Source organism: Chiloscyllium punctatum, chromosome 3, assembly GCF_047496795.1.
Source record: "Chiloscyllium punctatum isolate Juve2018m chromosome 3, sChiPun1.3, whole genome shotgun sequence".
NCBI lineage: Eukaryota > Metazoa > Chordata > Chondrichthyes > Orectolobiformes > Hemiscylliidae > Chiloscyllium > Chiloscyllium punctatum.
This window is the reverse complement of record NC_092741.1, coordinates 57,592,683-57,664,771: the sequence shown is the minus strand read 5'-3', so window position 1 is coordinate 57,664,771 and position 72,089 is coordinate 57,592,683. Positions and strand designations below refer to the sequence as shown.

The window sequence follows — 72,089 nt, the reverse complement described above, 5'->3', positions numbered from 1 at the left end:
CTGAATTTTACCAGAAAGTGTAGACTTTGGTGAGTTTCATAGTTTGTTTCTCTTCTTGAGCCCTAGCAACATTTCTTACAGTATTTTCTGCAAGTTATGCACCATCCCCCAATGGTGACCTGCTCACCTCATCTTACCTTTCTCCAGAAACTGAAGTGCAAGCCACTGCTGGGACTCGCTGGGATTCCCAACACCATTTTATAAAGCCCAGCATGCATTAGGTCAAGTGCTGCCATTCAAAAGTGTGGGTAATGGGAAGAGAACCAATAAGAAATGCTTCTCAGGGCACAACTGGCACTTCATTGCAAGTGCAAGTGCACGTTATTAAACAAACTGCTACTTCAGAACCAAATTACACAGATCATCCGTTCTTAGTGTCATTCCATCTCAAAATGCCTTGAGGGAGTGGTGCTGTAACCTTCATGTCCACCATAGCCTGACATCTTCTCATTGTTCAATGTGGGACTATCATATACTAGAAAGCTTCATGACAGACTGGTCAAGAAAATATGACTCCATAGAATCCATGGCAAAATGGCACATTGGATCCAGAGTTGACTGAGAAACAGGAAATAGAGAGTTTCCAGGACTCGAGTTCTGTTTCCAGTGGTCTTCCACAGGGCTTGGTGCTGGGTCCTTCTGTTTGTAATGGACATTAATGATGTGGACTTAAATGTAGTGGGTGTAGAGTCAGAGAGTTATAGAATTATACGGCACAGAAACGGAGTCTTTGGTACAACTTGTCATAGGTTCATAGTCATAGAGTCATACAACATGGAAACAGGCCTTCGGTCCAACTAATTCATGTTCCCATACTGAAATAGTCCCACCTGCCCACATTTGGCCCATATTCCTTCATGCCAACTAGATATCCTAAACAAATCTAGACCCATTTGCCCGCATTTGGCCCATATCCCTCTAAACCCTTCCTATTCATATACCCATCCAGATGCCTTTTAGATGTTGTAATTGTACCAGCCTCCACCACTTCCTCTGGCAGATTATTCCATACACACACCACCCTCTGTGTGAAAAAGTTGCCTCTTAGGTCCCTTCTAAATGTTTCCCTTCTCACCTTAAATCTATGTTCTCTAGTTCTGGACTCCACCATCCCAGGAAAAAGACCTTGGCTATTTACTCTATCCATGCCTGTCATGATTTTATAAACCTCTATAAGGTCACCCCTGATATGCCAGGGAAAATAGCCCCAGCCTATTCAGCCTCTCCCTATTAGTTCAAGCCCTCCAACCCTGGCAACACGGTCGCTCAGTGGTTAGCACTGCTGCGTCACAGAGCCAGGGACTCGGGCTCGATTGCTGCCTCAGGTGACTGTCTGTGTGGAATTTGCACATTCTCCCTGTGTCTGTGTGGGTTTCCTCTGGCTGCTCTGGTTTCCTCCCACACACCAAGGATGTGCAGGTCAAGTGAATTGGCCATGCTAAATTGCCCATTTGTTAGGTGCATTAGTCAGAGGTAAATATAGGGTACAGGCCTGGGTAAGTTACCTTCAGAGGGTCAGTGTGGACTTGTTGGGCCAATGGGACTGTTTCCATACTATGGAATCTAATCTAACATCCTTGTAAATCTTTGTTGAACGCTTCCAAGTTTCAAAATATCCTTCCGTTCGGAGGGAGACCCGATTTGATTCGAAAAGTGAAAAAGTGAAAATTGATCAGTAGTAAATAAAAAGGAAGATATCAGTATACATCAGGAGGTTATCAATGGACTGGTCAGCTGAGAAATCTAATTCATTCTCGAAACATGTGAGGTCACGCACTTGGGTTGGGCAAAAAAGGCAAGAGATTACACAATGAATGGTAGAACCCTGAAAAGTACTGAAGATCAGAGAGACATTGATCTGAATATACACAGATCCCTGAAGATGGCAGGGCAAGTAGATAAGGTGTTTAAGAAGGCATATCAGAGAGTCATAGTGTCATACAGCATGGAAACAGATGCTTCACTCCAACTCATCCATGCCAATACTTGCCCTTATTTGCCAAGACATAGAATACAAGAGCAGGGAGGTTAAGATGGAATTGTATAACATGCTGGTTAGACCACAACTGGAGTAGTACATGCAGTTCTGGTCACTGCATGATATGTTTTGATTGCGCTAGGGACAATATAAAGGAGATTTAACAGGATGCTGCCTGGGCTGGAGGATTTGAGCTCGGAGGAAAGTTTGGATAGCCTGGGATTATTTTCTTTGGAGTAATGAGGATTGAAAGGGGAACCTGATATAGGTGTACAAGATGATCAGGGGCTAATAGGGTAGATAGGAAAGCATATTTTCTATTAGTAGAATGATTAATAACCAGGGGGCAGGGATTTAAGGTAAGAGATGAAAGGCCAAGAGAAGAGTTGTACACAAAGTTTTTCACCAAAAGGATATTAAGAGTATCGAACTCCCTGCCTGAAAAAGTAGTTGAATCAGAAATTCCTATAACATCATCTTGAAACTCTCATAATGCAGTATTCAGATATTCATAGCTTGGAAAATGGTTTTAATACTGTTGGATTTTTGTTGCCAGGTGCAGATATGAATAAGCTTTCTTTGAGTTGTAAATGTCAATGATTGTACCACACTCACTCGCCACTTAAGAATGTACATTAAGTATAAAACAATACATATAAACAATTTCCTTGAAAGTAATATGACTACACCATATTAACAATACCTGAAATGTAAGAGGTGGATTTGTTTTTACTGTAATCATAACTAAAATAAATAACCAATGTTACCAGAGTAATTTACATACGAAAGTTGTTTTGCCATAACACCAGTATGTGTTTAACAAAAGTATCGTGATTTGTCAAGAAATAATGTACATATATTTTTTCTTACTTCCTTCAGAGTTTCAGAAATTCGATTTGGCTTCTTTGTCTTTTTATCTGGGTGCCTAATGTTTCATTAGCTAATGTCTGCACTCTCTCAACATCTCTCAGACCCAAACATTGACTTTAACTACCAACTCCATTTAGAACGGTGGCATTGATTCTTAAAAGCCATAATTAAAGACCTTGACTCGGTTTGTTCTGAAAACAGAAAAGTGCTGGAGAAACTCAGCAAGTCTAGCAGCGCCTGTGGAGAGAGGAACAGAGTTAATGTTTTGAATCCAAAGTCTCTTCTTTGGAACAGAAGAATTGATTGGATTATGCAGGGACATCACTGTGAGGAAGCAGTTGGCTGCTGGTCAGGGCAAACTTTGGCAAGCTACAGATGTCAGTTATCCACTCTGATTTCTTGATGAAGGACAGGAAAATTGGAGGTGGCATGCAACTGAGGTGAAATGGAGATTTAATAAGATGCAAAAAAATGGAAATAAAATAGTCACTACTCAATGATCAGATTCTGAAGTCACCATCTAAGCCTTGAGCGATAAATCAGGAAACGTTTTCTCAATCGCAAGAATCTGACCTTTTTATACTCATCACATTTTCCCACATTCTCCACTAAATAAACACCACACCAGAAAAATGGAAAAATTCTGCCCTTGAAGGTTTCATGCCTCATGTATCCTTATTCATGTTCACTTTTCTCTTGCTGTTACCACTTTGCCTTCAAGCTTAAACAAACCAAGCAGTGTCCTCAAAGCATATTTGCAAGAAATATTTTCTTGTATAGTAGGCAATGTGTTGTCAGTACTGAACTGATTCTGTAAAAGAACAGAAATGTGTTTAGTTTGTGTTGAAGAGAAACATGGGAATTACTGTCTAGCTTGTCACTGAGCACACAGTTCTGCAAAGACCTCTTCACAATTTTTAACAGAACCATTTAATGATGAATGATATAGTGGTATTAAACCATGTTTGGCTCCATTCTTATTCTTTTTTAAATTCTTCTGATGAAAATTGAGCATCTTTTTCAGATACCAATACTTCTGGCAATTGTAACTTGCAAGTCAACTCCACAAAACCTCAACAGTTTGGGAATTTTTCATGCATAGATACAACATTCACCACTTAATGTGGCTATCACCCAAAACAAGGTACTCTTTCCCTGCCAATTCAAAGAAATTGACATGTATGCATTCCTACAGTTTTCTTGTATTTGATCATTGAATGAGAAAAAGCATGGTTGGATCATTTTTTACTCTGAGGCACAATTCACATTCTCTTACCAACTCTTCAAAATCCTTTGATAGATGTCAAAAATAACGTTTTGTCACTGCTTTTAAAAGGACTATCCTGTGTGTTCCTGATGAAATTCCTCAAACAATCTCTCTCTAAACCTTGGTGAAATAAAATTCTTAAACCCCATAGGAGACGATCTTGTTTCACATTCAGTTGTTTCAACATTCCTCTTTGAGTCAGCCACTCATCCATAATTGCATACATCAATTGTCTGTATTAATTTCCTTCAGAAATATTCCATATTCCTTCGAAGATTCCACTCTTGCTCTTTCTCAATAGGTGTGGCACAATTTTAAAAAGTTAGTGGGCGGCACGGTGGCACAGTGGTTAGCACTGCTGCCTCACAGCACCGGAGACCCGGGTTCAATTCCCGCCTCAGGCGACTGACTGTGTGGAGTTTGCACGTTCTCCCCGTGTCTGCGTGGGTTTCCTCCGGGTGCTCCGGTTTCCTCCCACATTCCAAAGATGTGCAGGTCAGGTGAATTGGCCATGCTAAATTGCCCGTAGTGTTAGGTAAGGGGTAGATGTAGATGTAGGGGTATGGGTGGGTTACGCTTCGGCGGGGCGGTGTGGACTTGTTGGGCCGAAGGGCCTGTTTCCACACTGTAAGTAATCTAATCTAAACATTGTTTTAAAATGGCTGTAGAATCTACCTGACCTGCTCACTGACCACAGGGAATTACAAGGTGATGCCTGAACAACGTTGCTAAAGACCTGACTTGCAATAAAATGCTTTAAACTGACAAAAGACAACCAAAGCGAAAAGGAAATTTACTGCAACCTATTTACTGCAGTAAAGAAAAGTGTCAAGGACTGTCTTATCTGCTTCAATGACAACTTGATAGCTTTGATAATGGGTGACCAGTTTCTCCTATTGGAAGGATGGTGTGAAACTTGAAAGGGTTCAGAAAAGATTTACAAAGATTTTCCCAGGGTTGGAGGGTTTGAACTTTAGGGAGAGGCTGAATAGACTGGGACTGTTTTTCCTGGAGTGTTGGAGGCTGAGGGGTGACCTTATAGAGGTTTATGAAATCATGAGGAGCATGGATAGGATAAATAGGTTAATTCTGGTGGAGTCCAGAACCAGAGGGCATAGATTTAGGGTGAGAGGGAAAAGATTTAAAAGGGACCTAAAGGGGCACTTTTTTCACACAGAGTATGTTGCATGTATGGAATGAGCTGCCAGGGGAAGTGGTGGAGGCTGGTACAATTACAACATCTAAAAGGTATCTGGATGGGTATATGAACAGGAAGGGTTTACAGGGATATGTACCAAATGCAGACAGATGGGACTAAACTTATTTAGGATACCTGGTCAGAATGAATGAGTTAGACCGAAGGGTCTGTTTCTGTGCTGTACATCTCTATGACTCAATGATTAACACTATACACCACAGCTATCACATCATTAAAAGTCTTAATTGTAAAAAGCTATGATTATAGGCAGTGTGCATGGGCACTAACTACATCACATGGAATCTCAATATCATACACAAAGGCCACACTGCACAATCACAGAGAAGAAGCACAACATTGAAATGGGCTTCAATGGGGTGAGAGAAGACACAGGGAACTGAGGACATATTACTGGGGAGTAAAGACATGGGGGAATGAGGACATGGATGGGGGAGTGAGGATGTGGGATGGGGCAGTGATGATACAGAAAGGGAATGAGGATGTGGTGAAATGAAGACATGGAGGAGGGAGCAGTGAAATGCAGACAGGTCAGTGAGAATGAGCAACACAGAGACTGAGAACAGAAATTGGGGGAGTGAGAACTCTGAGTGAGAATGTGGGACAAAGGACAGACAATGTGGAACAGGGAAATAAAAACGTGGGATTATGGAGCGAGGACACAGGACAACGGGAGTGAGGAATCATATGAATACAGGGAGGATGTCAGTGAGTAAAGACACAGGGGATGTGAGGATGTGGGATTTGGGAAACTGGAGAGTTTGAGGACATAGGGTGAGGGGTGGGGACATGTAGTAGGTGGGGAGTGAGGAAGTGGGATGGGGGTGTGTGAGAGTGATGATATAGCAGGGGTCATGCCAGTGAGGACGCAGGCTGAGGGCTAAAGAGAGAGGGGTCACAAAGTTAAGGGCACTTGAGAATGGGGAATTGGAGATGAGGGTCAAGATTCCCCACTTCCCTCCTCTCTCTCTCACTCTCTACTTCTCCCATTCCCACCACCCCACCCCACACTCTCATTTCTCTTTCTCAATCTCTCTTTCTCTGTGGTCTCTCCCCTCACTCACGGTCTGCATCCTCCAGTCACCCCTCTTCTGGGCTACCTCAGTTATTGGGGTGTGAAGGGAACTGGGGACACGGGAAGGGATTCCTCAAACCCCCTTGTTTTCATAGCTGCTTGTGATTGCGAGCCCACTTCAACGTATGCACATGAATTTAAACAGCAGCAGTGAGCTCGGTTCAGCAAACACAGCCTTGACTATAAGCTTGTCTGCTCATTACAGAATGGAATATGGCTATGAGGGTCTGCAGGATGGAGTAACAGAATATCCTTCTCCAATGTAGTCTTCAATACTTCATTGAGATAAAGAATCTGAAAATAAATAGAACTCCAAATGTTGTAGCACCTGCACATTTAGCACAAAAAGCTCCTGCCTGTGTCAACTGTAAAAAAAAACAACCCATTCTACTAAACTCTGCTAGTACTGGGTCTGTAGGTTTGCAGGTTTCAGCACTTCAGCTACAGATCCAGGTGAGGGAGATCTGCTTTTAACATGTTGAGGATTTCTGGCTGCACCACCAAATCAGGCAATACATACACACCCATTGTCCCTTTTGAGTCTTCTAACATTCAGCTTGAATCTGTGTCTCTAGTAACTGACCGAGGGGAACATGGCTTTCTTGTCTCATCTATCTCAGCCCCTCACAATTTTGTGAGCTTCAACTAAGCCACCCCTCAGCCTCCTCTGGTCTCAGGAAAACAATAGAGGGCAGCAGAATGAGCTGTATAACAAATAGGCACGGTAGCTCAGTGGTTAGCACTGCTGCCTCACAGCGCCAGAGACCTGGGTTCAATTCCTCCCTTGGGGGCAACTTTCTGTGTGGAGTTTGCACATTCTCCCCATGTCTGTGTGAGTTTCCTCCCACAATCCAAAGCTGTGCAAGTCAGGTGAATCCGCCTCGCTAAATTGCCCGTGGTGTTAGGTGCATGAGTCAGGGGTGAATGGGTCTGGGTGGGTTGCTCTTTGGAGGGTCGGTGTGGACTTGTTGGGCTAAAGGGCCTGTTTCCACACTGTAGGGAATCCAATCTAACATACTGCAATTCTGACAACTTCATTTCCCACCAGGATGGTTTGAGGGTCCTCGGGCCCCTTGAATAGAACCCAATTCCATACCATCCTGTTTCACCCAGCCAAATCTGTTCACACATTTCAATCCAAAATAAAAGTGTTGGAATGTATACCCACATGGGTTCAGGGAGCATGTCAAACATTCCTTGTTACAGTCCTTCTCATTACCTCTCTTGATCTATTTTTCTGATACATTGACGACTGTATCTGTGCTGCTTTCTGTGTTCACTGTCAACTGGAAAATTTAATAGACGTTGCTTCCAATTTCCACTGTTGTCTCACCAGCACTTGGTCCATCCTTCCCTCTTTAACTTCTTAGTTTCCATTTCTGCGAATGGGCTATCAATCATGATTTGCTGTAAGCCCACTGACTCCCACAGTTACTTTGACAACATAGGTTCATATTCCATTAATCTATATTCCCAGTTTCGTCATCAGCTCTTGGATGTCAGTGAATCCAATATTTTTTCCTTTTTCCACAACCAAAGGTACCTCCATAATGATGACATGACCCTCACTGTTATCCAGAAATGGACGCAATAGTCCAGTTGAGACCACAACAGTGTTTTATAAAAAAATCACCATCACACCTTGCTTTTACACTGATTGCTTCTATTTATAAAGCCTAGGATCCCATATACCTTGTTAACCAGTTTATCAACTTGTCATGTCACCAAAAATGAATTAATGCCTGTCTGCCCCTGTAATCCCATTAAAATTGTACCATTTATTTATATCTCATTTCTTTCTTTGTACAAAAATGTATCACTTCATATTTTTCTGCATTAAATTTTATGCCACATGGCACCCATTCCACCACCCTATCTATGTCTCTTAACGCCTATCCCTATTATCCTCATAGTTCACAATGCTCCCATATGTTCTGTCATCATTAAATTTTGAAATTACGTCATGCACATCTAAGTCTAGGCATTAACGGAGATCTAACAAATCCGTGGTTCTGACCTACATAGAACATAAAATGTTACTGTGCTGTACAGGCCCTTCCACCCTCGATGTTGTGCCAACCTGTGAAAATAATCTGATGCCCATCTAACCTACACCATTCCATTATTATCCAAATGTATGTCCCATTCCCATTTAAATGTCAGCGAGTCTACTATAGTTGCAGCCAGGCCGTTCCACTTTCCTACTACTCTCTGAGTGAAGAAACTACCCCTAATATCTGTCCTAAATCTATCATCCCTCAATTTAAAGTTATGTCCCCTTATGATTTGGAGATGCTGGTGTTAGACTGGGGTGTACAAAGTTACAAATCACACAACACCAGGTTATAGTCCAACAGGTTTAATTGGAAACCCTAGCTTTCAGAGTGCCACTCCTTCATCAGGTGTTTCATCACAACCACCTGATGAAGGAGCGGTGCTCCGAAAGCTAGTGCTTCCAATTAAACCTGTTGGACTATAATCTGGTGTTTATGTGATTTTTAACTTTGTATGTCCCCTCATGTTAGCCTTCACCATCCAAGGAAAAAGGCTCTCACTGTCCACCCTATCTAATCCTTTGATTATCTTATACATCTCAATTAAGTCACATCTCAACCTTCTTTCCAACAAAAACAGCCTCAGTTCCCTCAGCCTTTCCTCGTAATACTTTCCTTCCATACCAGGCAACATCTTAGTAAATCTCCCCTGAACCCTTTCCAAAGCTTCCACTTCCTTCCTATAATGCGGTAACCAGAACTGCATGGAATACTCCAGGTGCAGCCTTACCAGTGTTTTGTAGAGCTGAAGCATGACCTCGTGGCTCTGAAACTCAATCCCCATATCAATAAACGCCAACACACCATATGACTTCTTAACAACCCTATCAACCTGGGTGGCAACTTTCAGAGATTTATGCACCTTGACACCGAGCTCTCTCTGTTCATCTACACTGCCAAGAATTTTACCATTAACCCAGTACTCTGCATTCTTGTTATTTCTTCCGAAGTGAACTACCTCACACTTTCCTGCATTAAACTCCATTTGTCACTTTTTAGCCCAGCTCTGCATCTTATATCTGTCCCGCTGTAACCCACAATATCCTTTGGCACTATCCACAACTCTGCCTTCCTTAGTGTCATTCCCAAATTTACTAACCCATCTTTCTACACCCACATCCAGATCATTTATAAAAATGACAAACAGCAGTGGCCCAAAACAGATCCTTGCGGCACACCACTGGTAACTGAGCTCCAGGATGAATATTTCTTATCAACCACCACCCTCTAACTTTTTTGAATTTCTGATCCAAACCACTAAGTTAGCTTCAATCCCGAAACTTCATATTTTGTGTAATAGCCTACTGTGTGGAACCTTATCAAATGCATTACTGAAGTCCATATACACCACATCAACTGCTTTACCTTCATCCATTTGGTTTGTCACCTTCTCGAAGAACTCAAAAAGGTTAGTGGGGCACGTCCTACGCTTCACAAAATCATGTTGACTATCCCTAATCAAATTATTCCTTTCCAGGTGATTATAAATCCTAACTCTCATAATCTTTTCCAACACTTAACTCACAACCGACGTCAGGCTCACTGGCCTATAACTGCTAGGGCTGTTCCCCTTCTTAAACAAGGGAACAACATTTGCTATCCACCGGTCTTCTGGCACTACCCCTGTCGACAATGATGACATAAAGATCAAAGCCAAAGGCTCTGCAATCTCCTCCCTGGCTTCCCAGAGAATCCGAGGATAAATCCCATCCGGCCCAGGGTCTGATCTATTTTCACATCTTCCAAAATTGCTAAAACCTCCTCTTTGTCAACCTCAATCCCATATAATCTTGTAGTCTGGATCACCGTATTCTCACTAGCATTGCCCTTTTCCAATGTAATACTGATGAAAAGTATTCATTAAGCGCTCCCTCATGTCCTCAGATTCCGCACACAACTTTCCACTACTATCTTTGATTGGCTCTAATCTTACTCTAGTCATTCTTTTATTCCTTTGGGCTTTCTTTGATCCTATCAGCCAACAACTTCTCATGGCCCCTCTTGGTTCTTCTTACCCCTCTCTTTAGATCTTTTCTGGCTAATTTATAACTCTCCAGTCCCCTATCTGAGCCTTCACCCCTCATCCTCACAATAAGCCTTCTTCTTCCTCTTTGCAGGAGCTTCAACTTCTTTAGTAAATCATGGCTCCCTCCCTTGATAACTACCTCCCTGCCTGATAGGTATATACGTATCAGACCAGCCATAACTGTTCCTTGAATGAGCTCTACATTTCAAGTGTGTCCATCCCCTGCAGTTTTCTTCCCCATCCTATGCATCCTAAATCTTGCCTAATCGCATCATAATTGCCTTTTCCCTCGGTTATACCTCTTTCCCTGCAGTGTATACCTATCCCTGTGCATTGCTATTGTAAACATAACCGAATTATGGTCACTATTGCCAAAGTGCTCACCTACCTCCAAATCTAATACTTGGCTAGGTTCATTACCCAGTACCAAATCCAATATGGCATCACCCCTTTTTGGCCTGTCTACATACTGAGTCAGAAAACCGCCCTGCACACATTGAAAAAAAACTGACCCAACCAAAATACTTGAACTATAGCATTCCAGACAATATTGGGGAAGTTAAATCATCTTTGCTATCCTTTGATCTAAATCCCTGGAACAGTTCAAAGGCCTATAGAAAACTCCCAATAGGGTGACCTCTTCTTTCCTGCTTCTAACCTTAGCCCAAACTACCTCAGTGGATGAGTCCTCAAATGTTATCTCGGCTGCTGTAATACTACCCTTGATTAACAATGCCACACTACACCATCTTTTACCATCATTTCCGTTCTTGCTGAAACATCTAAATCCTGGAATCTGCAACAACCATTCCTATCCCTCCTCTAGCCATGTCTCTGAAATGACAACATCGAAATCCCAGGTATCAACCCATGCTGCAAGTTCACCCACTTTATTCCGGATGCTCCTGGCATTGAAGTACACTCATTTTGGATTTGGTACTGGTTGCCGATGCCCTCTTGTTACCTTGTAAACCTATCCCTGACCTCACTACCCTCAACCTCCTGTACACTGGAACTACAAATCAGGTTCCCATCCCCTGCTGCATTAGTTTAAACTCCACCCCCAAAAGAGCATTAGCAAATTCCACCGCCGCCCCTCCGCCCCCCCCCCAAAAAGGTATTGGTTCAGATCAAGACAATCCTCTTTGTAGAGGTCCCACCTTTCCCAGAAAGAACTCTAATTATCCAAGAATCCAAAGCCCTCCCTCCTGCACCATCGCTGCAGCCATGTGTTCAGCTCGGTACTTTCCTTGTTCCTTGCTTCACTCACACGTGGCAGGGGCAACAAACCAGAGATAACAACTCTGTTTGTTCTAGCTCTAAACTTCTATCCTAGCGCCCTGAATTTCTGCCTTAGATCCCCACCTTTCTTCCTACTTATGTCATTGGTGCCTATGTGGTCCACGACTTGGGGCTACTCCCCCTCCCCCCAAGGATCCTGAAAACACGATCAGAGACATCACAACCCCTGGCACCTGGGAGGCAACAAATTGTAAGTCGCTGTCATTCCTACAAAACCTTCTGTCTATCCCCCTGACTATGGAGTCCCCAATGACTAAAGCTCTGCTCCTCTTCCCCCTTCCCCTCTGAGTGACAGGGGCAGATTCTGTGCCAGAGACCTGTACCCCATCGCTTACCCCTGGTAAGTTCCCCAGCCTCCAACAGTATCCAAAATGGTATAGTTGTTGTTGAGGAGAACCACCACGTGGGATCCCTGCACTGTTTGCGGTTCCCTTTCCTGCCCCTGACAGTAACCCATCTCCCTTCTTCACATGGCTGTGGAGTAACTACCTCTCTGTACCCCCTCTCAATAACCTCCTCCACCTCCTGAACGATCCAAAGTTCATCCAGTTCCAGCTTTATATCCCTACACATGGATTTCAAGGAGCTGGGATTGAGTGCATTTCCCACAAATGATGCCAGCAGGGACACCAGAGGTGACCCTTACCTCTGCAATCACCGCCCGTTTAAATCTATGTGCTTTAATTATGCTGACAAGCTTGTTTATTGCTATTATATTTCACACACCTTTTGGAAATCCACACACACTACTTCAACTCCCTTAGCCTCTTGGGCTTTTTGGTCACATCATCAAAAACTCAGTCAAGCTGGTTAAACATAATTTGCCTTTAACAAATCCATACTGACTTTCATTAATTAGTTCATATTTGTCCATGTGACTGTTAACTTTGATCCAAATTATATCTCCACAAGCTTTCCCAGCATGGAGTTAAACAGACTGACCTGTAGTTGCTGGGTTTGTCCTTGCACCCTTTCTTTGATCAAGTATATTGAACTTTTGCAAGTGTCCAGCCCTCTAGTACCACCCTGTAGCTAAGGAATATTGGAAGCTAATAACTAATGCCACAGCAATTACCCTTCTTCAGCCAGTATCCTAAGAACCATATACAGCTTGATCCTGATGACTTACCAACTTTGAGCTTGGCTGACATTTGCAATATCTCCTCCCTATCAATTTTAGCCCATCCAGTACATCAACGACCTCTTCCTTCACTCTACTATTGATAGATGGAGGACAGGAAACATTTCGGGCTGTAACAGCTGCTCCTTTTTTGAGGTATTTTAGGTGCTGGAGGTGATTTCCTTGAATTCCACGACCAGCAATTACTGTTTTATATGCTGTTGCATTGTTTTGGAACTTTGGAAAAAAAAAGTCAAAACAACAGCAGTTTTAAAAAGGGAGAGGTACAGACAAAGGAAGCACATGGTGAGGTCAATGCAGGAGAGAGAGTGAAGTTGCACAGTTACTGTCTTTGCTGTTTGAATTCATATATCGCTGGACATCGGAGTGCATCTGGGAAAATTAACAAATAGTGAAATTCACAACTGATCATGGAGGAACCGTTTGGGCGAAGTCACAATACAGAAGCACATAAGTGAATAGTTTTAAGTGTGGCCTACAGAAAGTCTACAGTAGTAAGTAAAGTGGGTTCTTTCTTGATTATATGTTTTTTTGAGATATGTCTCTTGATTAAACTTAAAATATAAGCCATAACTATTAATTTAACCTGGAGCTTTGTAGAGGAATAAGACGGTGTTATTTTCTGGGTCTGTAGACTGTGAAGGAGTAAAAATGGTCTTTAATAGAGTGATATGCATTTCTTGTCAGATGTGGGAGTTTAAGGAGAGCTTACGGGTTACTGTGGATTATATCTGTAAAAGATGCTATTGGTTGCGAATTCTATCAGTTCAAATGGATTGATTGGAGAGACAGTTAGAGGCAATGAGGAATTTACAACAGCAACGGTATGTGATGGATGGCAGTTATAGCAAAGGGGAAAAGTTGCAGATACAGTCACACAGATGGGTTAAAAAGGAGATTCTCAAGAGTAGTAATATCTGGATTACTCCCAGTACTATGAGCTAGTGAGGGCAGGAATAGGAGGATAGAGCAGATGAATGCATGGCTGCGGAGCTGGTGTATGGGAGAAGGATTCACATTTTTGGATCATTGGGGTAAAGGTGACCTGTACAAAAAGGACAGGTTGCACCTAGATTGAAAGGGGACTAATATACTGGCAGGGAGATTTGCTAGAGCTGTTCAGGGGGATTGAAACTAGTAAGGTGGTCATGTGGGGGTGGTGGTGGGACCCAGGGAGATAGTGAGGAAAGAGATCAGGAAAGAGACTGGTACAGTTGAGAATAAAGGCAAGTCAAACAGTCAGGGCAGGCAGGGACAAGGTAGGACTAATACATTAAACTGCATTTATTTCAATGAAAGGGGCCTAACAGGGAAGGCAGATGAACTCAGGTCATGGTTAGCAACATGGGACTGAGATAGCATAGCAATTACAGAAACATGACTCAGGGATGGACAGGACTGGCAGCTTCATGTCCCAGGTTACAAATGCTACTGGAAGGATAGAAAGGGAGGCAAGAGAGGAGGGGGAGTGGCATTTTTGATAAGGAATAGCATTACAGCTGTACTGAGGGAGGATATTCCTGGAAATGCATCCAGGAAAGTTATTTGGGTGGAACTGAGAAATAAGAAAGGGATGATCACTTTATTGGGATTGTATTATAGCCCCCCCCCCAGAGGGAAATTGAGAAACAAACTTTAAGGAGATCTCAGCTATCTGTAAGAATAATAGGGTAGTTATGGTAGGGGATTTTAACTTCCCAAACATTGACTGGGACTGCCATAGTGTTAAGGGTTTAGATGGAGAGGAATTTGTTAAGTGTGTACAAGAAAAAATTCTGATTCAGTCTGTGGATGTACCTACTAGAGAAGGTGCAAAACTTGACCTACTCTTGGGAAATAAGGCAGGGCAGGTGACTGAGGTGTCAGTGGGGGAGCACTTTGGGGTCAGTGACCATAATTCTATTAGATTTAAAATAGTGATGGAAAAGGATAGACCAGATCTAAAGGTTGAAGTTCTAAATTGGAGAAAGGCCAATTTTGACTGTTTTAGGCAAGAACATTCAAAAGTTGATTGGGGGCAGATGTTCGCAGATAAAGGGATGGCTGGAAAGTTGAAAACCTTCAGAAATGAGATAACAAGAATCCAGAGAAAGTATATTTCTGTCAGAGTAAAAGGAAAGGGTGGTAGGTATAGGGAATGCTGGATGATAAAGAAATTGAGGGTTTGGTTCAGAAAAAAAAGGAAGCATATGTCAGACACAGACAGGAGAGATCAAGTGAATCCTTTGAAGAGTATAAAGGCAGTAGGAGTATACTTAAGAGGGAAATCAGGAGGGCAAAAAGGGGACATGAGATAGCTTTGGCAAATAGAAGTAAGGAGAATCCAAAGGGTTTTTACAAATACATTAATGACAAAAGGGTAACTAAGGAGAGAATGGGGGCGCTCAGAAGGCAGCCTTTATGTTGATCTGCAGAAAATGGGAGAGATACTAAACAATAATTTTACATCAGTATTTACTGTGGAAAAGGACATGGAAGATATAGAAAGTAGAGAAATAGATGGTGATATCTTGAAAAGGACCATATTACAGAGGAAGAAGTGCTGGATGTCTTGAAACATATAAAGGTGGATAGATCCCCAGGACCTGATCAGGTGTACCCTAGAACTCTGTGGGAAGCTAGGGAAGCGATTGCTGGGCCTCTTGCTGAGATATTTGTATCATTGATAGTCACAGGTGAGGTGCCGGAAGACTGGAGGTTGGCAAACATAGTGCCACTGTTTAAGAAGGGTGATAAGGACAAGCCAGGGAACTATAGACCAGTGAGCCTGACGTCGGTGGTGGTCAAGTTGTTGGGAGGAGGCCTGAGGGACAGGGTATACCTGTAATTGGAAAGGCAAAGACTGATTAGGGACAGTCAACATGGCTTTGTGCGTGGGAAATTTTGTCTCACAAACTTGATTGAGTTTTTTGAAGAAGTAACAAAGAAGATTGATGAGGGCAGAGTGGTAGATGTGATCTATATGGACTTCAGTAAGGTATTCGACAAGATTCCCCCTGGGAGACTGGTTGGCAAAGTTAGATCTCATGGAATACAGGGAGAACAGGGAGAACTAGCCATTCAGGTACAGAACTGGCTCAAAGGTAGAAGACAGAGAGTGGTGGTGGAGAGTTATTTTTCAGACTGGAGGCCAGTGGCCAGTGGAGTGCCACAAGAATTGGTGATTTGGATGTGAGCAGAAGAGATATAGTTAGTAAGTTGGCAGATGACACCAAAATTGGAGGTGTAGTGGACAGTGAAGAAGGTTACCTCAGATTACAATAGGATCATGACCAGATGGGCCAATGGGCTGAGAAGTGGCAGATGGAGTTTAATTCAGATAAATGTGAGGTGCTGCATTTTGGGAAAGCAAATCTTTGCAGGACTTATACACTTAATGGTAAGGTCCTACGGAGTGTTGCTGAACAAAGAGACCTTGGAGTACAGGTTCATAGCTCCATGAAAGTAGAGTCACAGGTAGATAGGACAGTGAAGAAGGAGTTTGGTATGCTTTCCTTTATCGGTCAGAGTATTGAGTACAGGAGTTGAGAGGTCATGTTGCGGCTGTACAGGACATTGGTTAGGAATATTGTGTGCAATTCTGGTCTCCTTCTTATCGGAAAGATGTTGTGAAACTTGAAAGGGTTCATAAAAGATTTTCAAAGATGTTGCCAGGGTTGGAGGATTTGAGCTACAGGGAGAGGCTGAACAGGCTGGGGCTGTTTTCCCTGGAGTGTCGGAGGCTGAGGGATGACCTCACAGAAGTTTACAAAATTATGAGGGGCATGGATAGGATAAATAGACAAAGTCTTTTCCCTGGAGTGGGGGAGTCCAGAACTAGAGGGCATAGGTTTAGGGTGAGAGGGAAAAGATATAAAAGGGACCTACGGGGCAACTTTTTCACACAGATGGTGGTATGTGTATGGAATGAACTGCCAGAGGAAGTGGTGGAGTCTGGTACAATTGCAATATTTAAAAGGCATTTGGATGGGTATACAAATAGGAAGAGTTTGCAGGGATATGGGCCGGGTGCTGGCAGGTGGGACTAGATTGGGTTGGGATATCTGGTCGGCGTGGACAGGTTGGACCGAAGGGTATGTTTCCATGCTGTACATCTCTATGACTCTATGATAGCTTTGGCCAGCAAAGAATGTATTTATTCAACATAAAAAATAAAAGTTGAGAAAATATTTAATTTTTTTTGTGGGAAATTTCCACATTTCGTGAATGATGAAATGTTTCATAATGTGTCTCTTCAAGATGACAGCATTTAAATATGTTATGTGACTGTTTTAGAGATTAATGATAAATAATGTCGAAAGGAATATCAATTTATTTTCTATTTCTTGTATATGTCATATAGATTTATGCAAACTGGAAACAAATTCACAGACTCTATGGTGGCATCCTTCCATCTTGAAAAATGATGGTTTGTATTGTGGCTATCAATTCTGAGTTAAGTGTCATCGACGTGAGCTCAGGAGCCACACTCTGTGTGGTAGTCTCAATTGAAATTCCTACAGAAGATGTCAGTGGGCTCGAACAATGTATGATTTACTGGCATTTGTTTTCCTTGAGTCTTTTCCATGACTAGTGGAGTTTTTTTTTCTCTGCTTGCCTCTTTCACCACTCTTTCAAATGTCAAGCTTCAGTGGCCATGGCCATCGCTAGCCATCCCCCAGTTGTATCCAAACTGATTCTTAGCATCTCTTAGTAGGACAAGGTCACCGAGTCAGAATTCACAGAGTGTACTGTTTCTATCAGCATACATTCACTGCTTAGCCAATAATGCCTGTACTGCTTCAGCCATTTTCATTGCTAGAAAGACAGCTGTATACCCAAAGGCCTTGTGTGTGTAAATTAGCCACTAGGTTACAACCTCCTGAGTATTCATACCTCCAGTTCAAAAACAGCTACAAGTGAGATATGAAGACAGTACATATTGACATAGACAACTAGGAGACAGTCTCACTTTGTGACCTATACTTTATCATGATAAGAAGTCAGTTTTTATTCTCTCTCACATGGATTCACATACATGGTTGTGGATGCTGGATCGAGGGATAAAGATGGTAATTTGTCACATTACTAGTATACATAGTTCAATGCCAACTTGACATTTTCAACTGTAAAAAAAGAAGTTTCCAAATCTATTAAATTGTATATTGAACATTATTGACAACTACATATAAACAGTTGAAAAACAAAAAGTGAACGATGTCTATTTGGCTCATTCCAATAATTTTAATCTTACTAGCTAATATAAAGGATTGACACTGTACTTACACCTGGGCAAGCACCCTGAACTTATATCATATGCCAGGGTTTGTTGGCTCTGGAAGGTGCATTTGTGATGTGTCTAAGATAGGTTGTTAGCCTGTAAATCACACTAAAACACACAATGGTAAGTGTCCTAGTTAACCACCCTACAGAAGCAATGGCAAACGATTGCAGGACTTTGCCTGCATGTGTAGACCATAGTCCAACTCCCGGTAGTTATCGTGGTTAAAGAAGACAGACCTAGTATGTTGGAATATTCCAAATATTATTAACCTCTGATTTAAGATGTATTTCCTATATCTATACATTTTCCACTTTACCTTTCACCATTTTAAATTTATGCTTTCTGTTCTTAATGGCCTGTCTTACTTTTAAGAATTTATCTGATCTATAGCATTCATTTAAATATTGCCCTCTTGCTGAGTTTCCCTCTCCTTCTCCAAGTTGGCTTTATGATTAATTTTCCTTCCATCTGGAATAATCCTAGTTGCTCTTCTACATATTCTGTCCAATGAAGCATGTCTAGCTTGGAGTTTATTAACTTAAAACATATTCAGCACACCAGTGTAATCTAATTATGCAGTACAAGTTAACATAACCTCTGTGGACTTGTATGATATTGGCAATTCATGTCTCTACAAATTGTGAGAGATACTGAGAATACTTGCTGCATGGACCCACACAACAACAGGTGTTGTAAAAATATTTCACCCTGTGAACCGTTGTGGGATGTTCTAGCTTTAGATGGTGTTTGAAAAATGCAAATATTATTAATTAGATTTATTAGCATTTTCACTGATTTTACACACATTCTTGACACTGAAAGTATTAAGGGGGGGATCCAAGATGGCGGCGACCCAGCAAGTCTGAGTCTACAGTGCTCCTCCCAAGACTTGAGCAAAGTGGGTCACCCACCCCCACCACACTCACCAAATCATTTAAAATAGCTGTTTAATCTAATTAGTTGTTTAGTATTGAATTTAAACAATTTAATCTTCAGTAAAAATGACTAAAGGGAAGGGAGCCCATAGCTCTCAGCAAGTAGGAACCCCTCCCCCACCCTCTCCAGCTGCAGCAGAGGCGTCCACAGCCGCCCCGGGGGACTTACCTACAGTGGCAAGCCTCGTGGAAATGATCTCTAAACTGGATGCGAAGATCAACGCTTTTATTAAAGAATCCCAAAGCCGTTGGGACTCACTCTCGGCCGTGCTGCAAAAGTACGACCGAGACATTAAAGAAATCAAGCGTCGAGTCGGAGGGGTGGAGCTAAAGGCCACGACCTCTGAAACTACAGCGCAATCGGCCGTGGATCAGGTCCAGACTCTCGAACAGCCCAGTTTGCTGGGCCTTCCCAACTGGGAAGAGGAAGGCCAGCTTACAGCGTTTCTCGAACAGTGGCTGCCACAGCTTTTAAATCTGGAGGCTGGATCAGGCCAGGTAAGGGTGGAATAGGCCTACTGGGTTGCAATACGCGGGCCCGGCTCAAACCAGCACCCCCACCCAGTCCTGTTCCGGCTGCAGAGCTATAGGGAGAGGCAGATACTCCTAGAAGCCTCTAGAAATCTTGGAAAAGATCCCCAAGCCATCATCTATAAAGGATCCAAGATCATGTTATTCCAGGACTTTTCCCCAGTTCTGGTCCAAAAGAGGAAGGCATTCGATGAGGCGAAGAAGTGTTTGAGGGACTTAAATATTCAGTACTCCTTACGCTACCCAGTGACGTATGCTTTAACCATGAAGGATCCATATATAACTTTGGATCGCCGGAAAAGGCTAAGGAATTTTTGGACTCTCTTAGATAAATTGTAAGAGACAATGGATGTTGGTTTGCCTTCCCCCCACTCCAGTTTATATCCCCCCCCTTTTCTTTTTTTACCTTACTGTTTAATATTATCTTGGGGGGTGGGGAGAGGGATTTATTTATTTGTTCTCTATTTAATGATTTTCTCCCCCTCCTTGGGTTTTTTCTTATTATTCTATATATATAGGCCAGAGGGTCTAGTTAATGTTGGTGGGGGCAGGTGGTTACCTTATTCTATTTTACCTCTGTCTCTAGGAGTGGGGTTGTTTTCCCTTGTTATTTTGTATTATTATATTTAATTATTACTTGTTGAGGTTGTAATTTTATAGTTACATATGTTTATACATGGTATTAACATTACCAAATATATCCAGGTGTTGGTGTGGGTGGGGGGGTGGGGGTAGGGTGCTCACTGTAAACTCGAACTCTGTAGTATATTTGAATTTTCCTCATCCTATTGAGGAGCGCCTGGATCAAGGGTGGGGCACTTGGACCTTTGGAAAGGACCTTTGGGAACAAGGGGGAAAATCTCCATTTAAATACGTTTTATATTTTTTTAATTTAGAAATAGTTTTTTATTATACTGTTGTGAATGTATTAGAGAGCCTTTATTTTTGTGAATTTTATATGCTCTATGCTCGGGATGTTTTGGATAGGGTTTCCCCTCTCGAGGGGTCTCGGATTTGCCCGGACGATTATGGTTGATCAGACAGTTAAATGGTGCACCTGGAATGTCAAGGGGTGTAATTCGCCAGTCAAAAGGAAGAAAATATTATCAAATCTCGAGAAAGAAAGGGTTGATATCGTTCTTTTACAGGAGACACACTTGTTGGATAAAGAACACTTGAAATTGTGACAGGGTGGATTTGATCAGGCCTTTTTTTCTTTTTTTAGCTCAAAAAGCAGGAGAGTTGTTATTCTTATTCGGAAGAATTTCCCTCTCAAAATCCTAAGACAGATAAAAGACGAATCTGGACGATATATTCTGATTAAAGCCCTTATAAATGGAGAGGAATATGGGATTTAAAATTTGTATTGCCCCCCCCAGCACATTCTTTTAAATTTATAATGGAAGCCTTTTCAAAATTGATGGCTCTCTGTGCCCATCATACAATTATAGGGGGATACTTTAATTGTATTATGGATCCGGAAATAGATAGGATTCCCATGAGTACTGCAGGAGTATCTCCCAGATCTAGACAATTGGTGGATTTCAACAAAGAATTAGGATTAGTAGATGTATGGAGACGTCTTCATCCACAGGGCAGAGATTTTTCTTTTTACTCCAATGCACATAAATGTCATTCCAGAATTGATATGTTTTTTGCCCCCTTGATTTTTTTAAATTCCATATCATCCTGTAAAATAGGTAGTATAGCAATTTCCGATCACGCTGCTGTATATATGGAAACCTAGGCGAGGAACAATGGCCTTGGCGTATGGGCCCCTTCCTGATGAAAGATAGTAAATTTGTAAAGTACTTCTCTCAAGAATTTAAAACTTTTTTAGAAATTAATTTAGATACGGCTAGCAACCCATCAATGATGTGGGAGACTATCAAAGCTTACGCGCGAGGTTTGATCATCTCATACTCAGCGACCCAGAAAATATTGAAGGGAGAACAACAGCGTCTGCTCGAAGCTCGCTTAAAAGCAACTGAAACAGCATACGCTGATAGACCTTCCATTATCAAATTGCAAAGGATCCCTTAGGACAGCTCTAAATACCACTCTTACCCAAATGGCTAAGAGGGAAATATTATTTGCAAAACAAAGATTATATGAATTTGCCGACAAACCGGGTAGATACTTAGCATTTCTTGCAAAGAAAGAAGAGGCCCCTCAAGCTATCACGTCTATCAAGGAAAGTACGGGTATTTTGACTCATGATCATAAAAGGATTAGCGCAATCTTTAGAAAATTTATATAAATCGCAAGATTGTGAAGACAGGACTAGGAGGATGCAATCATTTTTTAACAATTTGACCTTTCCGGACCTAACTCCAGAACAGGTATCAGTCTTAAATGCTCCCCTAACAGTCCAAGAAATACTTGGCGCAATCAGGCAACTTCAGAGCAGTAAGGCACCTGGCCCAGATGGTTTTCAAGCTGAATTCTATAAAGAATTTACAGGAAAATTGGCTGGTCCACTTATGGAGATGTATAACTACACATACAGTCAGGGCTGTCTCCCGCCTTCGCTGAAAGAGGCAAATATCTCTCTTATCCTTAAAAAAGGAAAGGATCCAGAAGATTGTACGTCATACAGACCAATATCCTTGCTAAATGTAGATTTTAAAATCCTTTCTAAAACGTTAGCATTGAGACTAGAAAGGGTACTGTCACATATCATAAAGGAGGATCAGATGGGGTTTATTAAGGGCCATAGATCATCCAATAATGTTAGAAGGGTTTTGAATATGATTCAAGCCTGCCATCAGGAAAAGATACCAGGAGTAGTAGTCTCATTAGATGCAGAAAAGGCATTCGATAGGGTTGAATGGTCATATTTGTTTTACACATTGGAAAGGTTTGGCGTTGGAAAGGTGTTTACCAAATGGGTCTCAACATTGTATACTGATCCCAAAGCAGTTGTGGTTACCAATGGATTAGGCTCGGATAGCTTCAGTGTGGGTAGGGGCTGCCGTCAGGGATGTCCTCTCTCGCCATTGTTATTTACGCTAATAATTGAACCACTAGCAGAAGCTATATGGGCTGATCCTAATATAATGGCCCCGAGGATTGGTACAGGTAAACATAAAATTACCCTTTATGCAGATGATGTTCTTCTATTCCTCAGTAATCCTCTGATGTCCGTGCCTCACTTAATCCAAGTTATTAAAACATTTAGCGCATTCTCAGGCTATAAAATTAATTTCTCAAAATCGGAGGCAATGCCAATGGTTGGCCTTGTTATGATACCCCACTTAGTGGACAGATCCCATTTTCCCTTTCGTTGGTCCCTAGAGGGTTTCTTATATTTAGGCATTTTTATTACCCCAGTATTCGGTCAGTTATACAAGGCTAACTTTGTGCATTTACTGGAAAGGATAAGGCAGGACCTCCAGCGATGGGGAGACCTTCCAATTTCCTGGCTGGGTAGAATAGCACTAATTACAATGAATGTCCTGCCCCGTCTCCTATACCCAATGAGAATGCTTCTGGTGATGCTGCCGAGGCTGGCACTATGTAAATTATATGGCTGGTTGGGTTCCTTTATTTGGAATCATAGACGGCCCCTCATTAAGCTGAAGAAGCTACAGCTTCCACAGGCAAGGGGAGGATTGGACTTCCCAGATTTTAGGAAATATCAGTTAAGTTCCTTATTAAGTTACATAGCTGATTGGGTCTTGTTTGATCCACAATCAATCTGGCTGGACATCGAGGCTTCTCAAGTAAAGTGCCCACTTATTAACCTTTTGTTTTCAGACAAGAGGAAAATCATTACAGAGCACTGTAAAACCCCTATAATACTAAACACAATTAAAGCTTTGAATATAATGCGGCAAAATGAGGGCAACTCACATAAAACAACCCTCTATGCTCCGATAGTGGGAGCATGGGGATTTCAACCGGGATTTACAGATGCCACTTTTAAACTCTGGAGATCCAGGGGTATCTCATGTCTAGGGGACCTATTTAAAGAAGGGGTCCTGATGTCTTTTGAACAGTTGCGTCAGAAATTCGGATTACCTAATGGAGACCTCTTTCGATACTTCCAAATTCGAGATTATATACAGAAGAAGACTACGTTATTAGATAGTCTTTATAAATCAGATAGAGAATGTAGAGTGCTACGACAAATGGGGGTATCTTCCGTCAGTACTATTTATCATTTACTACATGATGAAGTATCGGGAGATATGGACAATCTGCTTAAAACATGGGATCAGGATTTGGGACTAGAAATCTCTATAGAAACGTGGAATGATATTTGGGAAAATGCTAGAAGAATTACTATCTGTAACAGAACCTAGGCTATCCAGCTGAAGATACTTCCTAGGGCCCATTAGCACCGGATCGATTGGCAAACTTTAAGGCAAACTTTAATCCAATGTGTCCCAAATGTAAAATAGAGGTGGGCACTCTTGTACATTGCCTATGGACCTGTCATAAGATCCAGAGATACTGGACTAAAGTAGCAGGTACCCTGACAGAAATTTTAGGAACAGAAATTAAAGTGGACCCTGTATCTCTCCTTTTGGGCTTTTCGAACTTATCTTCCCTGGACATGCATGGGAAGAGACTATTTTCTATTCTCTCTTTCTGTGCAAGGAAAAATATTTTGGTAAACTATTTAGGTGGCTGAGGGCCCCTCTCGACTTTCAAATTGGCACAGATTAATTATGGAACGTATTCCCCTTGACTTCCTTACAAATATGGTGCACAGAAAGACCGAATTATTTTATAAAATATGGCAGCCCTTCTTGAATTATATAAATACAGATATTTCGGCTATCTTAACAAGGGCTTTTATTTAATTGAGATTGCGAACCTGGCTGGTCTGGGGCCCCTTGGGAGAGGAATCCCGCACGAATATGGGTTTTGTTACATTTGATGTTAACACATTCCGAGCATGTATCTCACTATCCAATTTCTGTGTTATCCGTTGGTTTTTTTTCTCTTTCTCTTAGTTGAATAATGTAAGGGACTTAATTATACACTCTGGTTAGTTGTAGATTAGATTAGTAGTTAGTTGAGTTTTGCTTTTTTTTCTTTCGGTATTTTTCTTTTGTTAAATTTGGGTTATTATTTATTTAGGATTTAATTGTATATCAATTTTTGTACTTGATATTTTTGTTTATTTTTGTAAACTTGTAAAAATGCTAAATTTCCAATAAAAATATCTATTTAAAAAAAGAAAGTATTAAGGTATTACACCTAGTTTCACTTCTATGTCACCATATGTACATTCTTACTATTATTTTTAGGATGTCATGTTCTTTGCGATAAGGTCATTTTCGTAAGCAAACCATGTCCCTATGAAACCTGCTTCTTAAAAATATATATTATGTCTGAAATGGTAAGAACCCTTTGACCGCAATGGTATATGGCTGATCAGGTAGGTTTGCCATCAAGTATCTTTGGTCATCTTAATTTTGAAAATGCCCACACCATTTGACCAAAATGCATATCCTAAAACTAACAGTCAGATTTATTTACAAATACAGTTGATGCAGATAGTAATTCACAGCAAGTTCTGTAAAGTATACTATTTAAAATAATATAAAAAGAATCACATGACACAAGGGCTCAAAACACTGCTGTTTTCGGACGAATTACAAGGCTCTTGGATGGAATAGTCTCTCACGGACCATCATAAAGCAAATTAACTATTCGACAACGCAAGTAACCCAGTCAAAGAGGTCAGGGCCATGAAATTCAATACGACCAGAAAAAAGGCACAAAGGCCATCACTGGTGTTTAACACAGACCTGTTGAATATAGGAACAGGAGCAAGCCATTCAGCCCATCGAGCCTGCTATGTCACTTAAAATGATTAAGACTGAGTAAGCACATCAATTCCTCTGACCTGCACTCTCCCCATAACCTTTTATGCCATTAATAATCAAAAACGTATCAACCTCTAGTTTAAATATACTCAAACACTGAGCTTTCACAGATCTGTGGTCTATAGAATTCCAAAGGTTTACAACCTTCAGAGTAAAAAAAACTGCTCTCCTCATCCTAAACATCATCCCCTTTATTTTTAGATTGTGATCCTCAAACATAGACAACTTGGTTAATCTCTTAATCAATAGAAAGAGTGTAGGGGTATTCTTAAGAAGGAATCAGGAAGGCAAAAAGGAGATATGAAATAGCATTGGCAGATAAGATTAAGGATAATCCAAAGAGATTCTACAAATAAATTAATAAGAGGGTAATAGTGAGAGGGTAAGACCCTTAAAAATCAAGGAGGTCACTTTGTGTTGAACCCCAGGTGATGGGAGAGATATTAAATGAATGTGTTGTGCTAGTTTTTACTGTGGAGAAAGAAATGGAGGCTAGAGAATGCAGAGAAATAAATTTTGATGATTTAAAAACAGTTCACAATTCAGAAGAGTAGGTTTGGGAGGTCTTAGAGAATATAAAGGTCGATAAATCTCCAGGATATGATCTAATGTATCCCTGAACACTGTGGGAAGTAAGGGAGGAAATTGTGAGTCCCCTTGCAGAAATATTTGCATTACTTATAATTATGCACAAGGTGCATGATGATTGGAGGATGGCTAATGTACCTTTATGTAAGAAAGGTTGTAAGGAGAAATCAGAGAATTTAGACCTGTGAGTCTGACTTTGGCTATGGGTAAATTGTTGGAACTGACTTTAAAAAATAGAATTTATGGCATTTAGGAAGGCAAAAATTGATTCGAGAGAGTCAGCATGGTTTTGTATGAGGAAAATCATGTCTCACAAACTTGGTTGAGTTTTTTTGACAAAGTTACCAAAAGATTGATGAGGGCAGAGCAGTAGACATTGTTCACTTGGACTTTTGTAAAGCTTTTGACAAGTTTCTGCACATTAGATTAACTAGTAAAGCTAGGTCATATGAAATTCAGGGTGAGCTTGCAAATTGGTTGCAAAATTGTCTTAATGGCAGGAGACAGAGATTGGTGGTGGTGGGGTGATGTTTGGACTGGAGGCCTTTAACCAGTGGTGTTCCTCAGGAACAGTTCTAGGTCTTCGTTTGTTTGTCATTTATATAAATGATTTGGATGAGAATATAGAAAGAATGGTTGATAACACCAAATTTGGTGGCATAGTAAACAGAGAAGAAGGTTTTGAAGTTTGTGTCACATCTAGAGTGAATGGTTAAAAAGGCATTTAGCATGCTTGCCTTCATTGCTCAGTCCTTTGAGTATAGGAGTTGAGAAGTCATGTTGAGGTTGTACAGAACATTGGTGAGGCCACTTTTGAAATATTGTGTCCAGTTCTGGTCGCCTAGTTACAAGAAGGATATTATTAAGCTGGAGAGAGTTCAGAAGAGATTTACCAGGATATTGTCAGTAATGGGTGATTTGAGTTATAAAGAAAGGCTGGATAGGCTGGGAATTTTTCACTGGAGCATAGGGGATTGAGAGTTGACCTTATAGAAGTTTATAAAATAATTAGGGGTGTAGGTAGAGTTAATGGAGGTTGTATTTTCCCTAGGGGAGGGGATTTCAGGACTAGGGGCACATTTTTAAGGTGAGAGGAGTGGAATTTAAAAAAGACATGTTAGACAAATTTTTTACACAGAGGATGGTTCTCATGTGGAATGAACTTCCTAAGGAAGTGGTGAATGTGGGTACAATTACAATATTAAAAGACATTTTGATAAGTACATGAATAGGAAAGGTTTGGAGGAAGATGAGCCAGGGGCAGGCATGCAGGGCTAGTTTAGTTTGGGATTATGGTTGGCATGGACTGGTCGGACCAAAGGGTCAGTTTCCACATTGTATGATTCTATGACTCTGGGGTTTTAGACGCCCCAGTTAGGTGTAACATCTTAACTGCATCTATCCTGACTGTCCCTTTAAATATTTTGTAGGTTTCAATGAGATTACCTCTCATTCTTTGTAGCCCTGGAGAATATAGACTCAATCTTTCTTCATAGTTCAGTCCCCAAATTTAATCTTGTGTACCATGACAGCAAATTTAACAAAGGAGTTGTCACAAGTCATTCACCAAAAGGCAAGAAAATGTCACAAGATTGAATTAGAAGCAGGAATGGAATGTTATGGAAAACAGACAATGCTGGAGAAATTCAGGTGGTCTGGTAGCATCTTCAGAGAGTAGAAATAGAATTAATGTTATGAGTCCAATGTGACTTTCATCAGAACAAGCTCAAAGAAGAGTCATGTTGGACTTTATGTTTATCTCCACAAATGCTGCCAGACCTGTTGAGTTTCTCCAGCATGTACTTTTTTAATTTCAAATTTTCAGCATCCACAGTACTCTGCTGCAATTAATGTGGGAAATGTAGTCTCTTGTGGTGAGCTAGTTGACATCAGTCATCCCAGATACCACCAAACTTGAGTGTTGTCTCCAGCATTAAACGCAAGAGACAGGTTTTCCTGTGCATCCCAAATGCCTCCTGCCTTCAGGGTGAAGTCCGTCAGTGTCTGACCAAGGGATCCAGGGTTAGAAGTCAGGGTGGCTATTGAAAGGCATACCCTCTGCCCTTCTCTCTCACTCACTTTGCCAATCCCTCTGCAACCCTCATCCAGCCCTCACTCAGCTAAGTGCAGGATCCAGATCTGGCTTAAAGCCCAGGAACAACTGTCAGCCACAGCCACTGATCCTGAGGTAACCTTCTGCGTTGTCCATTACACTTCCAATTTTGGTGTCATAGAGTCATAGAGTCATAGAGATGTACAGCACAGAAACAGACCCTTTGGTCCAACCCATCAATGCCGACCAGTTATCCCACCCAATCTAGACCTACCTGCCAGCACCCAGCCTATATCCCACTAAACCCTTCCTATTCATATACCCATCCAGATGCTTCTTAAATTTTGCAATTGTACCAGACTCCACCACTTCCTTTGGTAGCTCATTCCATACACGTAACACCCTCTGCATGAAAAAGTTGCCCCTTAGGTCCCTTTTATATCTTTCCCCTCTCACCTTAAACCTATGCCCTCTAGTTCTGGACTCCCCCATCCCAGGGAAAAGACTTTGTCTATTTATCCTATCCATGCCCCTCATAATTTTGCAAATCAGCCCTCAGCCTCCAACGCTCCAGGGAAAACAGCCCCAGCCTGTTCAGCCTCTCCCGATAGCTCAAATCCTCCAACCCTGGCAACATTCTTGTAAATCTTTTCTGAACCCTTTCAAGTTTCACAACTTCCTTCCGATAGAATTGTTCACATCCAACCCATTTATAAAGTTGATGAAAAGCAGTGGATCCAGCACCGATCCTTGTGGCACAGCATGGCCACAGGCTTCCAGTTTGTAAAGCAACCTTTACCACTACTCTCTGTCTTCTACCTTCAGGTCAATTCTGTATCCAAATGGCTAGTTGTCCCTGTATGCCATCTGATCTAACCTTGCAAGCCAGTCTACAATGAGGAACCTTGTTGTATGCTGAAAAAGTGTTGCTGGAAAAGCGCAGCAGGTCAGGCAGCATCCAAGGAGCAGGAGAATCGCGTTTTGGGCATAAGCCCTTCTTCAGGAATGACCTTGTTGCATGCCTTACTGAAGTTCATATAGATCATGTCCACCACTCTGCCCTCATCAATCTGCTTTGTTACTTCTTCAAAAAACTCAATCAAGTTTGTGAGACATGATTTCCCATGCACTGATAATTCCTAATCAGTCCCTGCCTTTCCAAATACATGTAAATCCCATCCCTCAGGATTCCCTCCAACAACTTGCCCACCACTGATACCAGGCTCACCGCTCTATAGTCTTCAGTGTATGTTCCCTGTAACTGCCCTTACCGAAATGGCAGGTGTGTGGCCAGATCTTGGATGCCAGTTTGCATCTGAAACAGTGCTCCTTGGCATTGAAAGTACAGAAGTCTCGCAACCAAACTTTGCAACCTAGATGTCCTCTTGAGGAGAAGATACTAATATCAGAATGTTGCTGCTATCCTCAAAACTCTCTTATTAACATTTCAAATATCAACATAATTGAGATCAGCTATCCTCAGTCTGTTGATTTTCATACTTTCCACAACAGTTAGTGCCAGTTGTTGAGCATGACTTAATTAATTTCTGGGCACAGATACTGACACTGTTAGAGAAACCATCCAAAACAGATACCTTCTTTGCCATGTATAATTACATAGCCAGTTGTAAGTATCGACCTCCTTCTTTTGCAATTGGCTGAATGTTGAATTCATATCTCCCCTATCTAGCTGAGCTGTTTGAAATTATAATAAACACATCTTCTATTTTATATTGTTTATCTTGCTTGTTTCTCATCAAGTAAAGAGTGCTTTAGTACAAATTTTATCTGTTTCTATCTATTCAATTACAATCTAAATTCCTCTGTAAATTGATTTTAAAAAGTCTATTTATCTCCACTGCCTTCTCTGTTTTAGTTTAGTCTATAAATTCAACAAAATTACAAATAGTTTGGTGACCAGGTTATCTGTGTCAAGAAGTATTTTGTATTCCAGCACCATCAATGAAGAGCTCCCAGCTCCCAACTCAAAATTACATCTCACAATGCCCTTCATATCATTACCCCTTATCCACTTCCCTCAACTGTACACTTAATCTCCCATTTAATGTTGGTTTGTTATAGTTTTTAGTTTAACTAGAAGTCTTCAAGGTGGATTACGTTTTTGCTCTTTTTTTCAAAATTGCTCACATGTTTGTTACAAATACAATGGAAATCTATCAGAACCCTTTGATTCTGTCATGGTTCTTGTCAGTACCCCAAAATCTCTGCCTTTCCACATCTTCCAACCTATTCATGCACAACAGTGTATCAACACTTTGATCTTTGGTGAAAAACTTGAAGAGTAATTCATGATTTGGAGGTGCCGGTGTTGGACTGGGATGTACAAAGTTAAAAATCACACAATACCAGCTTATAGTCTAACAGGTTTATGTGGAAGCACTAGCTTTTGGAGTGCTGCTCCTTAATCAACCACCTGATGAAGGAACAGTGCTCCAACAGCTAGTGCTGCCAAATAAACCTGTTGGACTATAACCTGGTGTTGTGTGATTTTTAATTATGTTAATTCAGCATTTTTCCTTTATTTCAAGTTGCTTGTTACTTCTACTTTAAGATTTTTAACCTCTATTCAGTTTTGCACCAAGGTAACAAAGAAAAACAGTTTTCATGAGTTTTGCTACATTCTGCTCTCATTGTCCTGGATTGTGCTATCTGTGTTAATTTCCTTCAGAAATATTCCATATTCCTTCGAAGATTCCACTCTTGCTCTTTCTCAATAGGTGTGGCACAATTTTAAAAAGTTAGTGGGTGGCACGGTGGCACAGTGGTTAGCACTGCTGCCTCACAGCCCTAGAGATCTGGGTTCAATTCCTGCCTCAGGTTACTATCTGTGTGGAGTTTGCACATTCTCCCTGTGTCTGTGTGGGTTTCCTTCAGGTGCTCTGGTTTCCTCCCACAGTCCAAAAATGTGCAGGTTAAGTGAATTGGCCATGCTAGATTGCCTGTAGTGTTAGGTGTAGGGGTCTGGGTGAGTTGCACTTCGGCAGGTTGGTTTGGGCTGAAGGGCCTGTTTCCATACTGTAAGCAATCTAAAATATGCAAATTTTCAATTTAATTTGAGCATTGCTGAAAAAGGTGCATTTCATTGAAGCTTTCATCTTGACCCTCATCAGAACATTTCACAAGAAATATCAAAGAGAAAACAACATTTATAATGTTGCTTTCCTTCACTTTGGCATTTTTTTGTCAATCTAATAAAAGCAGGATGTACAACTTCAACAAAATGTGTCTTTTTTTTCAACAATACTGAAGTTCTGTCCTTCCAAGCAATTTAATTTCTTGATCCATCTACTTTGAGGGTTCTATCTTGGGGTTACAGCTATTCCTTTGTATGATGCATTTGTTTTGTGCATTTTACTTGGAAATTTGGGAAGACAGCTATGGTACCTTGGAAAGTGTGTTCTTCCTCCATTCTAGGGACATGGTAAGGGTTTCAGGACCACCTTGTTGTAAACTTCAGCTTGTTGGCAAAGGACAAATTGGTCAGTTACCAAAAGTACAAAGCTACATTACCCACATCACTGTTACTACAAATAAATTATGATTCTGGAGAGAAGTCTAAAACTTCTAAGAAAAATATCAATATAATCATAGTTTAAACTTTCCAAAAGCTTTTGATAAAAAATAAATTGTACTTTTTTCTCATTATACCATCAAGTAATATGAACACTAATCTCCTCGCGGGTAACCCAGTGAGATATTTTTCGGTCAATCCATGTCGGCTCATTCTGATGTTTTGAGTTGTCCTTTTAGATGTGTTTTCAGGTTTAGTGTTTTAATTGGGATAAGAATTTCAATTCCATGTTCCTTTTGCAAACACGTTTGAGTTCGTGTGCTTTCTTTGTGACTGCTCCCTGTCCTAAAATATCAATCAGCCAGCGGTTTGCCCGGGTTTATCGCATATTGCAACACAATAAGAGCAGTACTCTGAAATCTTGACGTTTGTCTGGGATCCGTTTGAATGACCATAATGTCCTACTCAGTGACAGTAATGCGACATGAATACCCGGCTTTAGTCAGACAATGTTTGACAGCAGGCAATGAAAGGGCTCGGAGGCTGCAGTGACAAGCGGCTCTACACTCGGGCAGAGATGCTGCCAACATATTAACTTCCAGGCGAGCTGTTGGTAAATTTGCCGTCCGCTGCATTTAGCATGTCCACTCCGGAGGTCTGATGGGACATTACAGGGAGTCAGGGAGGATGGGGGGTGGGGGGAGAGCTTGTGAAGACTTGGTGTGCGGAGGGTGTCATTCACTCCAACATGCACTGGAAATGTTATCAATTGATTCACTTTCACAAAATGCAATGGAGACAGTGAGAGACTTCACGCAGAACTGTAACAATTAGCAGTTACATATGGACAGGTTAAAAACAAAGGCCGTGCTGTTAGGTCAAACAAGTCACGCCGTAATAACGATTGAGTTCCTCTTTGAACGCCCCCCCCTCCCCCACATCCCCGACCACCCTCACCATTCCAGATTCCGGGAGGTAAATTAACCAGCTTGTGCTAAATGGGATTGGGAGACTCTGCCCCAAATTCTCAGCAGGTCAGGCAGCATCTGTGAAGAGAAACAGAGTTAGCAATTCAGGTCGACAGCTTTTCAAATGCAACTCGGGAGTTCCCTAAAGTTCACAGGAGATTGAGTGTGGTCCAAGGTCGAGGGGGTGAGGGGGACCTGGGTTTTTTTTGTAAAGGCAGGGAGCTTGTTTCAGGACATTGGACAGCAGCCTGAAGGTGTGGGTGGGATTGTGCTTGCTGATGGTCGATGTGTTATTGACAACCCCCCCCCGCCCCCGCTGAGGTTGTGCTGGGGGCTTAGCGCGGTGGATTGTTGGTCTCGATTCAGGCAACAATTAAATCACTGGCCGGAGATCAAATGCCAACCGGCCGCCCCTGTCAGTCCTGTTCATTCTCAGTCAGGTCTTCAGGAAGACCGCGGTTTGCCGGACTCCTCAGCGCCCTGTGGCTTTTGGCAAGCGTTTCCCCCTCTCGAGCAAACTTGGAGCCGGGGCATTTACGGGATCCCACTCTGTCACCTTAAAATGACAATGGAGATTTGTTGGTGATAGGATGCAGGAGACGAAGAGCGAAGTCGGTCTGGATATCCTCCCGAACGCCTCAATATTCATTCCCCCACCCACCGCCCTGTCCCAAGCCTCACTCTCCTGCGGTTTTGTTGCTCGCCTTCCCTCAGAAAGTCTTCCGTTAAAGAGCACTCGCCGGTGACTGAGCACTAAAACCAACAGCAGATGAACAGCAACACGTTAGAACCGTTGTGCACAAATTATTTGTTACAGATCTAGGAGGTGGGCTGTTTTAAGGATGTCGGGGGGAGAAAAACTAGGGAATTGCATTTGTTCTAGGAGCTGTAAACCGGCTGTTGGATTTATTCTTTGGCCAAGGTGACAGGATGGATTCCAGATCTTTTTTGTGTATTTCATCCTCTCACAGCATCCCCCCCCCCCCCCCCCCCCGCCCCTCCTATGATTTACATGCGAGGTCCACAGTCCTGCAGAGAGCTCCCGGCGCGGATCGAGCATGTAAGAGTCTCCTTGACAGGGTGTCAACACGTGATAAGGTGACAAGGGCTTCATAAATGTGCCGGAGAGAGAGAGAGAGATAGAGGCGGAAAGCGAGGGAGGGAGGGAGAGAGAATCCCAAAAGCTAGCCCAGGTCGGGAGGGGGCAGCGGCGTGAGGTTCCCGGGAGAGACAGAAAATAGAGAGTGAGTATTTGGGGGGGGAGGGGGGGGGGGGGTGTTGGGGGTGGTGAGAGAGATCAGTCAGCACTGGTACAAGCTCCCAGCAAATCAACTCTGGAAATCTAATCGACCGAGCGCAGTATGGGAGGGAGCAGCGTTTTAATCCAGTCTCCAATTCCTTTCACTAGAGAAATCTCTTAGAAGAGGAGGGGGTAAAGAACACCACACAAAGTGCTTGAGAGCCAGATCAATCCAAGCTGACAAAAGAGATCCCGAAGCTGTAAATGCAATTCGTCAATTAACGGTAAGTTCATTTTTGAGGGAACGCTTATGTACATCTCATATGTTTTATTTTTTTATATAAAAGCTGTTAACTTTCGAATGCAACGAGGCTGTGAATTGCATTTTCCAGGGAAGAGAGGTATTTCAGCATATTTTCCCTCGTGATCCAGTTGAATGCATTGTAGTTTAATGATGTTTGCTAATGATTGCTATCAAAACGACATTGATGACGAACATGGTTAGATTGGAACTACAGCACAGAGTTTGAAACACAAAACAAAGGGAAATTTTTGATGCAATGTTTCCATTCAACTTCTGGCACCTTGCAAAATGTGAGAAGGAGTCAGAAATGGAGACAGCTCCATCATTTCCAAGGTGATTATCTTCGGCACTGGTCCTTGGGCATTCTTGCACCCTTTGTGTGTGAGTGAATGCTTCTCAGCTTGAAGCCTTCCCTTGGAGAGGCAGGTGCGAAAAATCTATCCACCTCTTTCATGTCTCCAATGTTAAACTGTTGTGATTTTGCACAGAAATACCATCGGCCGAGTCCAATTACTGTGTAGTATAGAACTATATAAATAAATCCTAGTGGTTAAAATTATGAAAAAAAAAGACCTTTGTCAAAAGAACCTTTTAATTTGTAATCATATCATAAATCTACAAAATGCAGCAGTTATTTATGAATAATCTAAATATATTTGAAACAACTTTAGATACAAAGGGGAAAAAATAGTATTCTATTAGACCTGATGATGTTATTAACTTTTTATAAAATGTACTTTTGAGACCTGGGATTCTGTTTTAAAAACTAACAAACAAAAAGATAGAATTTCGAAATAAGAAGCTGGAGAATTCTCTCCCTGTAAAGAAAGAATGAGTTGTGTAGCATTCAAAGTACAATCTTTTTTTTTAAATACATCATATACAAAAATCAAACTTTGAAAATGTGAGACGTTATAACGACGATTATACCGTGCGCGTATGTAACTCTCATTCACTTAATGCACTCGACAATACTAGTCATCCAGTACCTTGAACCTAAATGTTTCATGTCGCCAAAACAATCAATCATCACATGATCCTATCTTGGCAATGATCAGTCAGCCATTGAATGAGTGGGCGAGTCGCCCATCAACCTGAAAACCCAAGAGATTGATTGACATTTCAGCAAAACATAACTACATCAGTCAAACAACCCAGCAATTAAACGGAATTAAATTGTTTGATATATGTGTAGCAAATTCTCTTTAAGAAAAAATTGCTCTTGCTTCTCTTAAATCTACGGACGGCTTGTCGCCCCATTAGACGTCTGACTGAACGGCCGTGGACTGGCCCGAGGTGATCACTGATTCGTGTTAAACAGTAACGACTCTGTCCTGGCACCGCGTGCCAGTTTGTGAGTTGCCACAGACACTCCTGAGTCTATCAGTCATTAGTGTGAATCATGATTCAGAAGAATGACTTCTTCCATCACTGATAATGTAAAACAGCTCACATACCACCAGATCTGGTTATGAGCTTGTACACACGCATATTCTTGAAAAGTCTTTACAGTTAGTTTGTTCAGAACGGACGCATAGTGGGAAGTTCTTTGACCCAATACCGAAAGAGCGCTGAATTTAGTACAAAATATCAATCAATGTCCCTGAGAACTCTGGAGGAGAGGAGTCCATTTAAATCTAGAGCTAACTGTACAACTTATTATTCACAATTAATACCCGCAGATTCTTCAAGGCAACCTAAGTTGTCAGATCAAGATGAGAGTACAGACGAAAAAAAAAGCATTGGCTTCAGATATTGTACTTGGCGTCAGTTGAGTGGCTGACGATCATCGATGCCATGGTAAAGACTGAATTAAGATAGAACAATAGGATTTACAGAGGGATAATCTATTATTTCATGAAATCTCGCCAGAAGAACAAAGTTTCGTTTGTCTTTTGCAATATCGACCTCAAATCTACTTGTGTAGAATGATTACCCTAATTTCCATACATCGTTGTAACCAGTTGTAAAAAAGACATTGCAGTGCTTCTTTTTAATATTTTCCAGCAGACTACAATCCTTCACATCCTTTCATTTAAAGTACCTTTTTTCTTAAATCAGTTGACATAAGAGACAGCACACAAAAGAAATCTCAAACCATAGACATCTACAGCAACTCATATTATTCATGTCAATCAATTTTTTTTTACCCACTAAGGGTTTCTGGCAGATTAGATGCATCATCTGGTGCTTGGAGGCACAGGCAATAATTGAAAGGAAACATAGATACACTTTGTATGCAGTATACCAAGAGGAAAGCTCATAATTCCTTGTAGTGTAAAGGGAAAGCATCTATATGCTCCATGTCTTTTGGGGGATGAGTTTTGGTTCTCCATTGGGGTTTGTTCCTGTGGATTTCAGTTGACTATTCTATGCGTATAATTCCTGGGTATCACTTGTGAGTAGTCATATGATTCCTGACGTAGATGCTTACCTTGATTCATTGGCAGTATTCTTGTCTTTGGTTTAGTAAGTTGTGGGTGGCACGGTGGCACAGTGGTTAGCACTGCTGCCTCACAGCGCCAGAGACCTGGGTTCAATTCCTGCCTCAGGCAACTGTCTGTGTGGAGTTTGCACGTTCTCCCCGTGTCTGCGTGGTGCGTGGGTTTCCTCCGGGTGCTCCGGTTTCCTCCCACAGTCCAAAAATGTGCAGGTCAGGTGAATTGGCCATGCTAAATTGCCCGTAGTGTTAGGTAAGGGGTAAATGTAGGGGTATGGGTGGGTTGCGCTTCGGCGGGGCGGTGTGGACTTGTTGGGCTGAAGGGCCTGTTTCCACACTGTAAGTAATCTAATCTAATCTAAATTGTGGTGTCAAAGTCCCTCTGCAGAGTCTATAACCTAGGCTGACAGTTCAATGCAGTACTGAGGCAGGGCTGCGCTATTGCAGGTGCTGATGGTTTGGTTGCGACTTTAAATTGAAGTCCCATATTCTCTTGTAGATGGAACTAAAAGATCTCAAGGTATTCTGAAGAAAATTATAGGATTCCCCTAGGTCCTGCCCAATATTTATCCCTCCGCTAACACCATAAATATGGATTGCTGGGTTATTTATCTCAGTTGTTCTTCTGAGATCTTGCTGTGCACATGTCGACTGCTGCATTTTCATGCATTACAAAACTGATGATAATGCAGAAGTATGCAATTGTTTGCGAGGCACTATGGGAAATCCTGAAATTATGAATGTCCCTGTATAAATGCAAGCTCTTTAATTCTTTGTTTCTTAATTGGCAAATGTTGTGAAGTGTAATATTCTAGCAGAATACATGCATTTTGAAAGTTTTTATGTTGGATGAGCACTTGCTTCTTGCTTTAACATTGCAGGAGGTGCATAAATTTTCAATAATCCAAATAGTGTGCATATTTTTAGTGAAGAGTAGAACAAGTGACCACTACAAATCTAATGTTGGGAGTGAGATCTTGATGATACAGTGAGAGTGCATTTCTAACACTCATGATTGTACATTATACCCATATTACCTTATAGTATGCTATCATGATGGCTAATTCTAGACTGTGCTGCGTTGAGGCACACAATGGCTACTACTAGAGCACTCTTAATCCTGTATGCACTTGCCTTCAGTACCACCCTCTTTGGTCTCTTCAGCTTTGCACACTTCTTCCTTTTATGCATATTCCCAACTCTTCTAAACAAACTACCCACAACTCTCTTTAACTCATTGGCCTACCCTCACCCTTTCTGTTAGCTTCCACTTGGTTTTCTGTGAAATTTCTGTCTCATTACCATGCCTGAAACGTTTCTAGACATTCATAACCTCTTTCTGATTCAAGGTTGGCTTCCACCATGACTAGATATGACATAAAAGACTACTGCACAAAGTGAAGAACTCATGATGTTGAGATAAATTTATTAACATGGATAAAGGATTGACTAACTGAACGAAAGCAGTGAGTTGTGAGGAATGAATAATTTTCAGATTCGCAAACCCGTAACTTGTCAGTTGCCACAGGGATCAGTGCTGAAGCCTTAGCATTTACAATTTACACTACTCAACTTGGATAAAGGGATTGATTAGACTGGTGCTGGAAAAGCACAGCAGGTCAGGCAGCATCCAAGGAGTATGAAAATTGATGTTGCGGGCAAAAGCCCTTCATCAGGAATAGAGGCAGGGTGCCTGCAGGGTGGAGAGATAAATGAGAGGGGAGTGGGGGTGGGGAGAAAGTAGCATAGAGTACAATAGGTGAATGGGGGTGGGGATGAAGGTGATAGGTCAGAGAGGAGGGTGAAGTGGATAGGTGGAAAGGAAGATAGGTTGGTGGGACAAGTCATGGGGATGGTGCAGAGCTGGAAGGTTGGAACTGGGGTGAGGTGGGGGAAGGGGAAATGAGGAAACTGTTGAAGTCTACATTGATGCCCTGGGGTTGAAGTGTTCTGAGGCGGAAGATGAGGCGTTCTTCCTCCAGGCGTTGGGTGGTGAGGGAGCAGCGGTGGAGCAGGCCCAGGACCTCCATGTCCTCGGCAGAGTGGGAGGGGGAGATGAAATGTTGGGCCACAGGGCGGTGTGGTTGTTTGGTGCGGGTGTCCCACAGATGTTCCCTAAAGCGCTCTGCGAGGAGGCATCCAGTCTTCCCAATGTAGAGGACACCGCATCGGGAGCAATGGATGCAGTAAATGACATTGGTGGATGTGCAGGTTAAACTTTGATGGATATGGAAGGCTCCATTGGGGCCTTGGATGGAGGTGAGGGAGGAGGTGTGGTCGCATGTTTTGCAATTCCTGCGGTGGCAGGGGAAGGTGCCAGGTAGGGAGGGTAGGTTGTTCGGGGGCGTGGACCTGACCAGGTGGTCATGGAGGGAACGGTCTTTGGGGAAAGCGGGAAGAGTGGGACAAGAAATGTATCTCTGGTGGTGGGGTCCGTTTGGAGCTATCGGAAATGTCGGCAGAGTCTATTCTAACCAAACCTGCTGATGATGCAAGTTCTGAGAAGGACACAGACTGGATAAATGGATAAGGATATGTTAAGTGCATAGACAAAAGTTTGGAAGATGCAGCATAAAAATGTGTGAATGTTGATTTTAATAACAATATACAATTAAAATGGAGGGAGATTCCAGAATTCTGTGAGACACAGGAATCTAGCTGCCTTCATGCATCAAACACAAAAGCTAACATGTAGGTACAGCAAATATATCGAAGGGCAAGGGAAATGTTATTCCCTACTCCATGAAGGATGAAATGTAAAAGTCGGAAAATCTTGCTATGACTGTATGAGTGTTGGTGAGACCACACCTGGAGTACTGCTTCTGGTTTTGCTCTCTTTAATAAAGGAAAAACTATACGAGTGGGATGAATATACCATCAGTGAGGAGGATCCATACCTCGAGAGCAAGATTAACATGGAGGTCTCTGGTAGCCAATGTCCTTTTAGGGCATGGAACCTGAAGCGATAAGACACTTGTAGTTGAGGTAGCACAGTGAAGCTTCATTAGGTTGATTCCTGAATTGTTTTATGAGAAAAGGTTGATCAGACTGGGCCTATACTCATCAGAGTTCAGAAGAATGAAAGGGACCTTATTTAAAGATAAAACATTTCGAGGGGACTTGACAGACAAACTGCTGAGTGGATGTGCAGTGATCTAGAACCGGGGGCTAGAATATATTGCCCCGCACCAATCAACCACACCGCCCTCTGGCCCAACATTTCAACCCCCCCTCCCACTCTGCCGAGGACATGGAGATCCTGGGCCTCCATCACCGCCGTTCGCTCACCACCTGATGCCTGGAGGAAGAACGCCTCATCTTCCGCCTCAGAACACTTCAACCCCAGGGCATCAATGTGGACTTCAACAGTTTCCTCATTTCCCCTTCCCCCACCTCACCCCAGTTCCAAACTTCCAGTTCAGCACTGTCCCCATGACTTGTCCTACCTGCCTATCTTCTTTTCCACCTATCCACTCCACCCTCCCCCCTAGCCTATCACCTTCATCCTCTCCCCCACTCACCTATTGTACTTTAGTGGGTGGCATGGTGGCACAGTGGTTAGCACTGCTGCCTCACAGCGCTAGAGACCCGGGTTCAATTCCCACCTCAGGCGACTCTCTGTGTGGAGTTTGCATATTCTCCCCATATCTGTGTGGGTTTCCTCTGGATGCTCCGGTTTCTTCCCACAGTCCAAAAATGTGCAGGTTAGGTGAATTGGCCACGCTAAATTGCCATAGTGTTAGATGAAGGGGTAAATGTAGGAGAATGGGTCTGGGTGGGTTACGCTTCGGCAGGTCGGTGTCGACTTGTTGGGCCGAAGGGCCTGTTTCCACACTTTAAGTAATCTAATCTATGCTACTTTCTCTCCACCCCCACCCTCCTCTCATTTATCTCTCCACCCTTCAGGCACTCTGCCTGTATTCCTGATGAAGGGCTTTTGCCCGAAACGTCGATTTTACTGCTCCTTGGATGCTGCCTGAACTGCTGTACTTTTCCAGCCCCACTAATCCAGAATCTGATTTCCGGCATCTGCAGTCAATGTTTTTACCCACACAATCAGATCACCCAGATCTTATTAAGTGGTGTAGCAAGTCTGACGGATTATGTGCTCTTATTTCTTATATTCATATACAATGGTAGTGCCAAGTCCATTAATCAAGAAGGAGACTTGGTAAGATAAATGTGGAGAGTTTATTTCTCCTTGTGGGAGAGTCTTGGTCCAGAGAGCATAATTTCAGAATAAGGGCTTGCACGGTTAAGATAGAGATGAGGAGGTATTTCTTGTCTCAGAAGTTTGTGAATCTGTGGAATATTTTACTGCAGATGGCTATTGAGAGTGGGTTGTTACGTATATTCAAGACAGAGATGGTCAGATTTTTAATCTGTAAGGGATTCAAAGTTTATAGAAAAAATGAGTTGAGGATTATCAGATAAGACATGATTTCATTGAATGCTGGAAGAGACTCGATGGGCTGAATGGTCTAATTCTGCTCTTATATCTTGTGGTCTTTATTAAATGTTTCATATAAGTTGCAAGTTGTTGCTTTTGAAACTACCATGAGGACAACAAAATTGGAATAGTTGATCAATGGTTGTCTATCAAAGAGAAATTTTAGGTGCAGGATGAAGCTAAAGAAGTCAAACATGGATTGGTGGATGAAGAGATAGATGGTAACTTTTTCCAAAGATAGATCGGAGAAGAAATAAAACAATTGAATACAAAAAGTGAATGAAGATTGGGATGAAGGTTCTAGTAAAATGCAGGATCTTAAAGGAAATATGTAAGTGGTGGAAGTGTGGAAGCCAAATTAAGACAACTGGGAAACAAACATGAATTCAGCTCTTCCAATGTGCATCATGACACCACTACAGCAGTTAGAATGAAGTACGTATTAAACCAGATGTGTGGCCTGTAAGGAAAAAGGAGTGAATCATGTGCGTTGACTTCCCCATTAAAATTGCTTCACTCCGATGTCCTAGTACCTCTAATATTAATGTTGCTACTTCAAGATTGACCTTCTAAACCCATTCCCATTTCCTTGTTCATTGCTGTCATCCCTGCTTAGCACACCCCAACAAGATTTATGTCATCTCTCCCTCATCCTTCCAATAATCCGTCTAATGAACATCTAATATAACCCTTACACATAGCCCTGCAAAACGTTTCCTTAATGAGAAACATCTCAACTTACAGAAGTTTGACTCATTCCTTCCTTAAATTATGAAACTACGCTCTCTGGTCCTAGACTCTCCCACAGGAGAAATAAACTCTCCACATTTACCGTGTCGAATCCTCTAAGAATCTTGTATGTTTCAATAAAGTCACCTGTCATTCTTCTAAACTCCAATGAGTACAGGCCAAACCTACTCAACCTCTCCACATAAATCTGGGTATCAGTATTCTGGACTGCTTCCTCTGCTAGTATATCCTAGATAAGGAATTCCAAGTTCACTAAATTTCCCCATCTATGTCATTAATATTTACTGTGAATAATTGTGGGCCCCAGGACTGATACCCATGGCACTCCAGTAGTTACAGATTTGCATTCTGATAATACCTCCCTTTATTCCTGCTCTTTGTTTTCTATTAGTTAGACAATTCTCTCCCCATGATAATATGCTACCTCCAACAGCATCATGTTATTAAGTAGTGTTATGTATGGTACCTTATCAAATCCGAATATATATATCATTGTCTACTGCTCCTTTATTGATCCTGCTTGTTAGTGCCTCAAAGAATTCTAGCACATTTGTCAGGTCTGATTTCCCCTTCATGCCGACTCTGCTTGATCATATTATATATTGCTAAATATTCTATTATATTCTTAATAATAGACTCTAACAGTTTCCCAATAACAGACGTTAAGTTAACTGACAATTGTTCCTTGCTTTTTGTCTTTCTTCACTTTTTAAATAAAGGTGTTTCACTGGCAGCTTTCCAATCCTATGGGACTTTTCCAAAATCTAAGGTTTTTGGAAGCTTAGTACCAGTATATCCACTATCTCTGTTATTATTTCTTTTAATATCCCATCAGGTCCAGGGGGACATACATTAAGCATGGTAAATAAGCATATAGTAAATCATGTAGCAATGCTTCAGAGGAATATTATCATCAGAATTTGACATCGAACCACATGAGGAGATATGAGGAGACAGATGGCCAAAAGCTTGGTAAAATTATATTCTTGATATCAATCTCCAAAATACATTCAAATCTGTCCCTATCATTTCTTAAGGTGAAGTCATAATTCAGGTCTTCAACACCTCAAAGGTTTGATGTTTCCCATTTCACAAGCTTCACTTCTTCCAAAATATACAGACTCTGTCCAAATTAAATGCTGTACTCTTATTACCCTCGACTCCAATATATGCCTTTGGAGCAGCCTGTCAGATCCAAAATTCTTCATAGTCTTGCTCCATCTGTACTTTGTAATCCACTCCTGATCTACTTTCTAGTGTGTAAACTCTGCTCTGCTACTCTGGACCTCCCTGCGATTCAGAATTACTGAATGGTGTAGAAGGAAACCATTTGATTTGACCATCATGTCAGCACCTGTTCTTCAAATGAGCAATTTATCTTGTGTCATTCCTCCCCCTTCTTCTCTCAATTCTGCACATTCTTTCTTTGTTCACTCTGTTCTGCTATTGCAAAATGCTTCCTCAGATACGATGCTCCTCCCCACCTGAGTTCAGATTTATCAACCTTTACTGCATCCATTCTGTTTCGAAAGACTCGACTTTGCCTTTCTGATTCTGATCTCACCAATAATCTTTTCACTTTCCAATACTCCCTTTCCTATTTCTTGGGATGTATTTTAGGATATTGTCTCCATGCAAAAAGCCTACAAAAAGAATCATGCAACACAGAAGGAAGCCACTTAGCCAAACGACCACTTTAAAAGAGCCATTTAATTAGTTCCACTCTCCTCCTCTTTTTTCAAACCCCTGACATTTCCTTTATCACATATATACCAACTTCCCTTTGAAGGTTCCTATTGCGTAAACTTCAACAGATATTGTGTTCCTACTCACAGCAATTTAATGAATTAAAACACTTTACGTCTCAATTCTGGTTCATTTGTCAATCATCTTAAAATCTATATTCATTGATTAGCAAACACACTTGCCCTTGGAAACAATTCCTCCTATTTATCACATCAAATCTGTTAAACCCTTCTGCTTCTCTCCTATAAGAACAACTTTAGCTACTCTAATTTCACCACATAACTGGAGTCTCTTGTACTTATGTACCACTCAATAGCCTCTGCATGCTCTCTCCAAGTTATTGACATAATGATTGTGTGGTGCACAGAATTGGAGCACCACAGAATTCTGAGAGTATTATGATGAATCCTATAAGTCTTATTAAAGGTTAGAACGATCCAATTGTTAGTTTTTATCTTAGTGCTAGCATGATTTCAGTTTCAGATTTCATAAATACCTCAAATGTGGACATAGCATAAATGAAATAGTCAATAATTTCAAATAAGAAAGGAATAGAAGGTTAACTGATATAGTTTGATGAAGCAGGATGGGAGGAGGTGAATTTAAATTGCAGAGATTAACATAGGCCAGTTAAGTCAAATAATGTTCTGTTTTCTACATATATAATATAAATGTAGAGATACTCTATATGTAAATGTCTATTCCCAGTTTGATATTATTCTTATTTTTGGCAGAGTAATTAGGTTCACACTTGAGATTAGATTAGATTCCCTACAGAATGGAAACAGGCCCTTCAGGCAAACAAGTCCACACCGACCCTCTGAAGAGTAACCCACCCAGACTCATTCCCCTACCCTATGTTTATCCTGGACTAATGCACCTAACACTACTGGCAATTTAGCATGGCCTGTTCACCTGACCTGCATAGCTTCAGATTGTGGGAGGAAACTGGAGCAAACCCATGCAGACACAGGGGGAATGTGCAACCTCCACACAGACAGTCGCCTGACACAGCAGGAATAGAACCCAGGTCTCTGGTGCTGTGAGACCACAGTTCTAACCACTGAGCCCGTGAGCATAATTTTGATGATTAGATTAGATTAGATTACTTACAGTGTGGAAACAGGCCCTTCGGCCCAACAAGTCCACACCGCCCCGCCGAAGCGTAACCCACCCATACCCCTACATCTACATCTACCCCTTACCTAACACTACGGGCAATTTAGCATAGCCAATTCACCTGACCTGCACATCTTTGGACTGTGGGAGGAAACCGGAGCACCCGGAGGAAACCCACGCAGACACGGGGAGAACGTGCAAACTCCACACAGTCAGTCGCCTGAGGCGGGAATTGAACCCAGGTCTCAGGCGCTGTGAGGCAGCAGTGCTAACCACTGTGCCACCGTGCCGCCCATGGTATCATATGGTATCATATTTTTTATAGAATGAGCACATATGTGACAAAGCTAGAATTTGTTTCCCTTTCCTAATTGTCCTTGAACTGAACAGTTTGCTAGGCCATTTCAAAGATGGATCGGAATCAACCACATTATTGTGGATTTGGAGTCACATGTGAGCCACATTGGGTACGGATTGCAGATTCACTTCCCTAAAATATATTAGTGAACCAGATGGATTTTTTTGACAAATGGCAATCGTTTAATGGTACCTAACAATCTTGTAATTGCAGGTTTTTGTTTAATTCCACCAGCTTCCATGGTGGGCTATTTCCCAGAGCATTATCCAAAACTCTGGATTACAATATCTAGTGACATTACCACTACACCACTATATGGTCCCAAACTGTGAGCTGTTATGTCTAGCAGTAAACATAAACACTAGTGGGGACTCACCAAATATTTCAGTACATTTGCACTACTGAGCTTACATAAGAAATATGTTGCACTTTCGCTCAAGTCTGAAGGAAATTGGAAAATAGTTTAAAAAGTAGCATTTCTTTATACTGCCTTCAATCTGCCATTAATGTCAAGAGGAGACAAAGGCCAAGTGCACACTGAGGGTTTCCTATTTGTCATTTAGTTACACTTTTACCATTTCACAGACTTATCCTTTTTTGTGTTTTCCTATTTCTTTTCCTACCTCTGTACTTCCTGTTACATCTCTAATTCTAATGAAATATCGTCAATTTGAAATATTAACTGTTACTAGCTACACAGATGCAGAAAAGCCACTAAATATTTTAGCCTTTTTCCAGTTTTATTTTCAGTTTTCCAGCAACAGCAGTTTTTGTTAAGTAAGTACATGTTATTTTGGCATTGATGGGGATTAAGAGACACAATTCTGTCTGAGTTTACTAATAATCTTTATATGCAGGTTTCTAAGTTTACTGTTGTGATTTTATTTCTAGGTCTAAATTCCCAAGACAAACACAGGGCTTAACTACATTCTGGAGACATATCATTGAACACAGGAGGAAATTATAGCTAAGTATCTGTAACTCCCTCTGTGGGTGTCATTTAGTAAGCGCAGAATAGTACAAAACTCCAATTCTATGCTCAATGAAACTGAACATTATGTGGAACGACCTCCAGATAATCACTCAGTAATATCGGGCAACAAAACGAGTATAGTTACAACAAGTATATATCCATATGATGAAAGCCTTTTCTCAGCAATTTCTGGAAACACCAAACTGCGCAGCCAGCATTCTTTATCCCTCAGAAGAGCGGGCCATTATATTTCTAAGTGTCTGCAGCTCTCCGGATATGGGAGTGAGTGTACTTTGATAATTACATCCTAGTCACTGTCAATTGCATACCATGAGACATGTGAGGAAGCTTGGATAGCACTCTGAGAGACAATTAAACACAGAGAAGGCAAACAATGCATGCCCTTGCTTTCTGTTATGCAGCATGTATACCGTGTTTGTTGTGCAGTCAAATCAGTAATTCCCACCCCCTCGCTGCATGAAGGGCGACCTCTAGTGACTGCGACACAAACAATATTCCAAAACCCCCAACTCCGTATTTTCAGTTTCTGAAGGACCAGCTGTTATTGTTTCTTAATGATCCTGCGGATTGCACACTTAAAGCAGCCAGTTTGCAAAAGGTACATAAGTAATATTGCATTGGATTTTACATTATTGATGACTTCACAGCAAAGCAGCTCAACACTTAAACAACAGTGAGAAGATGTTTATGACCGTTTACATTTCTATTGCTTTCCAAGATGCCACATTAATCTTTTGAGGTTAATATTGGAAATTTCCTTTTCTTGCATATTTAGAGATGATTAGAGGAATGTATTAGTATGTTGAGTTTGTCTATGTTGCTACAATACCATAGCGAATGGACACCCACACACTATTACACTGTTGAACTAACTTTACACCCTTTGTGAAGGCTTCTGCACTTCAAAGGCATGCAATGTCCTTAATATACATGACACATTTTTAAAGGATATTTTAGCAAAGAAGTAGCATGGGACAGCTAAAGAATGCCAATGTGGTCAGAAATTAACTAAATAATTTTCCCTCTGTTGGCTCCAAATTACCATCATCTTGTCATTGATTGACTGAATCCTAAAGGAAATAACCGCTAGACTGGATCTATGGCAGATAGTGAGGAAAACAACAAGAAAGAAAAATCTGTTTGATTGCATCCTCACCTATCCACCTGTAGCAGATGCACCTGTGCAATACAGTATTGGAAGGAGAGACCACCTCGCAATCTTTGTGGTGATGATGTCCTGCCTTCACATAAGGATACCCTTCATCATGCTGTATGGCGATATAACAACTCAAGACTAGGTATCCACGAGTTGCTGTATTCAACCACAACCTCATAGCCCAGCATATTCTGCATTTTACCATTACAAAACAGGCAACAATTCCCCATATTCTATGAATAAATAATAAAGGAAAATCCCATTTTTCTTTCAGTTCAGAAATATATAAGAATATATATATATAATATATATCTGGCTTGAGCACCTAAATAATGAAGCATTCCCAGCCCCCTAGAATGCAGAAGTACATAGATTTGCAACCCTTTGAATAAAAACATTTCTCGTTATCATTAATGGTTGACCCCTCATCCTGAAATTATTACCTGTCACCCTTACACCATTTTAACAGTTACATTATATGCAATTTCCTTTCTTTAAATTTGTCCAATGTATATGATCATTTGCAATGCAACACTTCTCCAATATTGTCCTGCAATATCAGGTATGATTATTGATTAACCACAATATGGGATTTTAATCCATAACAAGCCATCCAGTTGAGCCAAGCCGATGTACACTAAATGGCTATTATCAACTACTTCCTGAGTCTTCTGAATGTAACTGCATTTCTACCTTCAATTTATTGAAAGAGAACTGCCCCCTGGGTCCTGAAGTATCTCACTTGTCATCCCTTGCCAGCTCACAATTTTCTATTTATGGCATTTTTTTACTGCTTACGTTTGAACTATTCCCTGCCAATTACTTTTCTATAGCCATTTATCTTAGCTGCTGATTCCTGATAGGGAACCACATAGAGTCATAGAGATGTACAGCATGGAAACAGACCCTTCGGTCCAACCTGTCCATGCTGACCAGATCGCCCAATCCAATCTATTCCCACCTGCCAGCACCCAGCCCATGTCCCTCCAAACCCTTCCTATTCATATACCCATCCAAATGCCTCTTATATGTTGCAATTGTACCAGCTTCCACCAGGTCCTCTGGCAGCTCATTCCATACATGTACCACCCTCTGTGTGAAAAGGTTGCCCCTTAGGTCTCTTTTATATCTTTCCCCTCTCACCCTAAACCTATGCCCTCTAGTTCTGGACTCCCCGACCCTAGGGAATAGACTTTGTCTATTTATTCTATCCATGACCCTCATAATTTTGTAAACCTCTATAAGGTCACCCCTCAGTCTCCGACGCTTCAGGGAAAACAGCCCCAGCCTGTTCAGCCTCTCCCTGTAGCTCAGATCCTCCAACCCTGGCAACATCCTTGTAAATCTTTTCTGAACCTTTTCAAGTTTCACAATATCTTTCCGATAGGAAGGAGACCAGAATTGCACGTAATGTTCCAAAATGGCCTAACCAATGTCCTGTACAGCCGCAACATGACCTCCTAACTCTTGTACTCAATACTCTGACCAATAAAGGATAGCATACCAAACACCTCCTTCACTATCCTATCTACCTGCGACTCCACTTTCAAGGAGCTATGAACCTGCACTCCAAGGTCTCTTTGATCAGCAACACTCCCTAAGACCTTACCATTACATCAAATACGTTTGAAAATCCAAACAAATAGCATCAAGTACAGGACCCCCAATACTGGGGTTGCAATATCTTCTTCATCAAAACATCAACATTTAAGTTTAAAGGGGTAATGTTCCTTCCCAAAGATGTGTCATTTATCATTGCTGTCATATCTGTTTTTGTTCCATTTCTGTTGTTGGGGTGCTGTGGATGTCTGGGACTGATGGTAAATCTGTTATTGTGCAGATGGTGAGTTCACATCTTCTTGATCAGATGGCTGCAGTAGAAGAACACCTCCTTAAGTTGGTCATACATGCATACAGTTACGAGAGTATATCTGGTCATTTACTTCCAGTACATACCTTCGAACTGACAATTGAATTTTCCTTTCTCAAATTGTCACGTAGTTTGGCTCTTGTTGAGAGCATTGAAGGTTTTACTCTGATTGTCCCTCCAATTCTCAACCCCAGCAAAGATTTAACTGTCTTCTCAAAATTAAATCTGTCTTACTGCCAATTCATCTTGATTTTATCATTCACTACTTTTAACTTCAGTGGATGTTTTGCTATTGGAAGAACAGTTTGGATTTGGTGTGGCATTAGTCTTAGTATGACTACTTTTCATGCCTTCAGTAGATGTATATCTCCTCTTGAGGATTACGTTGAACTCACATATGCAGAATTTGATTGATCACTTTCTGATACCTTTGAAGATTCTCAGCCTTTCTATTTGACTGGGAATAGAGTGGAGGTAATACATTGTGTTGAATTTCCCAAACATTTATGAAGTGGCTGAATTCTTCACTCTTGAATTGAAAGTCTTTGTCACTCCACAATGTCAAGAGTGCTGTAACAGCTGAAATTTGTTCTCAAGGTGTTCAACAATCCCACTAGTAGCTGTTGAAATCAGCTGGTCTACTTCCAGTCAGAATAGTAGTCTGGTGACAAGATAATCATTTCCTGTGAGGGTGAAAAGGTCTTCTCCTAGCTTCATCCATAGTCTATCTGGAATTTTATGTGTCATCAATGGTTCCCTAGCTTGATTAGCTTGGTCATTATTAGAAGCACTGGACTGACTGATATGGTCTTTGATTTTGTTGCCATGTTTAGCCAGTAGAGTACATCACTTGCCTTCCTCATTCTTGATTTGACTCCTTGATAGATTGTATGGGTGCACTCTGGCATCTCTCCTCTCAACTCTTTCGATATCATGACTCCATTTCTTTTGTACAATACGGCATCTCAGACTGTCAATTGCAGCACTGGTGTTGTCACCCCGAGTGGCTTGATTTTAGTGAATACTGCTTCTTGTTTAGTGCCTCAATACCACTAGACTTCCTTGGCCATGAGTTGGTATAACATTCTGGTGACAAATTGTCAAGAACTAATTAGAAATCCAGAAAATCATTGTGCTGCTCTATCACTGTTATAGCTTTTATCTTTTCATGATAAAGATGAAAACCTTTTGCTGTCAGTAAATGACCTGTGTACTTGATTTTGGGCATCTTTTATTGCAATCTTTCTTGTTTGTTTGAGGTTAATCTGGGAGCCATCTCTAGCAGTCACACTAGCTTTTGACTATGGTTTAGGGGCAGCACAGTGGCTCAGTGGTTAGCACTGCTGCCTCACAGTGCCAGAGACCCAGATTCGATTCCTGCCTTGGGCAACTGTCTGTGTGGAGTTTGCACGTTCTCCCCATGTCTGCGTGGGTTTCCTCTGGGTGGTCCAGTTTCTTCCCACAATCCAAAAGATGTGCAGGTTGGGTGAATGGACCATGCTAAATTGCCAAATCACGGGTAAGTATATGGTAGGGAAATGGGTCTGGGTGGGTTACTCTTCGGAGTGTTGGTGTGGACTTGTTGGGCCGAAGGGCCTGTTTCCATACTGTAGGTAATCTAATTTAATCTTTTCAATGTGATTCTACAACAATAAATTAGCAGATCATTCACAATGTAGCTCCAATTCCAGCAAGATCACTAATTATCTTGTGTCTTTTGCATTAATATTCCACTAGAGCTATGGAAATGCAAATGGCATGTGAAATCATGTATATCTCAGGAACAGAATCCAATAACTATCCATCACATCCAGGGTAGTGAAGACTTTTGTCTTTGCAAGTTATGGCAACATCCCTTCAATGTGGCTTTGGCCACTGAGATCTCTTCAGAATGATATTTAAATCCTTTGGGATGATGCACACCCTCTGCTTTCCTGGTTGTTTCGCTGCTAAACCATTCTGTCACAGGATCTGTCACTTTCTTAGTTACTCCCATCTTTTCCAGCTCTTCTATGTTTTCTTTCAGACTGGTCTTTATGGAAGCTGGAACATTCCGTAGCAGGTGCTGAATTATACTTTCATCTGCTTTGAAATGATTTTATCTAGGAAAACATCTTAAACCGAACATATACTATTGTATATCTTTCGGATCTGGTCTATGGTCAACGTTGTGGCACATTACAAAACTGTTGAGGCATGTTTAGGGTTACCAGCCAAGCTTTTGACTTGCTGCGGCTGAACGTAACCACATTTGCTTGCCATCTATGATCTCGGAATCCAAATCTTGGTTCCACACATTGCATTAGACTTTCAGAGTTTCCTGTCATCTGGTTTCAAGTGTTGCTTCGTCATACAGCCTTCCCCTTATTTTTGAAAGCTTAAACTTTCGATTTTTATGTTGAGTAACTTTACTCATTCCTGTGAAGCTTGTGATGTTGCAGGATTCATTTGTTTCTGGCACATTAGGTTGACCCGGTGTTCTCCTTCTGGTGTTATCACTCCTATAGTCTCAAACTATTTGTTACCTATCAACCGAACCAATCTATTGCTTGGTGTAGATTTGTCAGAATCTTCAGCTAATATGTCTCTAGTATTCATCTGTCTCTATTTGTTGCACTTCCTTCCAGCCCAGCACCTGTATGCAAAATAACCTCTAGCTGTGAGAAAACTGCTTCCCTGGCACTGACCAAACCTTCTTTTCTTTTGTGTCTATACTATTTGCATTCTTCCCTTTATCCATGATCTCTTGGCTGTTACAGCCCAGAATGTCTATCGGCATGGTGGCTAGCCCAGCTGCCTCACAATCCCCCCCAGTGACCTGGGGCCTATCCAACCTTGGGTGACTGTGTGGAGTTTACATGTTCTCCCCATGTCTGTTTGGGTTTCCTCCAGGTGCTCCAATTTGAACCCACAGTCTAAAGATGTACAGGTTAGGTGGATTGACCACACTAAATTGTCCTTGTAATGTCCAGGGATGTGCCAGCTAGGTGAATTAGCCAAGCACGGTTTTATGGTGGGAGGCGTGGGTCTAGGTGGGATGCTCTTCAGAATATAGGTGTAGACTCATTGGCCTCTGCCTGCACTACAGGGATTCTGTGATTCGATGAATGTAATGTAAGGTCTAGTCTGTCTTGCCATGAATCTGCTCAATTCCTATTTTACAACATCGACATCTCTGCACATGTCATTTTTTTTGAGAATACATTTCTCCTCTCTCAGTAGACCTGCTGTCATTGTAGGGTCCCTTAAATCTGTTGCAATCTATCAATAATTAGATCATCTTTTAGTTGCCTATGCCACAGGAGTCTGTGAGATGTTTTAATGCATTTACACATTGATCAATGGATTATTCTTCATCCTGATCCTAAAATTGAACTCATACCATTTATAAGTTATTTCTTTTGAGGTTCAAAGCATGCCTTCAAGCCTGTCAAAATTTATGCAACTCTTTTTCTGTTTTCTGAGAGATTTGAGGTGGTATACACTTTGAAACAGGCTCTCATCAAGATAAATGTACAGTTACTCAAAGCTGCTCTGGCTGGTGAACTAGATCTTCACCATTTTTAACTGAGCTTTGGTGTGGAAAAACTGTCAGTTCTGTTTCACCTTATATTTCATTTCAACTGGTCTGGAAGATGAAAAGTTGCAGTCATAATTGTATCTTACTCAATGTTTTAGTGACTTTTAGTAGCTTTCATGGCCCTGAACATTCCTATCTCCAACTCTTTGGTTCTATGCAGTTTTCCAACACTCCATCCCACCTTCAGCCCTGACAACATGTTATATGTTCAATCTGATACTATGCTGCCAGTATTATCTCCTTATTGAACTTGGCTGCAAGATGTATATGCCCTCTGAGTGCCTCATGCTAGAGGTTACATGAGTACAGCAGGCCAGGTGGCATATAGGTTGCAGTGATGCATTTCTAACCCAAACACCCTATGCCTTTGCTCTGATATCTTTGTCACAATCAACTTGAGATAATTTTGTTTCTGTCTCCACAGATGCCACCAGACCTGCTAAGTGCCTGCAGAACATTCTGTTTTTATTTCAAATTTCCAGTATTTGTAGTATCTTGGCTTTGTATTGCAATACAAAAGCCCTGTCTTTGATGAGAATTTGGTAAAACAGGTCTCTTTGCCTTGGTAGACATTTGCTAGTTCCTCCTAATTCCACACATAGTGCTTTAATATATTCTTCTTGTATTCCAATGAACTCTGTGACTACTTTGACATCTTTATCATGCATAAACATATACTGCATATGGCATATTCTCCAGTGTATGCTGTGAGTATATTGCTGCAGTCTATGTTTTGTACTTGTAGTTTCAATATTCCGCTAAAATATTCATATCTGTCAATATTCCTAAGGCAACATTAATATTTCATTTTGCTGACAGTTGTGCACATATTGTGAAATAAATTTTGTTTGCTCTCTGTTGTCTTCCTGATTGCCAGTGTTGGATATATTTCTATGCACTCTAATGTTACAATAAACCAATCTTTCAGTTATCTTTACCATGAGCTAACTATGATTATTTACAAGGTGTCCACAGTCTTCTGGCTTGATGAAAATGAAGCATGTTGCTCAGTATCATGTGTGTCTCCGGCCTGCCCATGCAGATGCAGGGATTGTTCACTTCACTCCAGTTGTGGCCATGCTCAACATTCCCAACCACTACATCCAAATGTAGTCAACGCTAAACTCTTATCTGTTGGCTGTAAAAATTCTCCATCAGGTAGATCAACCATTTCCTAGTGTGCAGTATTACATACTATGAAATTCTGTATGCAGAGTACAGAATTTCATAGTATCTAGAACTTGGCACTACACTGATAATTAGTCACTTTGCATTATGCTTGAACTTCTAAGTCACATTCAAATAATCAATTATCAATAGTCATAGAGATGTACAGCACCGAAACATACTCTTTGGTCCAACCCATCCATGCCGACCAGATATCCTAAATTAATCTAGTCCCATTGCCAGCACTGGGCACATCCCTCTAAACCTTTCCTATTCATACACCCGTCCAGATAGCTCTGCAATGTTGTAATTGTACCAATCTCCACCAATTCCTCTGGCAGCTCATTCCAGACATGCACCACCCTCTGTGTGAAAAAGTTGTCCTTTAAATCTCTTTTAAGTCTTTCCCCTCTCACCCTAAACCTATGCCCTCTAGTTCTGGACTTCTCCACCCAGGGAAAAGACCTTGTCTATTTACCATATCATTGCCCCTCATGATTTTATAAACCTCTATTAGGTCACCGTCAGTCTCCAATGCTCCAGAGAAAACAACCCCAGCCTATTCAGCCTCACCCTGTAGCTCAAATCCTCCAAACCTGGAAACATCCTTGTAAATCTTTTCTGAACCCTTTCAAGTTTCACAACATCCTTCCTATAACAGGGAGGTCAGAATTGGACGTAGTATTCCAAAAGTGGCCTAATCAGTGTCCTGTACAGTTGCAACGTGATGTCTCAACTCCTGTACTCAATACCCTGACAAATAAAGGAAAGCATAACAAACACCTTCTTCACTATTCTATCTACCTGCGACTCCACTTTCAAGGAACTATGAAACTGCACTCCAAGGTCTCTTTTTTCAGCAACATTCTCCAGGACACTGCCAATAAGTGTATAAGTCCGGCCCTGATATGCCTTTCCAAAATGCAGCAATTCACATCTATCTAATTTAAACTCCATTTGCCACTCCTTAGTGCATTGGCCCAGTTGATCAAGGTCCCGTTGTACTCTGAAGTAACCTTCTTCACTGTCCACTACACCATCTATTTTGGTATCATCTGCAAACTCAGTAAGTATATTTCCCATGTTCACATCCAAATCATTTATATAAATGATTTAAAATAGTGGACCCAGCACCGATTCTTATGGCACACCGTTGGTCACAGGCCTCCACTCTGAAAAGCAACCGTCCACCACTCTGCCTCTTTAACTTGGAGGCTTGGCTAACTTGGCTAAATCCCCCTGTATTCCATGTGATCTAATGTTACTAAGCAGTCTCCCATGTGGAAGTTTTTTGATGCCTGACTGAAGTCCACATAGATCATGTCCAACGCTCTACCTTCATCAATCCTCTTCATTACTTCTTTAAAAACCTTAGTCAAGTTAGCGAGCCACGATTTCCCACAGACAAAACCAATTGAATGACATTCTACTGCTCTCCTCTGTGTGAGTATTTGTGAAATGTCCATTAGTGACATCACAGTGAAATAAGCAGTTCCAGTATAAATATGTAGAAGTGTCTTGCTCTAGCAGTACAGGATCATCACATGCCTCAAAACTGCCTTTATACTTACCATGAATCCCACTCCTTCGATTATGAACATTACCGATGTTTGGTTAATGATGGAGCTTTGCATTCTTTTGACCTTCAGAGCTTGTGTCTGTGCGTATGTTGTGATAAGATTAACTGACTGATACAAGTGAAGCACACTAAGCAGATGCTGAAGCTCATCATGTGAAAAACTATAACAGTAGAAAAAGGGAAGGGGTGTGCTTTTTTGATACAGTGGTACTGTCCCTACATCTGAGACAGGAGACTTTGGTTCAAGTTTCACCTGCTCCAGAGTGGTGTAATAACATCTCTAGGCAGGTTGCTTAGAAAACATCTTGCACTCGAGGGGCCGCAAGAATTGCTGGAGTGAAATTCTGTAGTCGCTTATTGAGCTTTGAGGTCCAGCCATGAATCATCCTTCTGGTACAAGAATGGATATGTGTCGCATTCCCCAGCAGTAACACCCTTCACTTTGATGAGCAATAAAAAAATTAACAAAGAGCTATCTTTCCTGGAAAGTAAATTGGGAAAACAAAGCATATCATATCTTGTTCCAGAGCTTGCAAATCCTATCTTTACACATCGCATAAAATATATTAAAATAAGATTTAATTGAATACTCTCATGTCTCAGTTTTTGTTACATTGCTGGTACAATGTGCGGAATAACTTGTTTTTACTTATTCAAGGGTGTAGGTGTCTCTGGCTAGACAAGCAATTATTGCCCATCCCCTGTCCCCTCTTTGAAATAGTAATTCAAAATGAGAAAAAATTTCAACGTTGGTTTAAGGCTTAGTTCAATAATTAATCTTGAACTAACCTTTGAAGAATCAGTAATTTTAAAATGTGAGCTTTTTTACCATTAATGTAACTATGGTTTTTGGAGACCTCTGACGTTCCTGACTGTAGAGTAAGGATATATATGGAGTCTTAAAACTTCCATATCATTTATTTGCTTCAATCTTATTTAAGGGTGTCCAGTGGTAAAATTAATAGTGTCCTTGCTTCTGACCTGGAAACTGTACATTCAAATTTCACACCAGGACTTGTTGTCTAAGGAAGGACTATCAAGAATGTGTCAGACAAGCTGAGAATCATCTTGTAAATCTTCCCAGCACATGCCTGTGGCCAGTGTTAAGAAAGAGTGAGATTCCTGGTCAGTCCATGTGATGGAAAGAAATTGGAGCCTCTACCATCACTATCCATAGATCCTTCCAAACTTATGACCTCCTACCAAATGGAAGGATAAGGGCAGCAGGAGCCTGGGAGCACCACCAGCTGCATGTTCCCTCCAAGACACAAACCACCTTGATTGGAAACTATGTCATTATTGTTGGGTCCCAATCCTGGAATTCCCATTCCCATTTCGTTATGGATGTACCTATAGCACAAGGACTGCAGTAGTTCAAGAATGCAACTCGCCAGCACCTTCTCACAGGCAATTACAAATAGGCACTAAATGCTGGCCCCGCCAGCAATACTCACATCCTGTGAATGAATTCTTAATAAAGCTGAAATGCTAACCTGCTTTTTCCTCCATTGTAATGCCAATAGATCTGTTGTATACTTTGGAACTTTTTGCTATTATTTTGATTATTAAGGATTAGTAATTGGAAATTGTGACAGCTTCCATAAAGGGGCAAGTGATCCATTCCACCAGATTAGCATCCAGGAAATCTATGCTGAGTTGCAGAGATGGTATACACCGTTGCCATTGATGGTGAAGAGAGTCAATATTGATGCTGGCGCATGTGGTGCCAGTTAAGTAGCTGCTTTGACCTGAATGATGTCAAGCTTCTTGTTTGCTGCTGGAGTTCCTCTCCTCCAGGCAAATGAGAATTCCATCGAACTCCTGAACTGTGCTTTGTAGATGGTGAACGGCTCTGGGGAGTCAGGAGGTGAGTTACTTGCTACAACATTCCTAGTCTTGACCTGTTCTTGTAGCTACGTATTTATATGGCTGGTCCAGATCAGCCAGATTGTGGTCAGTGACAGAATATTGTCAGCAGGGCAATTTAGTGATAGTAATGCCACTGAATATCAAGAGGCAATGGTTAAATCTTTGTTTGGCAATGGTCATTGTGTGGTTGTACTCTGATTGCCAGATTCTCTTCAGACATGTTTAATGAAATGAAAGACGCTGTGATCTGCTCAATGATGTTCTCAAATTCCAATCATCTCCCAAACATCAATGCAGTGATTATGTTTTTCAGCCTTCTTCAATCCTTTCTGAAAAATGTTAATAATTAATGGAGACCAGTGCCAAATTAGAGGTAGTTAGCTCTATGCAAACATATCCACTCAAAACTAATACGTCTCTGTCCCTTTTTTAGGTGTCCCCAACAGGATTTCTCACTTCCAACTAAGGAAAGGGAAATGGATTTTTCTTCCGTGCTACATCCAACTCTGCAAAACATAGGAACAGGAGAGGGCCAGATAGCTCCCACAACTGGTTCCATCCATTCAAGAGATCATCTCTGATCTACAACTGAACTCTCTGTATCTTTGTCCCATATCCCTTGCTATCTTCGGTTAGCTAAAGACTGTCAAACTCAGATTTAAAATCATCAAACATCAGTTAATGTTCGTGGGACAGAGTTCCAAGCTTTTGCCACACTTTGTGTGTAAAAGTGTTGCCTAATTTCATATCTGACACTGATTTTCAGGTAATATCTTCTATTTCTATACTTACCAATCAGTGGAAATACTTTCTCTCTATCCACTCTATGTTTTCCCCTTAATATCTTGATAACTTCTGCCATCCCACCCATAAACCTCTAAATACAGCCCACATTTGTATGATCGCTCCTTGTGATCTAATACTTGAATCCAAGCATCACTCTAATAAACCTATGCTGCACTCCTTTCTAAAGTGCACAGCCCAGGAATGCTGACAGTATTCCAGATGTGGTTTAACAGCTACAACGTGACATCTATTCCTTACATGTATATGCACTAATTCCATTAGTCTTTAATCTGTTTTGATTATTTTCTATTTCTGCTCATGACGATTGAATGATCTACATGGAGAAAGTGAGGATTACAGATGCTGGAGATCAGAGTCAAAGAGTGTGGTGCTGGAAAAGCACAGCCGGTCAGGCAGCATCCGAGGAGCAGGAGAATTGACATCTCAGACATAAGCCCTTCATCAGGAAGGGCCTGATGAAGGGCTTATGCCTGAGATGTCGATTCTCCTGCTCCTCGGATGCTGCCTGACCGGCTGTGCTTTTCCAGCATCACGCTCGTGAATGATCTACATGTCTGGATTATTGAGTTTGTTAGTATTTCTCTGCTTCTAGCTTTTCACCTTTCAGAAAGTACCCTATTCTATTCTCTTAAAATCCAAAAGAAATGACTTCACACTTCCTGACCTCAAAATTCATTTGCCACAATTTTAACCCATTCACTTAATCTCACAGTCACAATTTAATGTTGTGTTTCCACATTTTAATGTTGTGCTTACCTTTATGCTATCATCACATTTGGATATGTGGCTTTCCATTCCCATATCTAAATTGGGAATAAATCAAGTGAATAAATGAAGATCCAGAACAGGTCCATGAGTATCTGCTCTCATCATAGAATCATACAGAATGGAAGAGGCTGTTCAGCCCATTGAGCCTATAGCGTCAAAAATACAATACCTACACTACTCCTATTTTCCTGCACTAGACCTGTAAATGAATCAATCAATTGTTTTCTTATTCTTTTAAGATATTTCTTGAGAGCTCAGCTAAAAACATGTGGAGAATCATGAGCGAGATTTGCATCCTATGCTAACATAATGCAAAAACAGCAATCATCCTGTTAGACATCTTTGATTAGATTTCAAGCCTCTGAGAGTATATTGTAAATACAAAAATCAATATCATAAATATCAAGTATTTATCTTATTGCTGATGTGGCTGTGTCCCAGCAGTGTAATGTTATGCATCTAATGTGTGGGTGAAGAGTGTTAACAGGCTTTCTGCTTTTCTGCACTGGTTGCTGTTATTTTTAACCCATATCATGTCTAGCAGCAATGTGAGAGGAAATGGGAACCCAATGTGTAAGTCTCCCCATGTCAGTATAAAGCCTCTCCATTGGCAGTGCCTCCTCATAGCTACCCACAAAAATTGGGCTCCTCATGGCCCCAGGCTAAAACTTCAGAAAAACCAGGAGGAGGAGGCTTTACCTCCAGACGTGCAGTGAGCAGCCCCACGAGTACACTGACACACCCAGACACTCATCGACCAAATTCCCAGCTATCGGCAAATGGCTCCTCTGTCCTTGTGGATACCTCAGAAGTTGCATGCCTGACAAATAAACTGGAGTTCAGCCTAAAGCCAGGCTGATGGTTAGGTTTGCCATCTTTCCAGCAACTCTGACGACAAGCATTGAGGTTTGAATTTTTTTCTAACTCAGCTGGGGAGGTCATGCAGAGGAACCTATTTCTTGGGCGGTCCATGGTCTTCAATAATTTTCCCAAGGCCTGAGCTTTGCAGAGAACACTCCAGCTCGGCTGAAGAGCACTAACAGGAGACAGCTGTTACAAGTGATAAGGCCAACTCGATTGGTGGAGAAACATTTGCTCCAAACTGTCTCCAATGGTTGGAGGAACCATTGTGTCCCACTGGCCAACAAGCTAGGGCCTCAAGTCGCATAGTGCCACCCAGTGAGGTGCTACTCCACCATGGTTCCATCTGCTTCAAACGGGTGCTTGGAGCTTAGAGTGTCTGCTGAGCAAATGGAAAGGATCCATCACATCAGGCAAACAACAAACAACAAGGAGGATTCCAACTCTTCAGTTGGCAAGCTGGAACATTGGGCATGGGATGAGCATAAGATTGACAGACAACTTACAGCTTATCAATAACAGCAGCTGTGATCAACATGGAACTGGATAGAATTATCATGGACACAGCTTCATTCCCAGGCTCACTGAGACCAGATCACCGAAACATAAACATTACATGTTAATCTGGCAGGGAAGACTTCATAGGAAATGGAACACACTTCTTTTGATGATAGAGGCCTCACAACTGTTCAGAATATGACCCCTACAACTGCCTCTCAACTCAAACATGATCAGTTAACATCACAAATGTCCATGCTCCACTACAGAACCGGAAGACCAATTTTAATAGAAGCTTGACACTGTTATTATTCATGATATTGAGTCATTCAGTCAGACAGCAGGGAGACAGACCCTTCAGTCCAACTCATCTGCACTGAGAGGACATCCAAATCTGACCTACTCCCATTTGCCGACATTTGGCCCACATCCCTCTAAACTCTTTCTATTCATATACCTATCCACATGTTTAAATGTTGTAATTGTACCCACCTCCACCACTTCCTCTGGCAGCTCGTTCTGTGCATGCACCACCCTCTGTGTGAAAATGTTGCTCCTTAGTACCTTTTTAAATCTTTCCCCTCTCACCTTAAACCTATGCCCTCTAATTTTGGACTCCCCTATCCTAGTCAAAAAACCATTGGCTAGTCACCCCTTGTGGTTTTATAAAAGTCAATAAGGTCACCCCTCAGCCTCGAACACTTTAGGAAATAAAGCCTCAGCTTATTCTTTACCGACTGAGGAATTTCATAGTGGGCATGGTTTGTGGGGCACAGGCCTTGGGCATTACGGTCTGACAAAAAAAAGAGGTCTATTGAACTTCAGTGTTCCCATAAGCTTTATATAACAAATACCTTCTTTCAGAACAAGTCAGGGAAACTAGGTCTTCTGGGAATATTCTCTACCAAAGCATTGGCACCTTTCTGGAGCTGATCATTACCAGCATGACTTGTCAAACAGCATTCCCACAGCTACCACAGCACTGACTGCAATCCAGATCACTCCCATTCTGCACCAGGGTTAGGATGCAACAATTTCCCAAGAAGCGTCAGATTATATGAGGGGCATAGCTACAAATTGAGGGGTGACAGATTGAAGACAGCTGTCAGAGACAGGTTCTTTACTCAGAGTGCTAAGGGCATGGAATGCCCTGCCTGTCAATGTAGTTAACTCAGCCACATTCGGGGCTAAGTGCCTAGATGATGATGGGATAGTATTGGGGGATGGGGTTAGATTAGTTCACATGTTGGTGCAACATCAAGGACGGAAGGGCCTGTTCTGTGTTGTATTGTTCTATGTTTGATACCACATCACCAGATTTTTAAAAAGTTGTTTGAGTTAATTAAACAAGTGCTCTCTGGCATTTCCATGAAATGTGCAACACTAAAATGAAAAATACTTTCAGACACTGTCTACAATACAAAACTCTCAACATATGGGAAGAAAGAACAGAAAAATGCTGATTGGTTCAAGACTAACATCACTGTGATGGAACTTGTCATTAAAGTCAAGCAGTCTGCCCTTAATAGTTGTAAGAGCTCCAATTGAAATAGGGTTAAATGAACCAAGAACTGCATAAAACAAAATCCAACAGACTGGGTGGTGACACACCAATGACTATGGGTGATGCTGGATTACTCTGCCAGGATATCCAGATGTACTTTGATACATGAACTAGCAGGGGTATTTATGAAAGGATCAAAATGACAGCAGGTCAATTAGTAAATAAAATGGCTCAATTGAAAACAGAGGGAGGAGAGATCATCACCAACCACAATAAACAGTTGGAGAATAGGTAAAGTACCTTAAATTTCATGCTGGGAAGAATACTGCCACCAAAGAGATTCTAGACATAGCAGAACTGGAAATCAAACCAACAGCAGAGGAGCTTAGCAAATCTACTCACTTGCTGTCCATGAGCAAAGCTTCCAGGTGCTGAAGCTGTATTGCCTGATAAGATGCAAGAAACCAGCACTCCTGCAGCATCAGTAGTGCCCAGGATATGTGTAATGAAAGACCGCAACATTGCACAAGAACAAGAACAAGGGTTACAGCACTAACTGAAACAGCATTGAGGTATCTCACTGGTGACCATCGTGGAAAATGTATTTGTTCCTGTTTGCTCGCCAGACTGCACATCCTGGCTGAACATATCTGCACTGGATTCCAGCATGGTTTCAGAACTGAATTATCTACAATCGATACTACTACCGGGCGGTAATGGAAATGTTGTGAACAAAGGCGACCATTATATATTGCCTTCATCAATCTCAGTGAGGTATTTAACCTCCACATCATTCAACCATGTGAGCAGATGTATTTAAGCTGCTGCAGAAAATTGGCAATATGCATCAGAAAGGCAAATATCATGGCCCAGGATGTTGCTACAGCCTTTTCCACAAATCAGCATTGACAATATGGTTCTGAGGTTGTTGATACTTCACATAGCTAAGGTCTACAATTGCCAACAATCTGTCACTTGATGCTGAAGTCAATTCAGGAACCACAAAAACTTTATCTGTTATGTCCAAGCTAAGTAAGGGAGTGTGGAGCACCAGTAACCTGGCTGAGAAGATGAAATAGTGAATGAATAACATGCAGTGTGTTCCTGCATACTGGTGAGACTAATATACTGGGCAGGAGAAAAGGCTGAAAAGCTCCACCTTCACTGTCTCAGATGTCTCCTCAGCACCTCTTGGTCAAATAAAGTTAACCAACAAGTTGAAGCATGCTAATTCCATCAACTCACACTCAATACCTATCCAACTCAATTTCCCTGTATTTCTAAATGATATGCTACAAATGCTGACTCACTTCATCTGCTCCCTCCCATCTGCATCTCTTTCCTAAATGTGGTGACCTCTTAGATATTTTCACCTCAAAGTTCAACCATATTCTCAGCTATCTATCACCTCTCAAACTTCCCATACTCTGTGATACCTACAACTGTGATATCATTAGTTATGTCCATGCCCACCATTTCCTTATGCCTCCTTTCAATTATTTTCTATTCTGTGCAAAGCATCAGGATTATTATTAACAAAACTATCAAAAAGATATGTGATTGCTTTTTCGTTGCTTCAGCTCACCTACCACACTCCAACATTGTCAACTGCTTAACTACTTTATCCACTTCTATCATCACCCCTCTATCTATTATCTGGTGATCTGTTAGAAATATCGAGTATTGTGATCAATTCAGGTCTTCATGTTATAAAAGAGAACATAGAGGCGCTGGAGGAGTTGCAATAAAAATTTAATAGAACATAATCAGAACTGAGAAGTTAAACCTATGAGGAAAGATTGAATAGGCTGAGGAGCTGTTCTATTTGTACTGAACAGATAGAGAACTTTAATGTAATATTTGATTAGAATAATTGTCAAGAAGGAATTTCCAGGTAAAGCCAAAACAAGAGACCATACATGCACAATAGTCACTATAAAAAAATGAATAGGGAGTTCTGGAGAAATTGCTTGACCCAAAAATTTATTAGAATGTATAACTTAATAACATCAGGAGTGATTAAGGCAAATATCATAGACATGTCTAAGGGGAAGCTATATATGCACATCAGCGATTAAGGAATAGAAGGCAATGTTTATGGTATTAGCTGAACATGCGGGGAGGAGGTTCATGTTAAGCAGAAAATAAATTTGTCAGGTCAAATTGTCTTGCATCTGTGCTGTTACTTCTCTCTAAGACTTTGTAACAGAAAAAAAAAGATAACATTTACATAGCAACTTTCATGACTTCAGGAACTCCCAAAGTGCTGTACAGCCAATGAAATTTATTTGTAGTATAATCACTGTTGCAATGTTGCAGCATGATACTGTTCAGATAATTTGTTTTTAAGATGGTTAGAGTCATGTCGCCAGGGGTAAACTTCTCCTGTTCTTCAAAATCATTGCATGAGTTCTTTTGGATCTATCTGAAAGTGCCTAAATGGTTAAAGTCTCATCTCACTCATTACTGCACTGGGTTGACAGCCTAAACAGTTGTGCTTAAGCTAGGAATGGAACTTAAATCTATAAGCTGCTGGTGCGGAGGCAAGAGTGCTTCTAACAAGTCATGCCTGACACAGTGAGAATACATTGTTTACCCATGTTCTTGTATTATTGGGCATTACGTCAACTTTACCATCTGGGATTAGGTATGCTTGAAGAAGTTGGACTTTAACTTATCAGATAATACCTTGGTGAAGACTATTTATTGAAATCATTGAGTCAATGAATTCATAATGTGTTGGGACTTACAAATAGAGTCATGGGAAGGAGTCTAGTCCACCGCTAAGTCTCTTCACAAATGAAATGGCTTCTATTTCGCAACATGGTAATTTCCCAGCTGATGGCAATACTGGATACATCAGATTCCAAAATGAAAAACTTGACTTGAGAAGCTGTAGGTGTTATTTGACTTCACTCTGACATCACTTTAACTTTCTGCTTTTAGACATTTCTTCTCACATTTCTAAGTTTCTCAGGACTTTTTCCCAGCCCTGACTACCTGGAGATTGCTACTAACTACATCTCTGTTGTCATGCATAAAAGCAAATTACTGCGGATGCTGGAATCTGAAACCAAAAGAGAAAATGCTGGAAAATCTCAGCAGGTCTAGCAGCATCTGTAAGGAGAGAAAAGAGCTGACATTTCGAGTCTAACTGACCCTTTGTCTAATTAGTATAAATGCCTCCCTATTTCTCCCTTTTTTAAGCTTTGACAAAGGGTCAGTTAGACTTGAAACGTCAGCTCTTTCCTCTCCTTACAGATGCTGCCAGACCTGCTGAGATTTTCCAGCGTTTTCTCTTTTGGTTTCTGCTGTCATGCACCTGTTTTCTCTACATGAACCTACTCACTTCCCTCTCAAGAGCAACCACCATAGCAATTATCTCTCCTTGTGGCCTGCAGGATATTTAAGCTCAAATCACCTGACTTCATTGAAATGTTATTGAACTCACTGTTCGAAATAACATGCTGACCTTTTGAAAAAGGTAGTTAGACCATCACAGAAGAGAAACATAAAATCCATTTCCTTTAGTTTAGAATCTAGAATCCCAAGTATTAGTAGTGTATTATAACCTTGATTATAGGATATTACAGTAAAACATTTACGGTCAATATTTAAAAAGTTTCTGTAAAATACAGAAAGAATCAGGGGTGTTATTTCTCCTGATAAAAGCTTGGTGACACCTCCAGCAAGTGAGTAGAGAATAATAGTAGAATAAAAACTGGCTATTTCTCAAGAAAAATACAGTGAGTGGAGGAAGGATGGTCTCATATGTAAATTTTGTACATGATCTTACTTCTAGTCACACACATCCTCTGGTAGTGATTGATAGGATATTGATCCAATGAGAATTATTCTGTCAGAAATACAGTAGCTGGTTTTGTCATTATATGCAGCCATTCTGATGAATAAATGTTTGACGTCTTCAGATGAAAATTCTCCCTCTATGGTTTTAACAGATGTGGAAAGTAAGAGTTTCAAAGAATAAACTTAATTTGGCAACATAAAAGGATGTATTATTTTTTAAATTTCAATGACGATTAACAGCAATCATTTAAAAGTAATGCTAATTTATTCACATATTTGTTTAATAATTTCTATTTGTCTTTGTCCTAATTCTTTCCTACTTCAATTTGTAGCATTTTGGAAAGAAACTGAAAGCTATTATGAAGTCTCTACTGGAAGCTCTTTCTGATACGACTTTCCGAACCATCACTACTGACCTCCTTTACATTGCATCCAATGAAGTACAGTATGATGACACTAAAGTAGACTTCAACATGACAAAACTTGGTTATGTCACTCAGAATCTGCATTCTTCCCTTGGAAAAGGCAATGCCTATCTCGAAAAAATGACAGCTGGAGAGGAGCTTTTATCCAATGCCAACCTCCATGATTCAATAAATGGTACTAATTACCTGTACAACCAATCAATTATGAACGATGAATCGACAATAACTTGTGGAGAAAACTTTATGGACATGGAATGCTTTATGATTCTGACCCCTAGTCAACAAATGGCTATCGCTGTATTGGCTTTAACTTTGGGAACATTTACTGTGCTAGAGAATGTACTAATTCTGTGTGTTATAATCCGATCTCGCAGTCTCAGATACAAACCATCCTACCACTTCATCGGCAGCTTGGCAGTGGCTGACCTCCTGGGCAGTGTGATCTTTGTATATAGTTTCGTCGACTTCCATGTATTCCAAAGGAAAGACAGTCCCAATGTCTTCCTGTTCAAACTTGGTGGTGTCACAGCCTCGTTCACAGCTTCAGTAGGCAGTCTCTTCCTGACAGCCATTGATCGATACATCTCCATACACAAGCCCCTTGCCTACAAGAGGATTGTCACACGGCCAAAGGCAGTCATTGCATTTACTGTCATGTGGACCATATCAATCATGATCGCTGTGCTTCCTCTATTGGGCTGGAACTGTAAAAAACTGAACTCTGTCTGCTCAGATATCTTTCCTCTCATTGATGAGACTTATCTGATGTTCTGGATCGGTGTTACAAGCATTTTGCTGCTTTTCATCATATACGCCTATGTATACATTCTGTGGAAGGCACATGTTCATGCTGTCCGTATGATCCAGCGTGGCACTCAGAAGAGTATAATTGTACAGGTGACTGAGGGTGGCAAAGTGCAAACTGTTCGTCTTGATCAAACACGTATGGACATCCGACTGGCCAAGACGCTTGTCCTTATTCTGGTCGTCCTCATCATCTGCTGGGGTCCACTCCTAGCCATCATGGTCTACGATGTCTTTGGGAAGATGAACAAGCTGGTAAAGACGATATTTGCCTTTTGCAGTATGCTGTGCTTACTTAATTCAACAGTTAATCCTATTATCTATGCTCTGCGGAGCAAGGATCTGAGGCATGCATTCCGCAGTATGCTCTGTACCTGCAAAGGGGCATCAGCTCAGCCACTAGAAAACAGCCTGGAGTCAGACTGCCAACAGAAACAGGGGAACCATCCTGGTACCATGCAAACAGCTGCCAGGACCTGCATCAAGAGCACTGTAAAAGTAGCTCAAGTGGCTATTTCAGTCTCCACAGAGACATCAGCTGAGGCCGTCTGAGTGGAGGAGTCTGACCATTCACAATGACAATAATTCTTAAAGGTTTAATTGTAATAATCGTATTGAAAAGAACTTAGGCAGCTCTTCTGCCCTGACATCATTAGCACTAGCTCTGGAAATACAGCAAAGCCAATTTAGAAACTGCATCCATCCAATTGGCTCATGCATGTCAAACTAAAACCAAGCTTTTCACTGACAACTTGGTTTGTACAGTAAGAGTAAAACAGAACTATATGTGGCAATATAGCAGGTCTCACGAAAAAGCCATTCTCAAGGACAGTCCCTGAACTATCTTGAAACAAGGATGTCCTTTTAAGAATGTCAAGGAAGTTAATATCTGTCACGCACAATATTGATGCAGGTACTTCTGGTATTGCAAGGGCACTCACTTCATGGATGATGCCATCTCCGTGTTGCTGCTTCTCTATCCTGGCCCTGGTGATTTATTTGGCTGAATTGCCCATGTCTAGTTAGGACAGAACCAAATTTGGCAAAGCCTATACCTTTCTAATTATAACTGTCAGACTAAGGCAACACCTGAGAACACATAACTGCATAATGAGCTGCCCTTACGATACATGGTGATACAAGAGACAAATGACTTATTGACTCATTATTAATGCAATCAAAGGTGCATTCCCTGTTGAATTAATATTTAAATTCACAAATTAATTATTGGCTTATAAAAATGAAATAATTTATTCTTTTTTACCAGCAGCTAAGATAATTTTAATTCTTGGTGATGTGGCAGATATTGACCCTACTGATTCCTTTGAATGTGTAACACTGCTTGTTGCACATATATACACATAAAGATACTCAAGCTTGACATATGATGTGTGATATAACCTAATTGCTAGATCCATTAATTTTCAAATACTGGATTGAGCAATTTAGATTTAAAAGCATCAATTGTGAAACTATCTCATAGTTCCAGTGCTATTGGGCCATTTAGTGGACTAGTTCATTTCTCACTGATTGCCGCAGATTGATTTATAATTTGAATTTAGGTGTGTTGATACCTGAGGTAAAAGCATTCAGTGTAGCATCAAGCAGTTACATTAATTTGGAGCAATTTAAAAGTAAATAATGGTCCAATGATTTATATATTTCAGTAAAATGTCACAACGATGGTTAAATGCTACCTTTCTTCCTGATCTTGGTTGTTGATTGGAATAATGACTCAGGTGGTTTTGAATTCAGAGGCATAACTCCTTTGAAAGTTACTCAAAGCTGTTTTTCAAAATGGTATTGTGCAGGTGGGCTACTAAATTGGGCTCATTTGCAGTTGAATTCTGGGTACCATGATGCTTTTAGAGCTTCAAAGTGATCCCCACGCACACTTGCGGGTGAACCAAGCTGAATTGTGCAGACATTAAGACACAAGTGAGATCCATTGGAAGTATGCAAAGCAGAAAAGTCACAATGTCAATTAGAAGCGATGCTGATTAGACATCAGCGATGGATTTTTGAAGCTCAATGCAGCAGCTAAAGCCCCTCTTAACCTTACATATCTGAATACATGCTTCCCCCCCACTCCGCCACAACCATTTCTATGGTTCAAGGGATCATCAACTGCTTGTATGTTAGTTTGTGGTTAGCGTCTCCTCTGGTTTCTTTTAAGCATTAGACTTCATTTTACAATTGGTTCAGTTTGCAAATTCTACATTAAGTGATACGACAGGGCGGCACGGTGGCTCAATGGCAAACACCACTGCCTCAGAGCGCCAGGGATCTGGGTTTGATTCCATCCTTGGGCGACTGTCTCTGTTTCTACTGGGTGCTCAGGTTTCCTCCCACGGTCCAAAGATGTGCAGGTTAGATGGATTGGCTGTGCTAAATTATCCATCGTGTCCAGGGGTGTGCAAGCTAGGTGAATTAGTCATGAGAAATGCTGGGTTACAGGGATGAGGTGGGTCTGGGTGGGATGCTATTTGGAGAGTCGGTGTGTACTCGATGAGCCGAATGATCTGCTTCCACACTGTAGGGATTCTATGACAGTTACAGAAGGGGCTTATTGCTGACTTCAAAGCTTCAGCACAAGGCAATTGCAAAGAGACGAGTGTGCACTATTAGACATCTCCCTTGGACTATAGTGTAAATTGGAGAATGGAAACAGCTTACACAGGACACACAAATTACGAGCAGAAGTAAGGCATTTGATCCTTCATCCCAGCTCGGCCATTCAACAGGTCTTGGTTGATCTGTTCCAAATTCCATATTCCCATTTGTTCCCTGTAAACCTTGCCTAACAACAATTTATCAGCTTCTGCCTTTAAAATATTGAACAATCCTGCCTGTATTGCTTTCTGAAGCACAAAGTTGCATATCTATCTGAGAGAAAAAAAATCCCCTCATTTCTTTTCCAAAAGCTTTCCAAAAACTTTAAAATGGTTTCCCAAGAGCAAGTCAAACTGCAGGAGGAGGGACTACGAGAAAGTGAAGAGGTCTTGGTATGAGATTATTTCCATCCAGGATGTCCAGTGACCCTATCTAAACCTCAGGGAGGAACAGTATGTGCAACAACTGTCCTTCCGTAAGGATGTACTTCCTTGAAACTGCTGCAACATCAGTTTTTTTGTATTTGGCATTGCTGGCTGGACCAGCATTCATTGTCCATTTTTAATTGCCCTGGAACTATGTACCTTGCTATGCCATTTCAAAGGGCAATTAAGAGGCAATCACATTGCTATGGGTATGGAGTCAAACACAGACCACAGAAGGCAAAAATTACAGATTTCTTTCCCATAACAGCATTATTGAACCACATGGAGTTTTCAATACTCATCAGTGGTTACGTAGTCATCCTGGGGCTAGCTTCTAATTCCAGATTTTACTGCATTCAAATTTCACCATTTTCAATGGTGGGATTCGAACGCATGTTCCCAAACCATGTGCGTGGAGTTCTGGAATGCTAGTTGGTGTCTGTAAAGTTGACTGTGGGATGTTTGTACATCTGCATCCTTCTAGGCTGGAGTTGGAATTGAGCAATATAATTGGTCCCTTTCTGCCTGGGATGTTCATGGACAACTGTTCGGAACGTGAGGCCAATAACTGCAACCCATTCCCCAGTCCCTGCAGTGTCTCACCTTGCCTTCTCTCTGTCACTGACTATCATTTGGACAGAAAAAATATCCCATAAACTCCTAAGGAAAAAATGAAATGATGTCCGATTGCATAGAATAGTCACACACTCTCCCTTGAGTATTCCTTTACTGCTTCCAATTTGGAGATGCCGGTGTTGGACTGGGGTGTACAAAGTTAAAAATCACACAACACCAGGTTATAGTCCAACAGGTTTAATTGGAAGCACACTAGCTTTCCTAGCGCTGCTCCTTCATCAGGTGTTGCTCCAAAAGCTAGTGTGCTTCCAATTAAACCTATTGGACTATAACTTGGTGTTGTGTGATTTTTAACTTTATTGCTTCCAGTCTTGATTGTCCTGGCTCGGCTTAATAGTTCTATCCCAATGGCTACAGCGTGGCTAGTGGAATGCTGCTGATTTTCAGTGAGGTAAAATGAAGTTTTGCTTGAAGGTTAATCTCTAGAATACTGGATTCTGAACATCAGGTTGCAGACTGCAACATCTCAGCAAGGGGAGTTAGCAGCCTGGGTTGACTGACAGACAGACAGACAATAGCAAGGACACTGGTGGAGTAGCAGGAGTCATCACTGTCTTACTGAGAAAGGTCAGTGGTTTTGTGCGTTGTGGGAGACGTTGCCAGTGTCCAAAGGTGGCACCTTGGTAACCCTTGTAATCTATTAGAGGGTAGGTTACTGGTTTACTGCTATGTACACTGTAATTCAGTGCCATATATACAGCAACGTGGAGATTGTTTAGGGAGCACTTGCTGATAGTGCTGTGCAGGTTTGTTGCACTGAGGCAAGGAAGGGGTGGTAGGGTGAAGGAACCTTGATGTAGAACATTAGGCAAGATGAAAAAGGAAGCTTACTTAAGGTTGAGAAGGTAAGGATTAGAAAGGGTTCTAGAGTATTACAAGGTAGCCAGGAAGGAACTGAAGAATGGACTTAGGAAAGCTTGAAGGGGGCATGAAAAAGTGTTGGCGGGCAGGACTAAAGAAAACCCCAAGGCATTCTACACTTATGTGAGGAACAAGAGAATGGCCAGAGTGAGGGTAGGGCTGATAAGGGATAGTAGAGGGAACTTGTGCCTGGAGTCAGAGGAGGTAGGACAGGTTCTTAATGATTACTTTACTTCAGTATTCATGAGTGAGAGGGTCTTGTCATTTGTGAGTACAGTGTGAAACATGCTTGAACAGGTTGATGTTAAGAAGGAGGATGTGCTGAAAAAATTGAAACACATGAGGATAGATAAGTCCTTTGGGTCAGACAAGATTTACACACGGGAAGCAAGGGAAGAGATTGCTGCGCCTTTGGCGATGACCTTTGCATCATCACAGTTCACTGGAGTAGTGCCAGATGATTGGAGGGTGGCAAATGTTACTCCTTTGTCCAAGAAAGGGATTAGGGATAATCTTGGGAATTATAGACCAGTCAATCTTATGTCTGTAGTGGGCAAATTATTGGAGAGGATTCTAAGAGACAGGATTTATGGTTATTTGGAAAATCATAGTTTGATTAGAGATAATTGACATGGCTTTGTAAAGGGCAGACTCACAACCCTTTTGAATTCTTTGAGGATGTCACAAAACACATTGATGAAGGTAGAGCAGTGGATGTGGTGTACATGGATTTTAGCAAGGTGTTTGATAAGGTTCCCCATGGTAGGCTCATACAGAAAGTAAGGAGGCATGGGACACAGAGAAATTTGGCTGTAT

The 72,089-nt window shown here is 41.3% G+C and overlaps 1 protein-coding gene across 6 annotated transcripts; it reads left to right on the top strand.

Moving 5' to 3' along the window:
• Positions 1-33,249: 33,249 nt before the first annotated feature.
• On the top strand, positions 33,250-70,582 carry cnr1 (cannabinoid receptor 1). 6 transcript variants are annotated; one of them, XM_072553681.1, is made up of 4 exons: positions 33,250-33,468; positions 34,051-34,166; positions 45,941-46,304; positions 65,842-70,582. In XM_072553681.1, the coding sequence occupies exons 3-4, from the start codon at positions 46,185-46,187 to the stop codon at positions 67,288-67,290; spliced, it is 1,569 nt and encodes a 522-aa protein (XP_072409782.1). In that variant the 5' UTR covers positions 33,250-33,468; positions 34,051-34,166; positions 45,941-46,184; the 3' UTR covers positions 67,291-70,582. The 6 variants fall into 6 exon arrangements, with proteins under 6 accessions (XP_072409782.1, XP_072409795.1, XP_072409789.1 ...); XM_072553694.1 differs by lacking the exon at positions 33,250-33,468 and adding an exon at positions 33,480-33,564; XM_072553688.1 differs by lacking the exon at positions 33,250-33,468 and adding an exon at positions 33,614-33,702.
• Positions 70,583-72,089: the final 1,507 nt, after the last annotated feature.

What these genes read in the sequence shown, in the direction of transcription:
- cnr1 (XM_072553681.1), top strand. Translation starts at nt 46,185, where the DNA reads ATGATGAAAGCCTTTTCTCAGCAATTTCTGGAAACACCAAACTGCGCA. An exon ending in GCAGCTCTCCGGATATGGGA is followed by an intron (nt 46,305 to 65,841) that starts GTGAGTGTACTT and finishes TTCAATTTGTAG; the next exon opens with CATTTTGGAAAGAAACTGAA.